The sequence below is a fragment of the Leptonotus elevatus genome, chromosome 2 (assembly GCF_054856555.1).
Source record: "Leptonotus elevatus isolate MCC_2025b chromosome 2, RoL_Lele_1.0, whole genome shotgun sequence".
Taxonomy (NCBI): Eukaryota; Metazoa; Chordata; class Actinopteri; order Syngnathiformes; family Syngnathidae; genus Leptonotus; species Leptonotus elevatus.
The window spans coordinates 17793285-17865373 of record NC_141240.1 but is presented as its reverse complement, the minus strand read 5'-3'; the positions used below and the strand labels follow the sequence as shown (position 1 = coordinate 17865373).

General features: G+C 39.1%; 1 protein-coding gene across 13 annotated transcripts; it reads right to left on the bottom strand.

Moving 5' to 3' along the window:
• Positions 1-16128: 16128 nt before the first annotated feature.
• Positions 16129-64207, bottom strand: chl1a (cell adhesion molecule L1-like a). Of its 13 annotated transcripts, none has more exons than XM_086067970.1 (32): positions 64066-64207; positions 60247-60422; positions 59468-59576; positions 59187-59380; positions 58960-59082; positions 54492-54662; positions 54144-54182; positions 53857-53962; positions 53578-53759; positions 53318-53452; positions 52403-52543; positions 51182-51293; positions 49981-50147; positions 49026-49191; positions 48821-48945; positions 48250-48354; positions 47370-47567; positions 47045-47115; positions 46753-46975; positions 45021-45056; positions 44418-44533; positions 42873-43077; positions 42419-42541; positions 40831-41013; positions 33462-33482; positions 32924-32989; positions 32388-32501; positions 30302-30463; positions 28961-29137; positions 26971-27043; positions 26136-26211; positions 16408-16555 (listed from the first exon to the last, which is right to left on the bottom strand). In XM_086067970.1, exons 2-31 carry the CDS (start codon positions 60326-60328, stop codon positions 26136-26138), a joined length of 3801 nt encoding a protein of 1266 aa, XP_085924096.1. In that variant the 5' UTR covers positions 60329-60422; positions 64066-64207; the 3' UTR covers positions 16408-16555. The 13 variants fall into 13 exon arrangements, with proteins under 13 accessions (XP_085924089.1, XP_085924093.1, XP_085924090.1 ...); XM_086067971.1 differs by having other exon boundaries at positions 29006-29137; XM_086067963.1 differs by lacking the exon at positions 26136-26211 and having other exon boundaries at positions 16129-16555.
• Positions 64208-72089: the final 7882 nt, after the last annotated feature.

Sequence of the window (72089 nt, the reverse complement as noted above, 5' to 3'; positions counted from 1 at the left end):
TTTCCAAAAACATGCATGGTAAGTTGATTGGATACGGTAAATTGTCCGCAGGTGCGACTTTGAGCGTGTCTGCATGTGCCCTGAGATTGACGACCAGTTCAACCAGCTCAAAGTCTGAATAAAGCAAGCAGCTAACACACAGTAGCAATTTGCATCTTTTCTTAGTGCTACTTCATGTTAAATTCAAATGCATGACACAAGTCGTCACACAAGATACAAAAATCATCCTTTGTTCCCAAGAAGGTGAGCGTTCCTTCAACACAACAGCAAGGGATCAAAAACAGGAATAGGAACTTAACCAAAAAAAAAAAAAAGCCGATAACAGCGCCAGTAATACAATATGAAATAATCATCTGGAATATTTTCATTTGCATATTTTCATTGGAGGATTCATTAGTTGCCATCTACAATACATGTACACACATTAATTTGTCCAAGCAGCTATCTATCACAAACTTGCATTCAGCCACTTCGGGAACAGTTGTGTACATAATGATATAGACACTCCACAGAGAGGCCAGCACATGTGTCAAAGTGCCGCTTTTCCCATTAAATCTCTGCTCATTAGCATGATATCTGCAGCCATCTGGGGACAAGCAGTAGACAATTTCAAGTACATGAAAGCCACCCAGAGAGTAAAAAATGCAACTGCAACCAATGTTCACCGAAACCCTTCAATGCTAACACTTCAAATCCACATTAGTGTTTCATAAATACCAAAAGCGGCAGTTAGGTCATTTTGCCCATTTTTATTTTAGCATGATTTAACACTTTTTTTTCCTTTTTTTTTTTTTTTATCATTTAAAATTACGGTGCTGTTTGAAGTGCAATTTCTTCAGTCTTTTTGCTTTCAGCAGCTCTCCCTAACCTTTTTTTTGTGTGTGTTGTGTGATCCAGAGGGCTTTTGCCGTTTGTAATGAAACATCTTGGTGAGTGTGTCTACTATAATCCAGTTCTTCGAAAATTCTGCTTGGAACACACAGAAAATGTTCCACACAAAATCAACCCAGCAACAAATTGTCATAGAGCTAAACTGACCCTCAGAGCGTAACTACATTAAGGACCGTCAATGTTCCTTTTAAAAATGACCAGATGTCGCTTTACTAAGTGTCCCACCGCACACATTTGTTGTGGAATGATTTTTGCCTGTCGTTGTTCATAGGAAAAAAATATAAAGTGCTTTAAACATCAACTTAATTAAAGAGGAAGTCAACCCCCCTGTATGTTCTATGCAGCCCCACTAGTCTAAATACGGTATTTTGGTTGATATTGAGTTAGTGGAATATGAGTTATGAAGCAAAATCCAGTCGTATTCATACATCTCATGGGGTGGCCATTTTGCCAATTGCAAACCAATCACAGCTCAGCTTCAGAAAACAGGTGCGCTGTAATTGGTCGTTACCTGACACCTGAGCAACTGTGATGTCATCTTCAGTCGACAAGTGGCAAAATGGCCGCCCCCTGAAATGGATAAAAACGGCTGGATTTTGCTTCATAACTCATATTCCACAAATGTAATATTAATCAGAATGTCACGTTTTGACTAGTGAGATCACATATAACATATTAATGGCAATTTTCTTCTAATTTCTAGTTTGAACGTAAAACAGCTACAAGATCGGCCGCCGTCGCAAGTACCAATTAGGCTAGGTATTGGCCCGATACCATACTTGATATCGCTGCATTTTTTTATGTAAAATCCATTCAGATGTCTTTATGAAAGAGTGAAAATATATTAAATTGTTTTTTAATGTATCATTTAATTCAACGGACTTCTGTTCTGTCGTGTGCTTTTATTGGTTAGTCTGGGATCTGTGGCTGTGGCTTAGCTCAACGCATCTCTTCTGCTGTTAGTTGCTAGCTGGATTAAAATGAATCAGTGACTCTTTGCTGTCTAGGCAGCTTCGTAAATACCATTTTCTGCATGCAGCTTATTCAATAAAATGTTCAAATACATTCAAATTGATAATACTTGTCATTAGGGGTGTGAATTGCCTAGTACCTGGCGATTCAATCCGTATCACGATTCATAGGTCACGATTCGATTCAATACCGATTAATCCTGATACAAATCTATAAGTTAATTATTGCGATTTTTTATAAACGCGAATTTAGAAAATACTAATCAGTAAACTTGTACATGTACAATGTAAGATTTGTACGGAAATGTATTATTTATCTGAAACTTTAGGCTTATAACTGTGAGCCACTGTATTTAACAAACAATTTGTTGCAATCTGTTTCATGTTTTAAAATAATTGAAATAAAATATTAAGGCTTAATATTCCATTAATATAACATTCTTCCCTGCTTAACGTGTGAACCCTAACCCTAAGTAAGACGTTTTGTTGAATATTTCCATAAAAAAATTATGTTTAAACATCGATTCGGCCGCATATTGAATCGATTCGAGAATTGCGCGCTGCAAATTTGCGATATATTGCTAAATAAAAAATTTTTTAACACCCCTACTTGTCATGCTTTATTTGCTCACTTTTTGCTCATCATTTATCAGAGACATGCTTTGTGAAGCAGAAAGTTTCTTCTTTATTTGCTAAGATTTTAGCTGTAATCAGTTTACTTCGAGACGTTTAAAAAGTCATCCATGTTCCCTGGCTGTTTGACGGTCCAGTGGCAGGGTAAATCATTTGACATTTACACGAGGATCAAAAGCCTTAATGCATTTTCTGTCGCCCCGTGTGTTATGCAAATGTCTGTGTTTTAATAAAGGCGTAATGAATAATTCAGGTGCTGTGTTCCTTCAAAGCACAATGCAGCAACAAACGAGCTGAAAATAGTTGTTTTGCAAAGATAAAAATTGACAATGCTGTATTTTTTGTGAACGTCTAATAACCTGGCCTGCTCGTTCCTTCCTTAGCTCCTCCTTGGCTTTAATAACCCTGTTTACAAGCATGACACGACAGACGACCGATTACTGGACGGCAGTGAAGAAAAATGGTTTTAATTTGCTGATGAGAAAACTTTGGAGCATCAAGCATCTTCGATCAGATACTGCTGACCAATCATTAGAGATTAATTGTGTGCTTAACAAATTTATTGGACCAGCATCCGATGCAAGGTTCATGCCATGTGGTTGTAAATTAACATCATATGTACTGTAGTTACCATTCTTTTTTTTAAATATTTTCCTGTCATGTATACACCAGTATTCACAAGCTCCAGCCATCCATCCATTTTCTTAACCGCTTAGTCCTCACAAGGGTCGCGGGTGGCGCTGGAGCCTATCCCATCTGTCTTCGGGCAGTAGGCGGGGTACACCCTGAACTGGTTGTATTCACAAGCTCCTTAACCAAAATATTAATAGTTAAAACTTAGCAAATGGGCTATACTTAGTAGAAAATGCAGAGAAGCCGCAACAACCAAGGAAGGCTGAAATGAGGCACATTGGGAAGAACTACCGTAATCCAAAATTGTGTAGTTTCACATAATAGAAATACAAACACAACACGGCAGAACGAGCAGAGTGACAACTAGAATGATAAATCACCAGTTCAACATACTAAACAATAACCTCAAATCATCTTACTACATAGTAGGGGTGTTAAAAAAAATAGATTCGGCAATATATCGCGATATTACAGCGCGCAATTCTCGAATCGATTCGATATGCGGCCAAATTGATTTTTTAACATCAATTTTTTATAGGAATATTCAACAAAACATCTTACTTATGGTTAGAAATGCATGGAAGAATTTTATGGAACATTAAGCCTTAATATTTTATTTCAGTGCTGTTCAAACATGAAACAGACTGCAACCTGTTTGTTAAATGCGGTGGCTTAGTTATAAACCTGAATTTTCAGATAAATAAATAAATTTTCATACAAATCTTACAGTGTACATGAACAAGTTTACTGATTAGTATTTTCTAAATTAGATTTTTGAAAAAAAATCGCAGTAATCAATTTATAGATTCGCATCGGGATTAATCGGTATCGAATTGTGACCTATGAATCGTGATACGAATCGAATCGCCAGTTACTAGGCAATTCACACCCCTACTACATAGTGAACTTGTGTTGACAACATCCAAGACTGCATGCTTGAATTCAATGATTCTCAGTGTGTTCTGCTGGTTTGATGAAGAATCTTTACCTAACAACAGTTCCATTGTGTTCAATATGTTTGCATTTAAATCTGCCCTATGGTGGAATTTGCCCCAAAATATCTTTACAATAGCCTTTTTATTTGACCATTTATGACTGAAACATCTTCAAATTAGTAGATTAACACCTTAGCTGTTCACAATGGGTACTCCTACAAGCCTCTCACCAATCGTTTCAGACTGGACTCTGGTTGGAATTTCCTGCCCACTGTCTGCGGATGTGATGACATGTGTCATTGCGTATGTGAAGAAGGTTGTGTGCAGTTTCATTTTTCGGCCTGACGTGGAAGTAGCGATTTTCTGCATTGGGCAGCTTTAATTATTAACGGTTTGTTGCTTCTCCATTTATTTTGGTGCAATTTGTATATGCAATACATTTGAATTGAATCATTATTTTAGCACAGATTTCCTGTATACCCAATTTCCTATCATCAAGCACACTTTCAACACTTTCAAATTGCGAATATTGGCAATATTTGCGTTTTAAAAGGCCATGTAAACATGGCTTGTGTTTTATTTAAATGAACATATAAACATGAAAAAAAAACACAAAACACATTACAGTATAAAATATAAGTTGAAGTAAAAAGAAAAACAAGAATAGGAAGAAAGAAAATAGTTTATATGTTCAAAAGGGGATGGAGGAAGTTAAAAACGTATCTAGTCCTACCCCGTAAACATGCTAAAAACAAAAAACAAATATGCACTTGTTTGGCTTTTTAAAAACCCAAATAGGACCCTGAAGGGAAAATAACCATGGTTTGATATGTCCTCATGTAACCTCTTATATAAGGATATGTTGTTGTCCTGAACTGTTGTACGAATCCAGGTGCCCAACAATTTGTAAATAAAAGGGGAATCAGCCTGGGAGTGAATACCTTGTTTATACTACAGTCTTCCCTGCTTCGCAAACATGTTTTCGAGAGTGTCTGGGAGAGGGCTTGGACAGCCCGGTTTCTCACGCTCACAACTTTTTGTTAACGAATAAAAGACGGAGCGGCACACGGCCCAGGCTGAGTCCGCTGTGGAACACGTACGATTGCCCAGCCGATGTTGCATCTCGCTTCACCCGGACCGTAGGCTCCCCGGTCTAGTGTTAAGGTAAGCGCTGATGATGATCATATTATGCTGCTTAACGTTGTAGTGTATTGATTGCTGTTTGCGGGGAATAAAAGGTACAATCATTCTAGCAAAGCAAGTTGTGATTATTGCTGTTTGCGGGGAATAAAAAGTACAATCCATCTAGCAAAGCACAGGTGTTGATGACTGTCTGCGGGGAATAAAACGTACGATTATTCTAGCACAGTATAAAAGTGTTTATTGCTGTTTGCGGGGAATAAAAGGCACAGTTATTCTAGCAAAGCATATCAGTCTCTGTGTATTCATTGTTGCCGCCGACCACTCACGATCCTGCATAAAAATATAAAGGTGAAGTAGTGTTTTCCACAAAACAGACCCCTAGGTTACTTCTTTTGTAACCCGAAACCTTGTTCATATAAACACATTTGGAATACCTTAATTGAAAGAAGCATTATTTTGTCTTCTGTGCATGCACTATTCACAAGGAATCTTGGTCTTTTGAGTACAGAAACTACTTGGATGCGCAGCCTGCTCGCTAAACGAGCCTAACTTGAATACACTTGACTAAATTGACTTGATTTCACGTTATTTTCTGTTTCCATGGCGAAAATTCCACAGTACACCTGTATACAAGTCATTACTTCTGGTGCACAACCCGCCGAAAATACTCAAGCAGAAGTAAGGAGGAGGAAACTGACTAATGTGGTGAGTGACATGAATATATATTTTATTGGTGTTGGGAAAATTGTACAATTAGTTATCACATAAATAATAATAAGAATTGCTTCTGCTTGCAATGAATAATGCTTGCTCTGCTTCCACATACATAGTCAGATTAGGACAGCCTATCTTAGATGACTCATGCAATGAATAATTGCTTCTACTTGCAATAAGGAATGCTTTGCTCTGGTCTTACATAGCATAGTAAGGTAGTCATATCTAACAGCTAATTAACAGGAGATAACTCATGATGACTACAAGAACCCAGCAGAATGAATTGAGCCAGTCCACTAAGATTCCCTGTTGTCTGTCAAGAAATGATTGCAAATTTTACCACACGTACTCAGCAATTACATGCACACACACGTAGACAAACAAGTACACTGTGTTCCAACTATGCTGTTCCTCCCACCCCCCTGTAGAGTTGGCACACCCATGTAACCAGGGACCGCCCTAAAGAAATAAAAAGAGAGGGCTCGGCAGAGTGTGCGGTAGGAGGTTGTAACTGAGGCACACCTCTGCCCGTTCTCCTCGCTAGCTTGTGAAAAGGTACAAGGTGTCTTCTCTCCTTCATTTTGTTGTGTTTTTTATGAATGTCAGCTTATTGAACTTGACAATTGGAAACAGAAAGTTAAAAGCAGAAATGACGTCTATTTGCACAGCAACATTGTCTGTGCGTCACAATTTCGATTAGGATATTCCAATTGATTGCAATGACCATGTATTCTCAACTCAACTTTATTTATAAATCACTTTAAAGCAACCATTTCTTCATGCTAAGTACTGTACTTAGAATAAAAATCAGTCATGCAGTAAAGGCAGGTAAAACAAAATAACACATAATAAATTAATAAATATCATAAACAGGTATTAAATTAATAAATAAGATTACGAATAAATTAACAACACAGAAAGTAGGTAAGTGAATAAGTAAATAAACTAAGTATCATTGTATTTTTTTTTTTAATATTGGTCATTAAGGCAGTAATGGGAGAACTTAGTAATCTTTTAGGGTGTATTGTGTGAAATATTTGAAAAGCATGGCTTGAAATCATGTATTGTGCCTCGGGAGGTGCTGATAGCTTGGTTAGCAGCAAAGTTCAAATGAGCTCAGCAGTGTGTGAACAATAGTATTTATGCCTCGAGGTAATTACAGTTACTGCCATTTTTATTTCCCTGAGGGAACAAGGAGGCACCCATTTTTGGAGTGTTTGTTCAAATAGATGACATATCTGCCAAATAATTGATAAGGCTTCTATTAGGGTGGGGGCTACCGCTACTTTTCGTCCATCTATCCATTTTTATTTATTTTTTAATATAACTTTTCTCCATTAGTGTTGCAGGAGAGCTGACTTTGTGTGAAAGGCTGGGCAGTTTGCCGGTCAATTGCACGGCACAAATGAACAAACAACCATTAACATTCACACCTGTGGACAATTTAGAGTCTTCAATTAACTTTACATGAATATGTTTTAGAATGTAGAAGGAAGCCGGGTACCAAGAGAAAAAGATTGCAAGCACAGGGAGAACAGGCCTAATGAACATCTCGGCTGCTGGGCAACACTCCTGCCTCCTGTCGTCTTCATAAAATTCTGCATGGCTCTTGCTTTGACTTTAAGAATTCTTGAAGTAGACTGAAGTAGATATATGCTGCCTTGCCTATAGAATAGAAATCTACTTACATGCTTTTGTTTATTCTTCTCATATAGTATGTGGTTGGGGTTTCAAATATTTCAATTTGTCTTATTTTTTCGGTTCCACAATGAGAGTGCAAAAAGAAGAATAAATCCAATGTTGTGTTGTGCTTTGACATTTGCTGAATGGTAGATTAGAAAAAATTTCACACGCTCAAATTATCATTTGATATAAGTGTCGCGTATGAGCACAAACAAATGGAAGCCATTTGTCATCAAGTTTAGGATGCAATTTTTCACACAGACTTTAAGAAGATGAACATTTTTAGTATGAATTTCACTGAGTGTCGTGCTGTTGCTCTGACAACTCTGGGCCAAAGGAAGAAGGGTGGGAATTATTCGCCACCCACACATCACTTATATGTGTTTTATCTAATCCCGCCTGCAGTAAATCTCATCAAATCAATCTTTGATCGAAAAGAGGCCGGACAGTATCCTTAAAACACGGTCTCACATCAAGTTCTGTGCTTTTTTCTTGCGTTAGGTGGCTTATCAGTGAAAGCACGGATTGGCATTTTGCAAGTGAACATCCCTACGTCCACTTTGTCGTGCACTGTGTCTTCACTAAAGCTGTTCTCTGACATTGGCAGCCTGACTTTGTAATTATATTACCAATGCATGTCTCATTAGGTTCTGACATGGCTGAGTGTTCCTGCCTTCTCCTGCTCTGACACACATGCACATGTACGCATGTGTAGGTGTGTGCGCGCACACACACACACACGCACGCACGCACACGCACGCACGCACACACACACGTGCTGGCATTTTAAATGTCTGGGCTTGCACGTAAAGCAGTTTAACGTGGAAATAATAGCCCTCTAAAAAGATTCGGTGTGTGCAGTCGTCTCATTACATTTGCATTTGAGTGAGACAAATTCAATTTGAGCAGAAGGTGAGCGGCGTGTTTTGTTTGGGTGACAGAGGAATGATACAAACAGGGGAGGTGGACCCATGGGATGTCTAGTCGGTCGGGGGTGTTCTTCCAATTATTTTGGCGCCAAGCCTAACATCTGAGCACTGAGAGTAATGCATAAGTCTTAGTTGAGTTTAGGAACGATTTGTTAAAAAAAAAATATTCCAAAGGGAATAAAGAAACGTGTTTATATATGCATGTGTATGTATATATATATATATATGGTACCTTGGAGTTTGAACATAATTGGTTCCTGCGAAGTGTTCAAAGTCCGAATTGTTCAACCTCCAAAGCATTTTTTCCCATAGGAAATTATGTAAATGCAATTAATCCGGTCCCAAGCTCCAAAACCAGAAAATTCCTATTTTAATTTATATTTGTTTTTTACATTTACAGTACAGTACAGTATTTAAAAAATAAAAAAATACCTTACTTTTTTTGTTGTGGTGTGATGGCATCAGTGGAAGATAAATGCTATTAATGCTAGCTTTAGTTCAGTGCTGAGTTTGTGTATTTTATATTGGGCATATTGTTAGACTACTAAGCAAACCTTGCGTGCATTGTTTAACGTCAGGCACGTTGTTGAACAGCTAAGGGGGGTCCTTGTGCCAGTATTTACAGAAGTAGTCATGGTAGTTACAACGGCGCGATAATCTCCTTCCTAATTCCACTGTGGTTCGTAGCACTGTATGTTTTTTTTTGCTGCCACTGGCACTGTTGTCTTTCTTTGGGCACATGGCGAAGAAAATTGTCGTGGAAAAATCAAAATGCACTCGCGAGTATGGAGCACCTCCTGGAGTATTCATGATCTGACTGGAAATGAGCAGTGCATCGTCTCAACTACCGCAAAGTGAGCAATCGGCATTGCTCGGCTCCGCTCAGCTTCACTCAGCTACCCGTTTTCAAGGTACGTTCGGTTTAGCTTGCTTTGCTTGGGTGTTCGAACTCCGAAAATGAGTTCAAACTCCGAGGCATTTTTTACTCAGATTTTTTGGTTGAAGTCCGATTTGTACGGGTTCCGAGACGGTCAAACTCAGAGGTTCCACTATATATAGTATTGTCTGGTTTATCTGTATCACGTCAACTTGGTCGATAATTGCCGATATTATTCCACAGGGAATAAAGAAACGTGTTTATATATATATGCATTTGTATGTATGTATATAAATATATATATATATATATATATATATATATATATATATATATATATATATATATATATATATATATATATATAAATATAGTATTGTCTGGTTTATCTGTATCACGTCAAATTGGTCGATAACTGCTGATAATTATCGGACACCAATATTATCGTGCATCGCGACCCTAATATATATTAATTAAGGGTGTCAAAATTAGTAGGGTAATTTTGAGTAAATTTAAAGCTCCTTCAATGCCACTAATATTTTTAACGCACGATTAATGACCACCCCTTACTTTGAAAGCCTGTACTGGTGGAATTCCAGTCGCAACGCAGCAGACACGTCCATGTCAAAATTTTGCAGTAATACATTTACTTCATATCAAATGTTAGATAGCTCTTAATATGAAAATAAAATGTAGTGAGAAAAATGCATTGGGCTGTCACCAACGTTCTACAAATGCAATTATGCAGAAAAATGACCTCTTGATATGACACTCGTTTTTCACAGTACAGTAAATATTTGTTATTTTAACTAAATGTTATGAATTATTGTGAAATTACTGTATCAATGATTAAAAGATGCAGCCATATTAGTTTTAATCTTTTTCCCACTTTTATGTTAACATGAGTATAAACATTTAGAAAAAAATATTTTATTGTACTTTTAGAAGAGATATAAAATTTGTGATTAGTCGTGAGTTTACTATTGAATTCATGTGATTAAAGTAGCACGAACTTTTCAACCTTAATAGAATATTTTCGACATCGACTTAAAACTACTTGAATGGTACCTTTGTATGGTCTTTATCATTTTTATTGGCACTAAGCAACTTTGAGGAGGATGGTAGGAACACTGCCACAAAAAAAAACTGCAAATGTGCTGACCGCTTTATGGCATACGTTACTTGCCCCTTTCCCCATCTGTTACAAAGAGAGAAGTCAATTTGAATGTCGACGCATGATTACTGCTTTAATGGCAGAAGCTGCAAAACTGAATTTTTTTGTCTGTTTAGACAAAAAAAGAAGAAGGAAAGCTACCCAGATAAAAGGACATTCAAGGCTTTCACTCGCTGGCATGAGCTCAAAAACGACGCAGTGCACTTGTCCTCATGCTAAATGTGGTCTTCCTTCAGGCATAACAGTACCTCTTTTATCCATATGGCGCCACCATAATCAACGTAAACTGAAAGTTCCTTAGTGTTGCTTTAATTATGATTACAAATTGTAATCGCCTAACTGTGATATCGGGTCAGATAAAAGTATGCATTTCCAAGTTGATACCGTTTATTTATTTTTTTACTCAACTCTTGAGTTGTCATCAATACCGATTACAAGTACCAATTCCACTTGTACTTTCTTTACGTAAAATTTCCCAAAAAAGCACCGAAGGAAGAACGAACATGTGGAGGTTAAAACACAACAATGGTGCCAGTCGTGATTGGGGCAGTGTGGCAGTAACCCCCAAGCTTGGTGGATGGCTTCAGCAGATAACAGGAACAACATCCGACGATTCGGACATGCATAAGAGCGCAATACTGGGAACCCCTGCACGGAACCCTCAAGTTCCTAGGCCTCTGGTAGAGGACCTGAGCTTGAAGGAGAGAGCTCAGGGGTGTGAGGATTTTTTAAAAATTGTTAATATGCTGTATGTACTATTTATTTGGCCTACTCAAGATGTGATGTCTGTCATCTAGTGGTGAATGGTATTTTTACACTATAAAACTCTACAGTGGAGTCCAGCTGTTTGCAATGATAGGGGTCGGGCATGCAAATAGGTGAATCCATGGACCAATTACATCAAGTAAAAGAAGCATAAATGTTCTGATGATTATTTTGTTTCTGTGGTGCTACCGGAGACAAAATTTTGGTAGGGAGTAGCGCACATAGTTCTCATTTACTCTGAGCTTTCTTGCGTGATTGGCATTGTATTTTTTCCTTTTAAATAAAATAAAGGCTCTGAAAGCGACAATACCGTGTTGAACAGCAACATTTTTATCTTTTTCTTTTCTTTTCTGAAAATCCCACATTGAAAAAGCTCCTGGGCAGTCAAGGCCATTGAGAGAATGTAAAATAAAACAGTGCCATTCCGATTTGCTGTCAAGGTCACATGCTTTCAGTCTGACCTCCTTTTCTTTATCTTCTTATGGAGTCGGCGCAGTAAAGAGCAGAACGTGAAATAACATTAAGTGCTCAACTTTTTTTTTTTTTCTGCTGCTACCCTTTAACCCTTTTACTGTTGAGAGTGTTGAAAGTGTGTCCTTGAGGCCGTTCTCTCACAATATTGTTGGTCCATTTCAATAGCTAGAGCGAGTGACATTGCTTTAACTCCTCATCATGTGGCTTTTGCGCATATGAGAGCACCTCGGCAAACACCTGTCACACACACTTACCCTTGCCTTGAACCCACCCGACAGTGTACATTATGGATGAGACGTTCATGTTTGTGACGCTCACTCGCCATCCTCTTCACCGGACAGTCCTATTGTGAACTGACGTTTGTGAATGCTGAATTTGTGTGCACGTGTGAGGTGGAATCAGATGAGTGCACCGTTTCCTGGCTCTGGGTGTTGGGATAAACATGTTATTGATTTCTTCCCAACAGGCAATTTCCAAGGCACTTAGCCTAAATATCGCCAATGGTCAAATTGACTGAAAAAGAGGGGGTGATCTGCTTTAAACCGCGATCTATGGGTTTGTGTGTGCAACCTGTGGCGTGCCGCGGGTTGCCAGCGCCCAGGGTGAGTCTATTACTATTTGGACCACCCCATAACCCAGCACATATCCAGTATTTAGTCACATCTCAATCAGCACATTGGATGTAAAAGAACAAATAAGATCATGGAGGTTAAGGTTTAATGGGCCATTATTGAGTTTTGTAAGATTTTTTCAGGGCTTGCAACCACATTTGCATGGGGGATGGGTTAACATTTTAAGACTGCTAGCACGATTTGAACGTTACCTCACTTATGAAATTGCAATAAATCGTCACAGTAAAAAATGTACAGCTTTATCAAAATAGCAGGATTAGCACAAATAAGCTAGCATTGGCGCCGGAAAATGCTGTTTTTGTTGTTGTTAAATGCACAAGCAATGGGGTACTGCACGGATGCTATTTCTAGACCGCAAGGCCACGTGACTTCAGCAGCTTGAACCGGAAGGAGGTCAAAAAGAAGCCGGCTCGTTGACAAGCCATGCTAGAAGTGGTTGTTTTGTTCGCGTTTATCTCTGGGGGAAAAACATGCAGAGTAAACACAGCTGTTATGGAACTTGCAGAAACGACTCCAGACACTACGACCGACCACATACGAAGGATGTATTCTTTATCCGTTTCCCGAAGCCAAAAATTCAGAGGGATAAATGTGCGGACCTCCAAAAGAGCAGTTTAACCCCAGCGAAGTGAAGACTTAAAACCTTCATATGTAGTAAACATTTTGTTGTGGGCCATGCATGTTCCTACAGATGACAATCCTGCCCTTGCTGGCTTGCCGGCTACCGCCATCCCGAAGAGGTAAGCGATTGTCTTTATTTTATTTTTATTTTAGAAAGAAATATGCTCAAATGGCGTTGCCACTGTTGTCTTGCTTACCGCCTGTTTTTTTTTTTGTTTTTTTGCCTTTTGTGCAGCTGTGAGATGTATGAAATTTTATCTGTAGGGCCTTTTTTGAATTAAGGAAACAGGTTTATAAGCGGAAATTATATTATAATTGAAAGAATTGAGGTATAGCGAGTGTTGTTGGTTGTGTCCAAGAATTTCCGAGTAGAATATCGATCGCTACACACACAAAAATAAGCAATAAAACGTTCACCCCCCCACAGCTATCAAAGATTGAACATTAGTATGTTCTCCGACGTTTATACCAGTGAATTTGGCACCAGGGATATCATTCTCGGACAGAATTAGTAGATTTAGCGCAGTAAACATCTCGCGAGTAGACTGTTTACATCCGTCTAGTATGACTGGTCCGCCGAGTTTGATCCCCTCGCTAGCCTCATGAATATTAATTAAGTGTGGTGACATATAACGTGCGGTACCCCATTGGAAATTAAAAAGAGGTGATAAACGTACCTTCGAGCAGCAATGTTGTTAATTTTGCTTCACTTCTGAATCCTCTCAGCTGATTGAGGTCCTTTCACTCTACTTCTGTTAGTCTTATGCCCAGTGGAGTCCAACAGTTGCAGCAAAGCTCCTGAAGCTCAAACTAAAAACCTGTAACCATCCCCCTGACTCCCCAAAGCTACAATATTGAATGCAACAATCAAACTGATGTTTACATTTTGATCCAAGCTCTTTCCCAAGCAGGGCTTGTGAAAAGGTCACCTGCGTGTCCCCACATAAAAAAAAAGCACTTTTGTTTGACCCTCATGGCAGCTTTGACCGGCATAATGGTTTGTTGTTGTTCTGGGGTTTTAGCATCTGGTGGAGAGAAAGCAATTTTGAAACGGATGAAGGCGTCATCCCTGACAATACCGGGATTATCGCTTTATATGACCTTTATCTTGCCATGAGCCAGCGAATGTTTTACAGGTCTGCTTTGAGTGTTTTGAATCAGCAGACTATAGACAGACTTTTACAGCTGTGAGAAGGGAAAACTGTCAACATAAACACGGAAGATGCTGCAGGCTGAATAAAATGACTTAAACTGGTAGTCAAATCACATCAAACAGGCCCCAATTGTGAGTAATTTGTAAAAATGTTAGCCTCTTTTCTGTTTTGGGAGAATACATATTCTATATTTAATACAGATCAACATTACCATTGTGTTCTGTTGTTTTTGTTGTAATGTCCTTAACGTGTGTCAGTTGGACTAACATCTTAAACCCCTACGTATTTATTTATTTTTTAACGATTGAAGACTATGAACTCTGCCTAGCGACAAGCACAAACATGTACAATATAAAAAGTGTTGCGCTCGACAGCTGTGGCATTTAAAAATATATTTTGGTTGGATGAAGTTTAGTTTCAGAACATTGATGAGTCAATCATCTTTGTTAGTTGGGTATTTTTCTGTTATTGTTATCCCCGCATCAAAGGGTAATGTATATTTCTAGAGTACAAAGGCACTGTGATAATTGGTGCCATGGGAGATGCATCAGTAAAGATTGACAATGTCAGAGCTACCTTTTTTTATAAGGCTACGTGTGATCCAGTCAGTTCAAAATCTGCATTTGCTGTGCACTACGTGAAAAGCCCAAAAAATAAAAAAATACACCACCATCAACAACAACTCAACCTCATTTTACACCAGTTTAGTTTGTTTCACTTATAAGTCCTGAACAGCTAAAGAAAAAGAGCTTCAAGCCAATTAAATATTTAACGCTTTATTTCATTGGAATCATGTAAAGTATATCCTTGATTAATATTTGAGCAATATGCATTATGTATGTGAATACTAAAGAGAGGTCAATGGTGATGAAAAAAGGATTTCTGGATTTGAATGTTTGACCTTTGGGGAGATTGTAGCTACTAGGTTTCTCCCTGTATGTCCCTTACATCATTTGGTACATAGAACTGGCTGATTATAATTATTTGCAAACTTATTTATATTGTACAAGTATAAGGTAAACAAATAATAACAAAAGCAACATTTTCAAGATCACCAATTCAAAGTTTCTTGGTTGAAGAAAATGATAATAATGTAATTGGTTTCTTAACATAATTAACATAAAGCTCATAAATAAATAACAGACATAAAATGACAATAACATCACATAATGTAATTTTAGCAGCTTTCTGAGAGGCTAATTGAATCTGAGATTCATTTGTTTGGTTCTATATATATATATATATATATATATATATATAAATGTTTTAGTTTAATATTAATTTATTATACTCATTACATTACAATCCCTCAAGGGGAAATTCAATTCACACTACTGTACACATATTTGATTTTTACACCACACGAGATATTCAGTCCCGTAGGCCTATATTAAAAAAAAAAAAAGTAGCAGTAGTTATTTGTAATATTTGTGCAACATTATTTGTACAAACTCTTTGTATTTGTAATTGGGCAGCTAATAAATGTACTCTGTGTAATCAGGGAAATGTCAAGACCGCGTTTTGTGCAAACCAATGTATAAATATCTATGTGGGGTTTCCAGACAAAAAGGTTACCTTATCTTGGAGGAGCCGGTGTGTTGAGAAGGAGCTTTCAGGTCACACTGACAAACCACTAATGAGTAAAACCTTAGCCTTTCACTGAAAAGATAACCAGGGAGAGTATAACCTATGTATATTTTCCTTAGTTACCAAATTCAACCCTAGACCCCCCCCCCCCCCAAGGATTCAAAATTCGAACTTGTGTTGCGATACTGTAGTGTTATACATTGACATACAGTCCTTATTGAGATAGATTATAGAAGTAATGTATTTGATCATACATGTCAATCTGTGTTGGTTCCGATCACCATGCAAAAACAACATATCAACAGAATGTAATTGAGTAGTAAAAAAGTTTTTTTTTTAATTATCATAATAAAAACCTCAATCCAATCATTCAGTTCATTGTCTCACAATATGTACAAAAAAAGTATCTTGGCAAAATTAGTTAAAAAATACATTTCTATTGCTTCATATTTCGGCTATGTGTGCTATATGTAGTGTGAAAGCCTAATATACAGCAATTCTTGTCGGATTGTGAAAGGAAGCTTGACATTATGCAGTGACTGGGCCGAATCCATTGGGCTCGGTGACAGATCCTCCTTGTTTGTGTCCTGAATATTCCCCAATAAAGGAGCCGTCCTCGCTGAATTCACCCCCGCCGTCTGCGTAGTCGACCAGGCTGTCTCTGCTGACGCCGTCTCCGACCGCATCATCGCCATTCAGGGAACACAAGCTGCCCCTCAGTGGCTTTTCATCACTGTCACTGCCGTCAACAACAGAGCAGGGTCAGTGGTGCAATGCATAAACAAAGACATCGTAGAGCACAACAGGGCAAGCTTCACGTATGACCCACGGAGACTTCTTTACTCTATAAGCAATCACACGTCACACACAGCAAAAATGCTGAAAACGCAAATCGTGTACAGACTATCAAATATTTGGCACTCACGCTCACAAGGCAAGTTCTTCTGGTTTCAATGTGTCACTACGGGTTGCGAGCAGGGTGCAGATGCAGTGGCTGCAAGGCGCAAAGGGAGGCGGGCAAGGGCTTGCTACAATCACTTCACTAATTGCTAATTGCCAAGGCTCCAGGACCAAAGGCAATTTCAAATCTCTTTAGAGCCTGTGATGGAAATTGCAAGAGTCTAGCCCATTCCAAATACTTAAAAAAAAAAAAAAAAGACGTGTGTGTGTGTGTGTGTGTGAGTGAGGAAGGTTGGTGATTGAGAAAGGGAGAGGAATAAGGAAGGAGGGTGGTAGAGAGAAGGTGGGGGCATATACAATCCCAGACAAACAGCCTGTCATTCCCGGTATTCCCAAAAGGCGCACACCAGGGCCGAGGAGATTAGATGCCAATTTAAGAGCAGGCAACTGGCCAACTTCGCTGGTGTCTCACGACGAGACAGGAGGTCACCTCAAAACAGGATATTTCTCCCCGCTGTCCTGCTTTCTAATTCCCGAAACCGCTCTCCCTACTTTGATTTAGTATTCACAACACAAAGCAGTTATGTGCAGAGGTGGATGCTATTTATCAGTGAGAGTTGTATCTTCCCTTGAGGACTTTTAAGGAGGTGCCGCATCTTGAGAAAAATGAAGAAAAAGAGATTTGAAGCAATGTAAACTGCTTTTGTGATCATGAAAAGTGCTACTTAAATCCTATTTATTATTAAAAGCCCAAATGCATGAGGTCAATACTATTAGACAGTAATGCAACAAGTAGCACTGTGCACGGTGCACAGTGATGATTTCACACAGAAACAGAATGAGCATTTAAAAAAACAAAAACAAAAATCACAAAATTGACTTTTAAATTGTTATTACTGTAATTATGTAGGTCTATTTGTAAGTAGCTCATCATCCAAATGTGGAAAGTTTGGTATTGGGTCTGGTGTGATAATCAGTAGTACTTTAAACAGAAACATTTAAGACAAAAACCTTTTTTTTCCTTTTTTTTTTTAACACATTTCTGATATTTTTCATTACTGACAACCATCCTTAGCAGCCACTAAGATTGACTATTCACATAAAGTACTTTCAGAAGCAATTGTGGCACACTATAGTGCAATGTCTTTGTCCAACACATTTTGAGCACAAAGACGCACATCAAGATTTCAAAGGAGGTCTCCTTCATGTGGACTTTTAATAAGCAACCTTATCTTGCCTTTTCTCTTCGATTCCATTAGGCAGTTTTACCATGCAGGCCACATGCGGTCCACATTTCAACTCTTATCAAACCTCCTTTGGCTGATGATTGTTGCCGGAGAAGATAAGTGGCTGTTATCAAAGAGCGGTGTAATGCCTTATCAAAGAGCGGTGTAATGCCACAGACGCCGCTGCCCGCCCACAGTGACTTTGAATGCACTAGTATGAAAAAAAAAAAGCTGGCAAGAAAAAAAAATAAAATAAAATTCAATGCTTTTGAGTCTCAGCTCCTTCGGGATATTCGGTCTAAGTTGGCCTCAGCTGCTGGTGCAACAAAGCTTTCCTGTGGCCCCCGCCACAAGAAACTGGGTGATGGAGTGGAGGCACATCACCGGGCCCACAGTAATTACTTTTGTCTAACCATTGACCTGTTGTGACTTGGTTCCAGGGTAGCACAGAAACATCAGGTTCAAGGAGGAAGATGTGGCTGTCTTAAGTTTCAGTGTTTTCACACATCACATTTTTTAAACTAGTTGTTTTAGGTAGTATCACACTAAGGGGAGAGATTTTATGGTTAATTAATTGTATGTATCAAAAGTACCTAGTGGTACTGGTCTTGGTGACTACTCAAGAGTTAAGTACTTATACTGGTAATCGGTCTGAAAACAATGGTATCGAACATCTCTAATATTTTTAAATTAATGATTACTTTTATCATCCATCCATCCATTGTCTATCCTGTTCAAATCACTGGGGAGCTAGAGCCCAGTTTCCAGTTATTTAAGTGACCATTGTCAGTTTTTCTCTTTTGAATGGAACAGTATCAATAATGTATGTGTTCTATTAATGTAACAAAATGGGAGACCTTCTGGCAGACATTCTGAGAAGGATTGTATTTGACAAAAGAGATTGAACGTCACTCAATGTGAAAACACGGGCAAACAACATGCCCATGAATGAAGTCATTTTTGGAAAACTCTCCTTAATGAAATCAGGAAACTAGCTGAAGGTAAAAGAAAAACCAAAAAATAGAATCCCCCTCATGGCTGCAAGCAGACCCTGAGCCATGACACCTGCTGTTCGTGCACGGGACAGCAGGGCAAAGCAGCAGAGGGCTGTCTCCTAAGAGAAATCCTCTGAAGCATAATTACCACTTGTCAGCTCTCCGGACACGTGGCAAAGCAGTAGGTGGCTTATTGCCTTCAGAGACTCAAAGGGCATAAGAGAGGCCACTGCTTTAAAGCCGGGGAAACAACATCATAGCCAGGCTAAGGGCACTCTGGGGGGATGGCAGTCAGAACCGCTTCATGAAACCAAGCATGAGAGGCATTCTAAACAGATAGCAGTAGCCTCACTTCTCCACTCAATTCCCAACACTCCCCTCCAGCAATATGCTGGATTGAATAAATATTTATATTCAAACCTTCAACATTATGCAAAGGGTAAGTCGTCATCATTTGGAATAAATACTGTTTTTATAATGAAGGCACTTTGTTGCGTGTTTGAAAACCAACATGTAACATCACCTCTTTTAAACACTTTTAGCTATTTGGCGAATAGTATTTCTTCTTCACCATGACTCCACCTAGACAGAATGATCCAATATCGAACAAGCACTGTCATAGATGCCACATCCTATCCTACATGTGTCTGGATTTTGCCATTTTGATTTATACACTGAAGGATTGAGGAAAACCGCTACAGCTAAACCGTAATCCAATAATGTCGAAATAAGAAGATATCAAGTCAGCTGACTATAGGAAGCTTTGTAGATGTGACAGAGATGGCTGAAGTGGACTCGGTCCAAATCCAATGTGTTGCCATCCTTCACAGGGAATATTATTACTACTCAATGGTGTTGGTGTCATACAATAACCTCCGTCTTGGTGAAACCTCGGAGATGAAAATAATATCTAAAGCAACCCAAAGTGTGTTTGAGCCATGTCAGCGTGTGCACAGCAGTGAGTGAGTCAGAGCTATTGGCCAGCATCGCCTTCATGCCCACAAATTGCTTCGGGGCTGCAGAGAAACCTTATCACATCTCGGAGCTACAGCGCATGAAGAGTTTGAAGACATCCAAGACAACACGTTTCTTCCTGTTGAATTATTGTCTTGGCAAGCGTCACGAGAATACAATTGGCAGCCAGCGTGCAATTGTGACTCACTAGGTTGAGAAGGCAGGAAGGGCTATTTTAGGGGATTTTTTTTGTGTGTGTACAAACAAACACGTCATTGTCATCTCAAGCAAAACGGGACTCAATCGATTCTCCTTTCTGTCAGCACAGAACCGGCAGCAAAAAACACCAACGAACAATGACACTTTAGAAACGTATTCATTCTTAAAAAGTTTCCTTTTGGCATAGTGTGAACTTAAACCACCAATAAACTTTTCCTCGCTGCCTATTTCCGAAAATATGTCTGTTCTGCTCCTAATGGAAAATATCTGCCATTTTCAAGCACATTGAAGCACTATTATTCCAAAGCAAAAAGGTAAACAGAGCTGCAGGGTTAGCATGAATCAGCATTAGCCAGCAGCATGATCAGTGTAGCAGGAACATACTGAAATGCTTGCCAAGTTGTCAACATAGGGGCGGCGGAAGCATTAGGGTATAATTGGTGAGGTGTCCGCTGCCTGCGCCGTATGCATGGATCGGCGACACAAATTGTGAAGTATAATTCAGTGGTTTGGTGATGAAACATTGCCCCCACGAGCGAGTGAAAATCGAATTGAATATTTATGTGAGCTGGCTTTTTTCTTCACACACTGGGCTCTACCCTAGTTCTGCACTTGGTCGTCATGGTAATGGAACATCTACACTACAGTACTCGGCAGTAACCAGCAGATAGCAACTCCCCGCATGGCTAAAATATAAATACAGTTAAAATGGTCACGTGTGTTTGATATTATGCTGAAATGCAAGTTGATGAGTTGTTAGATTAGGCGTCTTTGGTGCATATAATTAGATACAATAGATGACTTGAGGCTTGAGCTAGGCCGTTATGTTGACCTTTCTCTTGCGTTTACTTGGCTTCTTTTCTATATGACGCTTTTTGCCCACATTAGTTGAATTCAGTTAAGATTGTGAAGTCACACATTGTCACATAGTCTCGGCAGTCGCTCGAGTCGCCTCCCTGTTTGGGGGATGGCCAAGAGAGTATAAAACCAGGAATCATGGGCGTGAGGTTAGATTTTCTTCAGCTTTTGGCCCAAAAAGGCTGCACAGCTGTGTATTTGATCTGTCTGGCATAATATACAGTCTAATGGCATTTAATGTTAGGGTAATATTGTGAGCATTAAAGCTGCCTTAAGGACTTTGAAACTTTTTTTTTTATTTTATTTTTTATTTTATTTTTTACACACGGCCTGCCACCTCTGGACTAAAGTGTAAATGCAGCCTCCATGATGCTCGTGCATGAGCTGCACAGGCCTGTACGAAAACGAGCGAACAGAAACAACTCTGGCAAGAGGCCACTATTTACAGACTAGCAAAGATGATTTCAACTGATAGAATGATAGAAAGATAATAATAGACAATGATAGAGCAGTTCTGAATAAATAATGAATAAATGATCTAGTAATATTTTAAGCCATGATACTGTAGATCAAACTCAAATTCATTTGTTCCTCATGATACTTCAAATCAAGCAACTAAAAATGAAGTCTTTATTTCAAACATATTCTTCAACACATTGGAAACATGTGTCTGTTCTGTTTATATAAACAGTTTATTGGAAAGACGCTAAAGTTGCGAACAATACTGTGACGTCTCACAAAACTGCTACCAGCAGCAGATGTGGTTGGTAATCTCACCTTTTTATTTGTCTTCACATAAACGGCTAAGAGTTACTGTTGGCCGCGGCCGACGCTGGAAACAAGAAACTAGCACATGAGCTAACAACAACAACACGTAGCTATGAGTCCCTTCTCCCCCGGGAGACGTGCGATGTGTACACTAAACACTCGGACACCAGAATGCAGACAACAGATCACATTTACAAGGCTAATAAGCAATATTAGCTTTTGATTTCCACCTTCATTTGTCATCATTATTGTTTACATCTTACTTTGACGTATAGTTGTTATCATATCTTACCTTCTCAGTAGAAAGGAATCAAATTGTCATGCTTTACACTGACTGCGGAACGGCCGCGGTGCGTTTTCCGTACGGCCGCCGCACGGACTGCAATTCACACCGCGTGCATTGCGTGAGCTGTACGTGTCCGGAAATCAGCACCCGCCAGACCACAAGATCACGGGGGTTTACGCTGGAGAGTTGAGTGAATGCGATAACAACCGTGTATATAGAGTCCTATTTGTAAACATTAGCCGCACTTGCCTGTTGTCACGTCGATATGCTTTTGGACATTATTTCTGTGACTTCTACTTCTGTGACTGCTCTTCTACAATGGGTAAGTACGTTTTGTGTTTAAATAGTGTTATTTTGTCATGTTTAATTTATTCTGAGCTCGTTTTTTAGTCTTAAATGGCCGACTCATGTTATAGTATGTAGTTAGCTAGTTTCCTTCCCCCCAAAAATGACTTCGCAAATATAGAATATACTGGATCTACCTTGATGCCGACGCTCGACTTCCTGTCCGGCTCGTGTGTACCAGCGTTCTATTTTTTCCGGACGCCACATGCGGGACGCCACATGCGGAACGCTTGCGGAAATTTTCCGCAGCGCCGCATCCCTTCCGCACCGCATTGTGTGAATTGACACGCAGACTCGAATGCTTTCTATTCCTTGCGGCGGCCGTACGGAAAACGCACCGCGTCCGTTCCGCAGTCAGTGTGAATTGGGCATCACTGTCACTGCTCCGATGTTTACACGAGTCCTCTGTCTGCTCCTTTGAGACTATATTTTGGCTTGTTTTGTCGCACTGGATAAAACTTCTCCTTTCTTCTTATTTTGGTGGTCCGTGCCGGTGTTCCAGCTGTGCTCGAACGCGTCCTTTTCTTACTCCCGGCAGATTCCATATTCATCAATGTAAAAGCTTGGACTTGCAGTTGTTTATCCCAAGTGTCTCCGGGTGAGCACTTCTTCTTCTACGCGTTATGGCGCAGAAGTGGAAACTTTAATTTTAATTGTATTTGATTAGATTTTTTGAGCATTCCAGCAATTCATTCCAAGTGTCTCAGGGTGAGCACTTCTTCTTCTACGCGTTATGGCACAGAAGTGGAAACTTTTATTTTTATTTCATTTTATTTAATTTTTTGAGCATTTCAAATCAAGAAAAGAAAATTAAAACGGAAGTGAAAAAAATAAAAGAATTGTAAACTACCCGGAGACGGGAGCGCGCATGACGTCACATTCTTAGCGTTTTCGCCCTGATTGCCTCTATTTAGAAGAGCTTTATAGGCTTATCGACGCAGTTGTTGTAAACACATTAGGACTTGTTCTACACATTAGGGCATCACTTCTGCATACAGATGTGTAAAAATCTGCAATTTTAACATTTAAACTTGCTTAATGCAGCTTTAAAGATAAAAGGACCGGTGAAACTTTGCTCAAACTTTTCAAATGGTGCAGTGACCCGGATATGTACATTTTAGCTCACACTGGCGTGAACAGTGCCAGTACAAATTGTGATTGCTTCCAACCAATTAGTAAAGAAAAGATTCATCTGAAAACATTGCTTACATATGTCGTATTATACAGCTGAGGTCATCAACATGGTGCCTGCGGGCAACAGGTAGGCCCTCCAAGGATCATATGAGTGGCCTGCTCTAAAAATAGCTCGCCAGTGTTGGAACATTGTGATTTCTAAGGAATGTTGTACACGTGATTTTATTTTATTTTTTACTTAAAAATAAATAATAATATAATAAAAATAAATTGTTGCATATTGATTTAGGTTTTGTGAGAAACTATTAACACAGTCAGTGCCTTCACAAGTTAATAATATCATACTGTGTATAACATTATTAAGGATAATTTGAGTAAATGTGTTATTTCAGAAGTGTCTCAAACTGGTAGCACTTCACATAAATGAGTAACCAAGAAGTAACTCAGTTTCAAAAAGGTTGTTGATCCCTGTTATTCAGACATCCAAATATTGTAACAAGTTGAAATTTCAATCCACAGTAAGTGCCCGTTAAAGAGTGTATTTTTCCATTAGGTGGACTGCTTACAGCATTTTCTTTCCCAACTGGAATTCAACTTTGCTCCCACACAAAGCTGAATACCACCAAATCATCCAATGCATCTGCCATGTTAACCCTCTGCCCACCCATCTCTAGCCCCGTGTGGCAGAGAGAGTGCTGCTGCGGAAGGCTTTTGCACTTGGATATGTGATTTAGGTCTGCGTGACTCATTGATCCTTTTATGCCTGTGGACTGCACAGGTTAAGATCTCTGACCCCAGCCCATGACTTTGAAAAATAAAGTGGCCTCACTGGGCTGTGTATTGACAATCAAATGGCGCTGTCTCTGGTGCTGAAAGAGGAGATGCTGAAAGATCGAGGAATTTACTCATTTCCCCCCCTCTCTATCAGACTTGCTCCTTGCACACAGATGACCATGCCACCACATAGAATGGCAGAATTGATGGCGCTGCAGTTATGGAAAATGACCTTCGTACAAAAGAGTGGATATGCACTTACTGCTCAAAATATTAGGTTTACTGAAGCAACACAGTGTCCCGAAAGCCAATACAAGAGCTGTAACAAAAGCTCTGGCTTCACACAGATTTGAATGACAATGTCAGTGAAGTAGGATTTCACTCTTGTGAGTGTACAGCAGCACCAAGTCTTACAAGTGACCAAATTTATGAGGTTTTCGAAGTACGTGTCGTCACTCAGCCAATGTGTAGTGAATGCGATGACAAGTAGCAGCTGGCAAGCAATTCTTCATAAATGAGGTCAAAGGCATTCTTGGTTATTGCCATTCTCAGGTTGAAACATAATTTGAAGAGAATTGTACTGAACCAAAGCACATAACTTACAAAAGTGCTTACTGCTAACACAAAATGTAAAACACCAGAGCTAGCAAAACTAACATTGATGTTGTGGTAGTTAGAACTCCGTCTGAACAATTCAGAAAAAAATCATCTAATTGCATTTTTTTCCCTCAGTATTGCAATTGTGATTTGATATGCAATTATTTTTCAAGGTCCGCTTCCTATTTATTTTCTAACAAAATCTAGCAATAAAATGTATTTACATTTAAAAAATGATTTAAAAGATTTATCATTGATTGATTGATTGATTGATTATACATCAATGTTTTGGTTTTATAGGTTAGGATTACACTAAAATAAATAACAAATAAACGCACCGATTAATATAAAAGTTGATTGATCAACTATTAAAGTTGTTAACTTACAAAACATTTAGTTAAAGTTGTTAACTTACAAAACATTTTGTCTTGCAGTCTTTTAAGCATTTACTACGACAAAGTCACAAAATTCCACCAAGTATGGGGTCAAATCAAAAATAGATGACAACAAAAATGCAAACAAATCTGTGGCTTTATCGTTGAAACTTTTCATTCTTCCTGCAGCAAAGATACTATATGGATGTATACATGTGGACTGCACTTCTTAAACCGAACTTACTTAGGCACGATATAAATACAAAAAAAGCCTACCGACTGACGGAAATGAGGAGTGGTTATTTTTTTTATTTTTTTATTTTTTTTTTTTCAAAATTCCCCATCCAACCTGATGGAGCTTGAGAGCTACTGCAAAGAAGAATGAGCGAAACCGCCCAAAAATAGTTGTGGCGTCATATTCAATAAGACTTGAGGTGAAATTACTGCCAAAGGTGCACCAACAAAGGCTAGAGCAAAGGTTGTGAATACTTATGTGATCTCATAGTTTACTATTTTAACTGCGCAAAACAAAAAACTTTTAAGCTTGAACACCCACCCCCCATTTTTTACGTTGTCATTATGGGGCGTTGCATGGGGTGTTAGGTTTAGGTGTTGTGTTTGGATTGAGGCCATAACACAAAAGGTGGAAAAAGTGAAAGGCTGTGAATACATTCTGAAAGCACTGTTTATATTTAGTGTGAATGATACCACATGAAGTAAGAGGCACACAAACACATACATGCACATTCTAAAGCACTGCAATAAACTACTGATGCCACAAGCAATACACAAACTACAACCAATTTATATGATCTGTATCTGACTAAAGGGAGCACAAAACGTCTATTGGGTCCTAGTCCAACTAGTCTGATCTACACCGTGTGATTACCTAGCCAATTTCATGACGGAAAGTTGAAAAGTGTCTTCTAGGCTCGTCCTCGTAAAGCTCATGAACGGACGGTTTGCTTTTTAGGTTGGGAAGAAAGAAATGACAGTGAAAGAAAATGAAAGTGTGTCCAATAAGTAGCTTTTTCATTACACACAATCAGAGCCGGCCATACCCATTGTGGCCCAAAAAGGTGTGATATTATATGGTGCTCGTATCCATCAGAGAGTTACATTCGCATTTATTTTATTAACTCAATCACTGCCAGCCTACCAGTTTTATACCACAGTATTGATATAGCTGCTAAAATAAATATAAAAGAAAAGAGAAAAAAGTAGTTGCCTGCCTATCATCCATTGTGAAATTTGAGTAACTTGAGTAAACAATGAAAGACCGCCAACTTAACAGCACACTTTCCTAAATGACTTGCACAGTACAACTGATGCTTAATTTTTATTACGGTATCTTTAAATCTTTCTTTCTTCATTTTTTTCCCTCCTCTGCTTTTCTTTTTTTCTGCCCTGTGCCCCAAAATAGTTTTTGCCGTTTTGACATGTTCACAAAGTTCTTCGGTGCCACATCAATAAACGAGCCCCTCCCCGTACTGAAGAGATTCCAATCTATGTTAGCTTATCCAATTTAGAGGTTAACACTACAGACATAACTTGTTCGTTTTAATAAAATTATATTGAAATACGGTAGATGTTTTTGTTGATTTTGTGGTGCTCCCTAAAGACCATGGTAAACTTAGATATTGCCTTTATTGCCAAATGGGCATTGCCGGCTCTCCACACAATAACCAACAGCCATTTCCTTAAAATCAAATGTTGCAGCTCACCTGTATTCACAGAAGGTGTCATCATTCATTGCTTGTGACTCCTCGTCAGGGTGGAGGTCTTCCTTCGCTTTCACTGTCAAAAGAATGGGCCGACACAGTTTGTGAAGCAGTTACAATTAGCACAACTGCAATAAAATGTTACACAATCCTTCGGGTTCTTATGTGTGCCCACTGCAGGATAGCTTGAAACAGCAATAAATTATTGTGTTAGTTTTCTGCCGGCAATACTTGCAAAAAGAGTAAAGCACCACTTAACATACAAGCTAAAATAATAAAAAATCCACACAAAAGCATTTGAGTGCATGCCAGAGTTAGGTTTCAAAAGACAGGAGTGAAAAGCTTTTGGGGATAACCACATATGGCGTGTGTAAACATTCTATCAAGTGTTAGCACAAAGCGCTTCTATTCTCTCTTACTTTTTTTTATCTATTCTTGCCTTGAAATTGAACTGAACAGAAGAAAGGTTTTTATATAAAGAACTGGATGGGCAAAGATGGGAGGTCCAAAAGTGCTTGTGAAATTGTTCAACGCTTGTCAAAAGCTACCCACGCTGAGGTGGGTTGCAAGGAAGAAGACAGCTTGTGAGGAAATAAAGCACATGTGAGGAGAATGAGTATCGCTCTGCTACAAGGAAGCACTGAGGCCCAGCGGGTGCAGAAGCACAGGTGAGAAGTCGAAACCGGCTCATCTGCCTTGACAAGACTTTTATTCAGAAGTAGTGCGTTACACAGGCATGCAAACCATTTCCACATGCAGTAACTAGCTTGTCAAAGCCGGTTCTACTGAGAATTTAGTAGGAACTAAGCAATGCAATGTATTTTGTAGAGAATTGACACACATACAGTATAGGGCTTCCTCATTCATGAAAATCATCCTAACCCCATAATTCAGGTTTCCTGCAGGCTCAGTAAAGACACATTGAACACTTTGGGTTCTATTTCCATAGACAATGCACATGCACTAGGCGTAAAAGCTGGCAAATCTTGATTTTCGGGGTAGTATAAGCCTCGTTCAAATGATCATAATTGGGAATTTGGCAGCCTGAGCCATGCTTTGCGTTCGGATTTCTGATATTAAACACAATTTTACACTTTTAGGCTACTGCTTAAAGCAGGTCTAAGTTGTGGTGCAGGTGGTGTAATGTGATTTTGCTGAATTTGATTGAGGTGCTGGCAGACAGATTCTGTGCCATCATATTTCATTCATAGATAGGACAATAGTGTGCATTGAACGTTCTGAATAATTGTAGAAAGCAATTTATTGAGCACATTATTATTATTGTAAATAAAATAAATAATATAGAGCAAACCTGTCATTAGTCGGGATTCCTTTTAACAAAGACAACAAACAAAATTTACAAAACAATGAAATATTGATTGAAATGTATGTTTTTCTTATCATTAAACACAATTGCATTTTGATAGGTGATTTAGGAATATGACCATAATTAATCTAATTAATTTTGTTCCCATGTTTTATATAAGAAGTAACGGAAAATGTAATTAACGTGCAAAAAAAAGTAAATGGTTGTTAAATAATAAACATGGGGCACATGTCCCTCTATTATAATAAAAACATTTACTCAAATAAATTATGGATTAGGATGTCAGGGTGTGATAACAACAAGTGAACAATAAACGAAAATGTATAACATAATGCTGCACATTCTACTAAATTCTCAGGACAGAGAATTGAGTTTATGTCTGTTGTGATCATTTTATTCACTGGTGTCAAACCTGATATGATATTAAGCAAGCATGCAACATGCGTGCATGATGCAAAGAGTTTGGGGTTTCAGGGTTGAGGCCCACTCTTTCAGGAGGTCAACCAAAACAAAGATGACAAGGTGATCAGATACAGTAATTTCCATCCAAACGAAGGTGGATGATGATGATGTATGTCAATCAATCAAGGCAGAGCAACATTTTGGTTGACTTCCAAAAAAGACACAGGAGACCCTAGAGCAAACCCCGGTGAAAGACTAACTGACCTTTGTCCATGGCGAGCATGTCTTGTCTCCCAGGCGGCGGCGTACCTGCATACTTGCCACCTTGGTTTCTCCGCATAAAGCACACGGTGAGGACAATGAGCGTGAGGAGCACGACAGCACACATGGTCCCAATCAACCAGCCCTTGGTAGATATGTTTCTCTCCTGGCCTACCACACCTGCAAACAACAACAAAGGTTGTCAAAGTCCAAGTCAATGTCCTTTGCCAGCATCATCAATATATATACTTTCCGACCTTTTTTAGGTCAGACTTGGGGTGTTAAAAAAAAGTAGATTGGCCAATATATCACGATATTACAGTGCGCAATTCTCGAATTGATTCAATATGCGGCCGAATCAATTTCACTTTTTGATGGAAATATTCAACAAAATGTCTTACTTAGGGTTAGGGTTCACACTTTAAGCATGGAAGAATGTTATATTAATGGAACATTAAGCCTTAATATTTAATTTTAATGCCATTCAAACATGAAACAGACTGCAACCTGTTTGTCAAATACAGTGGCTTATAAGACTGTTTCAGGTAAATAAATACAATTTCATACAAATCTTACAGTGTACATGCACAGTTTACTGATTAGTATTTTATAAATTTGAGTAAAAAAAAAAAATCACAAAAGTCGATTTATAGATTTGTATCGGGATTAATCGCATCAAATTGAATCGTGATACGGATCGAATCGCCAAGCACTACGCAATTCACACCCCTAGGTCAGACCAATCAGGCAGGACGAAACCAATAAGTGGCGATGGTGGGGGAAAACAAACAAACCTAACAGACGAATGGATGCTGCAATTAATTCTGTTCTCGCAGAATTACTCACCATTTCTTTGTTGAATTTGAACAGAGAGAGGTGTTTCGTGCATTTTTATCTTTTAAAGATGTTTGTGTTGCCCCATTCCCTAACACGAGACGGAAAATGAGATTCTCATCCGTTGCCTTGATTGGTCAAAACAAAACAAAACAAAGATGCTGCATTGTCCTATCAGCTTGAAGTATTTTACAGCAAGTCCCGCCTTTCCCTAACAGGTCTGCCTAGTGAAGTACTAGATTGATAATGTGGAAAAACTCCCTCGAGTGAATCACCAATATCAATCTGGTTCGCGAGGTTAGCTTTTTACAGTAACATGAAGAATGGAGTAAAATTAAAATTATTATTAACAGCAGAACAAAAGTACTTGAAGCAAAGTGACAAAAAGGTCAAATACAAAGGAGGCTTATGGCTTTATTTGCTTTTGCCTTGGGCCGGCTCAAAATGGAAGACAACAACATCAGGCACTAACCGCTACTGACGTCACAAAACAAGTTTGTCGCCTCTTACCTGTGACTTGCGTCTGGATAACGCCTTCGAAAATGCTAGCGTTATCGAGCAAAGTCTTGGCCATGAGGCGCACCGTGTACACCATCCCCGGTTTGAGCCCGTCAATTATGTGGAAGCTTTGAGACGTGTTTACCGCTTCCGATATTCGCCAGTTACCGTCCCCTACACACAAGCCAAGCACAAGTGTACAAGCAGTAAGTCTTAAAGGAGAAGTCAACCCAATTTTTATTTTTTTTACAATAATAAGTTCTATGGAGTCCTACGAGTATTTTGGTTAATATTACGTTAGTGGAATATGAGTTAAGCAGCAAAATCCAGCAGTTTTTATCTATATCAGAAGGCAGCCATTTTGCCTCTTGCTGTCGAGTGAAAATGACATGCTCAGGTAACAACCAATCACAGCTCAGCTTCAACAGGTGAGCTGTGATTGGTCACTGCCTGAGCCCTGAGCAATTGTGATGTCGTCTTCAGTCGACAGCAAGTGGCAAAATGGCCGATACTGAGAGGGATAAAAACAGCTGGATTTTGCTGCTGAACTCGTATTCCACAAATGTAATATTAATCAGAATGTCATGTTTAGACTAGTGAGGATATTATTGTCAAGAAATGTTTAAGGTTAACTACTTCCCCTTTAAACAGTCAGGAAATAAAGACATGCTGCTAGAGTGGAACCCCGAAAGTTGAACCCCGCTGTGATAACTCAGTTCAGTCAACTATTGCATGCGTTTGCGACCTTTGTGACGATTATAATGATCATTTTACACTTGTGTCACTGTTAATGTTCAAAAAGTACTTAAAGTTTTATGATAGTGACTGTTTGACACTGCAACTGATCATTTATATTTCCTTTTGGGCTTTATAAAATTTTGAACTAAGAAAAATAAATGAACCTGTGCCAGAGCAAAAGTTCATTTATTATAGCTCAGCGTGTAAGGCACAATGGGTGGGCTTCTTTTGCTATTTTGCTTGACTAGCGCAGAGAGAAGAGTGCATTTGCTTCGTTGTTGGATGGAACCTAGCCATCTCCGGGCCAATCAAAGCGGCTCCCCTTATTCCGTTTAAAATCAGGGCGGTCGACGACGCGCACACAGTGCTTGACATAGCAGCAGCAGAAATTGACTCGCTGGGGCCCGAGAGATGAGATTGGCTCATAGCTGTCATGTGATCAGGGGATGATCATAACAATAATCCCTTCAATGAATTGATTTCTACAATGATTCTGGTGGATTGTCCTTCACTACTATTGTCGTATTTATGAATAAAATACATGGACTTCCACCACCCACGTCCGCGGAGAGCTGAATCTGCCTTTGACTCATTCAAATCCACCAAAATAGAGTAACACCACCTGCGCCAACACGAGTCTACTTTTTGTTACCAAAGTGACAGATGCGGCATGGGTGCGGCAGGGGTGCGGCAGCTCCCTCCAATGTGATGCCCAGTGAAACGTAGCACGGGCTACCAAATTCACTAACACATTAAACTTGACTTGCCCTGGCACGAAAATGAAAATGTGCCAGTTTTTATGCCGAACGCATGTGCGCTGGTCGAAAATAGGGCCCTTATGTTGTACGTTAGACCAAGTTTGAAAGCAGTCAGCTTGCTTGGCATGGCCATCGAATGCATGTACAGTATAGTACTTTGACAGGATGTACTGTAGTTTGACCATATGCATACGTTTAATACAGCTTTTCTTATTTTGATTAATGTTTTATTTTTATGGCATTGAATAGTGGCTTTATTTAATAAATACAATTTAAAAGTACATATAAAGTTTGGCATGAAAAGACTACACTGTATGGGGCAGGGGAAGGCAGATGGAGGGGGGGGGGGGGGGTCACAAAAAGTTCTTTGGGGTAGCTCACTAATTCCCCTCCAACAATGTAATCACTGAAATTAACAAAGCAGCATTCTGAAAATGATTGTGTTCAATCTTCAGAGGTTCCACTGTATCCTATAATCTAACTTAAAAATGTACCATTTTGATTCAATGGCAATGGGGAAAAGTTGAAGTCCTATTTTAGATACATTTGTATCAATGTCACCTAAAACGTCTGTCAGTGCGGAGCTGTCGAAAGAAGCTTACGGTTGTTCATATAAGCCACGTAAAGCTGCGAGTCCTGCTGCTCCTCCCTGGCAGTCCAGCTGATTTTGGCATAGGTGTCGCTCACGTAAGAGCTTATGTTCAACAGGCCTAGAACTGATAAAGGGGGAAGAAACGAGGAGGGGAGGAAAATACAGCAGGGAGGGAGAGGGAAAACACCACCAGGCACAGAAAAGGGAGAAAGAAGGCAGGAAAAGAGGATTAGCGGAAGCAAATAGGATACCCCTTGCAGTTTGAGAACAGTGCTGCTTGCAGCGGGAAACCCTTCGAGATGACAATTAAAAAAGGAAACCACGGTCTCCCAGACTTAATTAAGAAGAGCTGGGTTTGGGCTCATGAAGGGTCGATGTTGCGCTGGTGGGCGTGTGTGACATCTACTCCTCTTTTAAAGCAGAGCTGGCACCCGACTCAAACTGAGAGGAGCGACTCGCTGCATGCACTCTCATTGTTCATCGAAAGTTCAGGTACTTGAAGATTGCATCACAGGGAGCATGAGCTTAAGTACATATTGTATATACCTAAAGAAGGAGGATGCGTAGCACCGCCTGGCATCAAGCGAGGAAAGGAAAGAGAGCAGTTGTGGTCTGAAATGACAGAACAAGTCTCAAACATGAACGTCAGAGAAAAAGCAAACTTAGCTAGCAAGATTTGAAGCAAGAAGGCCTTTTAAAGAAACGACTACAGTAGAACCTCTGTGATGGAAACATCCCAGAGGTTGCACAACTCTCCAATTGACCGCATTTTCTCGAGAAAATGTGCCTCTGCAATCCCACAGGCTCTTAGTCCTTGAACTGCCACCATGCATGATGACGCGCAAGAACAGACCGTGTTACACCTTAAAGGTTCTACTGTATAATAAACCACTAATGTACTGGGAAAACTAATAGAAGAAGCACACTCTATGAACTTACATACCAACCTGAATGTCAACTCTGAAGAGAAATCTCGAGTCCTACACAAACATTCACATACTCAGGTCTACAATACATCTCACACTACGTCTACAACAGTGAGCAGAGGACGACAGGTGGTCGCCACCTCGTCGGTCTTACGTACTCTTATCAAGAGAGGCCACTGCTGCAGTCGACACATACAAAAAGATGAATGTTACTCGTGTTTTCATGTTTGTACATGTGCAAAATATCAATCTCTCTTTTGGTTATGGTGCACCCCAGAGAGCATAAATGGATGATTTAAATTAGCACAATTCTGACTTAATGCAATGGTGAAGGTATGCTTTCTTGGTGACGACATTAAAAGACACCTGTTTAAATAAACGTTTTTTGTTTTGCTTTGTTTTTTGCTCCAGGGCTCTCCCCCCCCCAAGTCATATACGGTACTGTATATATTTTTTCCTGAAATACGCATTTTTATCTTAATTATATTTGGGGAATCGTATGCCTTTACTTTGAATTGGTGTTTGGGTAATTACATTGTTTTAATAATAAAGAATGTGGAGAGACAAGACACGTGTGACAACAGTACACAATGCATTCATCCATCCATCCATCATGATCAATAAAAAGATGAATGTGCTGCTGCATGCTTTGAATGGTAAAAACTTGTGCCATCTGGAGATCATACATTCCTTGGAATGTGTTTTTGTTGACATTTCATTGACAAACTGTCATGCCTATCATATGGACACTAAAGAGCAATAACAGATTCTCATGCACACATTGCTATAATACAATTCACAACTCAACATTATTTCTTAAGCACTTTGACAACAACCACGACTGTGACAAAGAGCTGTACATAAAACAGAAATGGCAATTAATAAATGAGAATAATACAATAATAACTAAATCCAATACTGTATTATTTTCTACTAAAAATGATCAAGAGCTCCCTTTGCATTTACATATATCATAAAGTAGGTGCAACGTCTCAGTCCCTCTTGTTGCACATTTTCTTTGAAACTGCAGGGCAAGTACTGTTACCAGGTATCGGTATTGGGTCGATACCAGCCTTATGTCAAGGTATCGGGTACTCATGATGGCAGCCGATACCAATATTGAAGTTGTACAACCGCATATTTGGATTGGGCCTTTTCTTGGCTACTGGATTATTTGATTAATTTTAATTAATTTCTTTCTTTCTTTATTTAAAAAAATATTGGACATTTTATACAAAATACAGTATGTACTTTAAGAATAAATGGAAAAAAAAGATCATAAAAAATTGACATTAATTTCATGCAATTTTAAGAAAAATGCTTACTGGTATATATAGGTCTTTAAAATTGCATGTAATTGGTTTAATGTAAATTTTATGTATCAAAAGCAGTAGTTACTAGTGGTATAGGTACTTAGTATCAGTATTGGTGGCAGCTCAAGACTTGAGTACTCAGTACTGGTGTCTGTCTGGAAAAAAGTGGTATCGAACATCCCTATTTGAAACTGTTAGTAGATGAGAGCGGAGCGATATTGGAGTATACTGATTATACAATAGATGTTTATGGATGGCATACAATCACAGCATGCATGATGTCCCGCACGTCTGCTACAAGCTGAGCTGAAACGTAAACAAACAACTGCACTTTTCTAACGCATGCTGTTGTCATGTTTATTAGTTCAATTCTCCTATGGAGGCCTCTCTCTTGCTGCACTTTTCTTCATTATAGCGCCAGATCTAAAGCCTCTTCATGTCTCCTGAGGGATACATTCTTCGACAAATGGAAGTCGGCCGGCTCCATGCTGGAGTGAAGCTCCTCGTCGTTGTAGCATTGTAAACAAGCAGTGCAAGTCCAATAGTGCTATTATTTTCTGTTCAATAAAACACCAAAAACATCAGGCTGCAGTTGTGCAAAGGCCCGGCATGACGGGGGAGAATGTAACGTAGCTGTTGTAAGAGGTTGCGTTGATAAGCTCCACCAAATAATATGATGGCTAAAAAATGGCTGATAACAGTTCAAAACCTGGTTAGCATGATGCACAATAAATATTAAATGACAAAAAAAAAACGATGGAATAGCACAAATCATGAAAAAATTTGCTTACTTGTTGTAACAGGGTTCCAAATTACATGTGTCTCTTTAATCTTTGTTCATTTCTTCACTTCATGTATCAATACAATACTGTAACTGCATACAGAGAAATATTATTGCTATGTGATTCGGAGACTGGCTCCTTGTACTAGAATAGATTCTGATTCTGCTGATGGCTGTTTTTTGACTGCAGTCAAGCTGAAGAGCTCTTGATTGCTATGATTGTTATTTTTTCCACACAAACCCTTTTATATCAGCATTAGCTTCTTTCAGAGCTACCAACCGACAAATTGACGATAACAAGCCAGGTACTCAAATGTGGTGCGAGAGAGCAAATATTTGAATCCCTGTGGGATACTTGTGGTTATTTTTCCTGCGACTTGAGATTTGAGTTGCAATATGTGCTTGTGATGCTGTTTGTCTAATTTGAAACCCACGTTATCTCTGCTGCCCTTTTATCACGGGAGACCCCATGAAGGGAATGGACATTTGTTTCCTCAATCAGATTTATTCTTCTTCCTTTTCGTAGGGAACATTTTCAACTACTTTGTATTTAAATCTCATCTTGGCCACACACAAATCAAGTCCATATCAGTTTTGTGATGCCATTGTTTCGAAACTAGTTTGTTATATGAGCTCTGTGGCAGTGGTGTGCATATCTTAATATTAAAACATTGTATATATTGGAAATATGTATGTTTTTGTCAATTTTCTTTTTTTAATCTCACGCTCACAAACTGTAACTTTAACTCAATGATTCTAACAATCATTGGGCTACGATATGATACTCTCTGGAATCTATTTCATAGAAATTATTAGAAATTGTGTGAATTTACTGTACACAATTTTAAATGAAAACATGCGGGGGAAGAAAAAACATATTATTGTGTCCACTTAATGGCAACAGCATTTGAGAGCCTGTTTTACAGATCAACACAAAATTCAGGAGGCATGTCTATCGTCAAAAGTCAAAGTCAAAATTGAATAAGAAGTTGCCTTTTTGGTTTGGAGCAGCCAATTGTGGTGAAATTAATGACTTGGACAGCAGATCTCCTAAGGACTAAATTGCGGGCCTTTTTCTAAGTATGGTGCCAAAGGAAATGAAACAACTTGAAAAGTGTAGATTTACTTACTACATTGAGTTGCATTAATTACATACATCCAATTTAAAACTAATATGCTGACAAAACGGATTCAACTGATGGACAACGACAAGCATATATTGTGTATGTGCTTGCCATTTCATTACAAAGTGACATCGCCAGCTACTGGCCTGGTATAATAGAATTGGTTGTAGAAGTAAATTTTGCTGGTCCATACGAAAGACAATTGCTTGGACAAAGTTGTCTGTCGCAAAACTTTTAAGCCACCCGGGGTGGGGGGGATCCTCCTTTTTACCAGATCGTTGACATATAAGTGTCCCCTAAAGGCAAAATCTTCAGTGTGTGGAATCATTTGCCCCCCTGCGTTCCCATTTCAGCCCCCACACTGTCTCTCAATCACTGCACGTTAACGTCTCCAAATTCATGGTGCTCCTGCTTGGTGCTACTGGCAGCCATAAATTACATAGTGAGTAACATGCCTGGAGGATCACACTCCCCAAACAGAACCAGTTTGATCTCTCCACCAAGCTGCATTTACAAACAATTAATCTTACGGTAGGGAGAAAACGGCAAAGCCCTCAAAGGTATGAGTAACCTTTATTAAATAGAGGACAAATATCTCCCTTTACGGCCACATTTTCCACCTGGTGCATCGAGGATTTGTTTTCTAAAACTCCAAATGGCCTCTGTGTTGCCGATGAACTATTTGCGCTGAAATTACAGAGCAGCTTGAACGAAATTGATTTTGATAACATGTTGAGGTTGAAGCAGGCTGGGTTAGATTACATGGTACAACAAAAAAATCAAGTGTTGTATGAGTTCTGTTTAAATTGTCATTTAATATGAGTATTCAGAGACGGCATTCAACTCTGGAAGTGGGTGAGTATGTTCAGCAACAACAGGATTGGAGTTCACTGGATGAATAAGAGCTTCAGCTTGATGGAAAAGCGGAACAGCAGACCCTCTGCAATTGAACCATGTTACGGTAAAAGCCATTTGCTAGCGTGTACAGTAGGGGTGTGCCCAAAAAATCATTCTCATAAGAATCGTAATTCTCATTTAGTACGATTCAGAATCGATTTTAAATGTCCCTAAATCGATTTTATTTAAATTACTTTATACTGTCTTCCCTTTGTTTGTGTGTGCCTTTATTGGGAGCGCTGTTCATGTTGTACCTGATTTGGCCACTTAGGGGCAGTGTAATTCCACGCGGTCTGATACACTGTTAAGTTGTAGCCACATTAGAGAGTAGAGGGAAAAGTCCCGATCAAGTTATTCCAATAAAAATTGTTTTTTTGCAGCGTGGAGACGTTCTTTTGAGTGATAAAAGTGCCGTAGTAGCGCACTAGTTAGCATTAGCGAGTCACACTGGAGTAGATCATTACGATTCCTTGAACATCTATAAATTGAGGCAAAAATCATTGTCAATCAAATCATTTTGAATCAAAAATCCTTCTTAATCGAAAATCGATTCGCACGCCCAAAAATCGGAATTGAATCGAATCGTGAGACATTCAAAATTCCCACCTCTAGTGTATAGTATTTGTATGTGTCTCTATTTGGGTTGTCAATAAATGCCACAAATTAATTGTCTTCAAGCTAAACCATAATTACACATATTTAATGGTTATAAAATAAACCAAAAAAAATGTATTACTATAAATAAGCTCACTTTTTTATTGATTTAATAATTAGTTTATTAGGTTGTTTTTGCTAACTGTGTTTTATGTTATGTCTATGCAAGTACATTTTTGTTAAATTTAAACATATTAGTTAGTATGCAAGTATGTATAATTACGCAGGAATTGGTAATAAAAATAAAAACTTGCCAGGAAAGTTTTAAGTAGAAACAAAAGACCAAAAAAAAGCAACGGTGCTATTTTACTGTTCAACCATGCATAATAATAAATTGTAAAACCATATCACTACCATATCAAAAGCAAGTTTTTAACCATTTTAGAGTATTTGTTTATTTTAATTATACCTACCCCACTTAAAGCTGATTTTCAGAAAAGAGTAAACAAATCATTGGAGTTTAAATGATTCTCTAATTACACACAATTTGAACAACAAATTGCCAACACCAAGCAGCAGCTATTATTATTCAATTAGCACAAGGGCTGAGAAAAGATTTTTGTTTGTTTGTTTGCTTGCTTTTTTCTACCTTGACCAAGCTGAACCACAGACATTTTAAAAATACAACATTACATGATTAAGCTCCCACAGAAAGCAAATAAATGGCAAACATTCATATTAATCCTCGTTTTTCAAAAACATTAGATAAGAGATGCTAGAGGTGCTGTTCTTGCCCTCATTAGCACTCCTCGTCTCAATGTCTGACAATATTTGCAACCCTTTATATGCAACATCCTGATGAACATTCCAGTTGCAATAATACATTCATTACATGTTTTCCAGGAAGACTTCCAGCCATCCATTTACAATAGCGTTTGTCCTCATTAGGGTTGCGGGTGAGCCCGAGCGTATCCCAGCCGTCTTTGGGCGGGGGGGGCGGAGTACGTCCTGGACTGGTTGCCAACTAATTGCAGCATTGGTGAAGTTTGCCATTGGAAAAGAATCTTCATTATTCTCAACTACATCAGCTAAGAATGCACATCACATATGCTTGACTGCAACTGCCTTCTATGAAAATCTACAGCAATAGAATTTTGTGTTATCAGTTTATTAAGGTTATTTCAAAGTGAGTCTTCCGATGGAATTTAAATTGGAGTTTGCATATTCTCCCCTTGCTTTGATGAATTGAAGACTTTAAATATTCCATGTGATTGACTGGTTAAACTTTGCCTGTTTGGTTTGAAAGTTCAACCACTGTCAGGAAAATGATTGTGGTCAAAGTTACGTAGTGTATTATCTTAGAAAGTAAATATTTTTTCTAGCTTTTTCCTCTAGTTGGGGGCCTGTTTTGATACAGGTTCTATGAAGGAGATGCCCTTAATGACTCCACTACTCCCTATTTATCTCATTTATGAGTAAGGTGGGCTAGCTAGCCCTTCCAGAGGCTAGTTAAGTTTAAATTTCGGACAAAAAGGCACCATTTTATAATCCTTAAATTTTCTAAAATGTGTGAGCTTTATAATATGGTGTACCTTATGTGAGGATGTTTTCTTTTCAAGTTGTCGTCTTTAATTCAAATACCTTCTTATTTACTGTCACATTCGCGTTCTCATTCTCATTTCGTTTTTGTCATCCTGAATTCCGTTTCCAAGGACCATGGGAAATGTAGTTCTAAGGTCACCATAAGTGAGTGTTTCTGGCGGCGTGGTTCCAATGTTACAACGTGTCCTACATTGTATATACAAGACACAATATCATTTGGGTCTGTGGGACCGAGACAACCACCTTGATAATGGGGAGCGAGTTAGTTGGCGTATCTGATGGGTGTATTGCTTGTTTACAGCTGTTGAACCGTCAACCAAAATAGCAGTTTGCGGCAAAAGTGATAACATATCCACCGAATACTAGTGATGGGAAAATGAAGCTTCATGAAGCACTTGTAATATTTTTTGACTCCTCTAGATGCCACTCTTGGTTGAAAGATGCAGTGGAAATGTAATCAATTTCCTTTGCACTAGCCTTTATATTTAAACCAAGAGCACCATCTAGGGGAGTCAAAAAATATCACAAGTATTCGGTAGTGATGGGAAAACGAAGCTTCATGAAGCACTTGTGATATGTTTTGACTCCCCTAGATGGTGCTCTTGGTTTAAATATAAAGGCTAGTGCAAAGGAAATTGATTACATTTACTACCGAATACTAGTGATGGTAAAACGAAGCTTCATGAAGCACTTGTGATATTTTTTGACTCCCCTAAATGGTGCTCTTGGTTTAAATATAAAGGCTAGTGCAAAGGAAATTGATTACATTTCCACTGCATCTTTCAACCAAGAGTGGCATCTAGAGGAGTCAAAAAATATTACAAGTGCTTCATGAAGCTTCATTTTCCCCATCACTACCGAATACCAGATTGAAGTTCAAACTTGCTCGAAGCAACCCCGTGTAGTTGTACGGCGAACAAAAACACACAATACCTGGTCTGAAACTAGCATAATAGCACAAAATCTAGCAAATAAAAATATACAATTAGAATAAATAATTTGACGTAAAATGCTTCATGAAGATAATGCACTTAATAATCCAGTGGGCAATATGGTCCGGAAAATACGGTACGAAACAGGCCTTACCCTACTTACTTAACTTTCGTAACTTCCAAGATCAAAAAAGATCAAGTACTTTCAGAGCGAACTTTTGCTTTGGATCCTACAAGAGCATATAGGCCATTACCCAATCTGCCATATTTGTTCATGTACTCACGTGCTGGAGTGACAGTGCTGCTCTCCTGCGCCCGTGGAGGTCCACACCCTGTCCGAGTGCAGGCACTGAGGAGGAAGAGGTAGAGGCTGCCCTCTTCTAAGCCCTCCAGTTGCCAGTGGGTGGTGTCAGGCCCTGCGATGTTCATTTCCCGGGAATCGAGCACCTCCTTTGTGGTCTCATTAACTGCAAGAAAGGCCTTACGTCAGTTCAAGAGAGACATGGCGGACGTCGGAGATGTCAGCAGCACATGTTGTATGTTAATGGAACAACGCTGAAATAAGGGTCAGCGGCCGGGGAATGGGGGAGGATGAATAGGTGCCACGTTCGCTCATGCGGAGAGCAAATGTCGCAGATACATGTCTTGACAGGTAAGCTGAGCAGGAATACATTAAGATGTCAAGAGGGAGATGAGGCGGAATATATACAGCTGAAAAGAAATGATGGAAGCGTTTTAACAAAGTGGAAGTTGATGAAGAGGGGAGGGAGCCAAACAGGGATGATAAAAGTGGGTAAACAAAGCAGCAAAGTTGAGGAAAACTAGGAAATGCAGAAGAAAGGAAGAAAACATTTGCATAAAGTGTAGGCGGTGCAAGGAAGTGGGAATATAGGGGCAATCAGGAGCAGTCAAACACATCACCGACATGCATTATAGATCAAAGTGCAGCGCGTGTGTGCCGGGTGTAAAGCAACATCGATGCCAATGTTGAAATGCAGGTGAGGGTTGATGCTGAGCCAAAGCAGCTCACAGCCAATTTAGGAGCTTTCATCAAGTTAGTCATCAACTAATTTAGACGCACAGAGTGGATTACTCTGCAGCACTTTATTGGCACATTCAACACACAGCTATATTTCGAAATGTGGCAGCGATACAAGAGGATCTAGTGTTATTAAATCACAAAGTGATTCAGCCAATGAGAGTGTACAAAAGCAAAGCCCCTCACTCACTAACGGTTCTCATGCACTTGGGAAAAGCTTGTGAATGGGGGAGGGCGTCAGGGCAAAAACAGCCTCGACATGAATGATTGTTTTGGGGAAAGAATCTGCAGTCCCACAGGATGGGAGACGTTAGAAGACTTAAGAAGTCATCACTCTTTTGGGTGTTGGAAGGGCTTAGTTCAGAACTAAACATTGCCATCTAGCGTTGAATACTGATGCATGCAAATGAGAGGAGAGCCTTTCTTTGATTCTAATTATTTCATATTCAACCCAGAACATTGATTCAGTAGCGAAATCAAAATGCCTCACAACCTTTATTATGAGATAAATCTCTATGGTTTGCCAGTCTGCTTTTCTTAAAAGCTCTTTCTAGTTGGCCATTTAAAGTAAACTAGTGAAGTGGCAATGCAAAAAAAGTGGCAAAAATTCACAATAGACATCGGCCGGCAAATTAAATGTACGTTAGACCTTATAGCTTATATGCTTAACCTCTTACCTAACATTTCTGCACATCTCACATTGTATATAATGCCTCCCACAGCACGTAAAATCAAATGTTAATGCATAAAATCCCAGAGGGCTCCACTATAGGCCAGCCATTGGTTATTATGCGTGTGCTTGCATGTGTGAGAGAGTGCCTGTGTACACATACTGAGGTGATACTGCAGGAGGTAGCCAGTCAAGAAGCCGTTTGCCACCAGTGGTGGACCCCATACAAGCCGGATCGACTCTTTCTGCTCATTGGAGGTGGTCAGAATGGGCACTTGCTCTGGAACTGTAAAATAAGTGGAATTATCGTCTTTCTTAAGATACATGCCATTGTTGTGCATGTGAATGCAATGAAATCATTTTTGTTGCACATTTATTATTCTTATTCTCAAATGATCATTATTTCAATGTCATTTCAGTTTGCTACATTACCCCAAGATGAAATTCAACTCACACTCCGCCCTGTAATTTAAGCTGCATTAGAGTCTCTCCCAAAATTAGGTGCCATTTTACATTTGATTTGATAAATGTATTTGTATGTGTGAAAGCTGTGAGTGCATAAGGAGCACCTATGTGTTAGGAGCTGTATCTATAAATAGTAAGAGTCAACATTTCACCTCCTTCTGGGGTGTTGAAGGTGACGGGGTCACTGCTAGGCCCATTTCCCTTCTTGTTGAAGACGTTGACAGTGAGCCTATACTCTGAGAAAGCGTCAAGGCTGGGCACAATGGCGTGAGTCCTCTTCCCAGGAAATGACAGCGTGTGGCGCTCATCCAAGATCCTGTCAGGATTCAGGAAACTTCGCTTCCTCAGACAGTGAACCTGTAAGAAGGCGGCAATGGTGAAATGCTTCGCAACGCACTTAATGTGGTGAATCTGATATTTATTTTTATTAATGGGACTTAAATGTTTGTAACTTTATTAGTAAAGTATAACAAGCCGTGGGCAGACATGATGTTTGGACCTTCAACTAACAAGTCAGCATCAATCACTCAACCTTATTGTTGTTATATTATATGAATGTATCATGGGGTGACAATTGCTCATCATTGTAGCCTGTTGACAGAATAAAAGTAACAGCTTGCATCATGACAACTCTTTGGGTGCCCTTGAGCAAGGCACCAAAACCCATCAGAAACTTGGCTCAGGGGTGCATGCACGTCCTACCACTTTGATGCATGTGGTGGTTCTGCAACAAAAATTTACGTGTCTAATGTTTCTTCTTTGCCCCTGACAGGAGTTTAATTACACTGCAGCATTTGGTGAGGTGTGACAAGAAAAACGACCAATGAAGCATCTCCGTGTTGTGTTTTCTTTCCCAGACAGGCTGCCATCTGGTGAGGTGTCAAAAGCCGCCTTCACACTGACTTCCCTCAAAATTGGCGCATCAGAGGCGTAACAGCATAAAAGACATTTATCTGCCGATTCTTTCACACAGAACTCAACGGGGCGGGAGATTGCCATGTCTGTGTGTGAATTCAAACAGCCGATGTGGCTTCCCGCTAACAGATGGTTTGATGAGTGGTGGGCTTTGCACCAGTGTCTTGTGTGACGTATTTGATACTTGTTTAACAATCTCATATAGTCGTTCATCATTGTACATTTGATTGTATTTTAACTCTGATTTGTTTTACATGGTGACCTTGAGTGTCTTTAAAGGCGTATTATGATGAAGATGATGATGAAGGACAGCTACTCAGGAAAAAGGTATAAAGGAATTTAAAAAAGTTTTGATATTTGGCCCAAAAGAAGTCTCAGATAGGCTACAATCCTTACTTGACCCTCTTGTTTCGAATATTAGACCTTCTTCTCGCTAATCTTGGTGCGATATTTGATTCGGAACTGAAGTTTGATATCCATGTAAAGAAGCTCGTGCAGTTATGCTACTTGAACCACTATATATAGATTTTTATTGCATTAGTATATTTGTATGTTTGTTATTTTATTTATATTTTTAATCTTCTTATGTCTAACTGTTTTAACTGGCTGTTGGCTTTTATGTGTTTGTATTTTATTTGTTTGTAAAGCACCTTGTGCTGTGTTGCTTGAAAGGTGCTATATAAATAAAATTATTATATAAATAAAATTATTAATACAGGTCTGAATTTGAAATCATTATCTGCACACAAATAATTTTGGGGTGGTGCATGATGAAAACTTACGTGGTACCCCTTTAGGTGTCCTCTCAGTGTGACGGGCGGAACCGGGGTCCAGCTTACTCTCAGAACAGTCGAGTTAATCACCTCCACTGCAACATCCCTTGGTGCGGCGGTGGGAACTAAACGACACATGGAGGGAGGTCACGCAACTCTTACAGTAACTCACAAAGTCCCTTAACACTCCAGTCAAGCTTGTAGACGCAGGAGCAAAGAAATGTTGGTGCAAGTGTTTTGGGTTGAACTGCTAATGGTGGTACTAAATGAGCAGGCACATATATTTGAAAGCATAATGCCTCAAATCATCTTTTACGAAGAGGCGGGGGTAGACCAAAAAATACTTCTACATAATTTAATTTCTGCACTACATAGTAGCTGGAGAGGATGGAAGCAAAGCAGACACTAGAAGCAGCAGCATCGCGCCTCAGTCGGCCTACGCTGCGGAGCGCGTCGTGATCTAATAAAGGTCGCACAGATTCTGAGACAGAAGCGGTACATTTCAGATCTCACAGCTCTACAAAAGGTTATTTGCCACCTGCTGCATTCGAGGGAGGGAGAAGTCACTACAGCAAAGCGGCAGTCAAACAGGAAAAAAGGAAAGAACTTAACCTGACACATTTTCCCGCAGACAATGTCGAAAGACGACTGAAGATGGGGTGGGGTACCACAAAAACAAATAATTAAGAAAGCCATAAACAATGTGAGCTAATTGAGCCTCAAGTTAAGAGTATTTACAGTAATAGACAGTGGTACCTCGGTGTGTGAATACAATTCGTTCCTGTGAAGTGATCAAAGTCCGAATTGTTCAACCTCTGAGATATTTTTCCAATAGGAAATCATGTAAATGAAATTAATAAGTTCCCAAGCTCTAAAAACTGAAAACTCCCATTTTAATTTATATTTATGTAAAAAAAAAAAAAAAAAAAAAAAACATGAACACCCTGTACAGTATTTAAACAATAAAAAATTATTTACCTTTTTTGTTGTGGTGTAATGGCAGCAGTGGATGAAAAATGCTGTGTTAATGCATGCTTTAGTTCAGTGCTGAGTTTTGGGCATATTGTTAGACTACTAAGGTTTAGCGTTTAGCGTCAGGCATGTTGTTGAACAGCTATAAGGGGGGTCCTTGTGCCAGTAATTACGGAAGTAGTCACGGTAGTTACAATGGCGCAATAATCCCCTTCCTAAATCCACTGTGGTTCGTAGCACTGTACGTTTTTCTTTGTTTCCACTGGCACTGCTGTCTTTCTTTGGTCCCATGTAGAAGAAAATTGTGCTGAAAAAAATGAGTATTCACCCACTCTGACTGGAAATGAGCAGCGCTTCCTCTCTACCACGACGTGAGCATTCGGCATTGCTCAGCTTCACTCGGCTACCCGTTCAAGGTGCGTTTGGCTTTGCTAGGTTTTTGCTTGGGTGTTCGAACTCTGAGAATGAGGTCAAACTCCGAGCCTTTTTTTACTCCGATTTTTTGGTCGTTGTCCGATTTGTACAAGTCCCGAGATGTTCGAACCCCGATGTTCCACTGTAACTAGAAATAGAAGTTTCCCTGACAAATGTGTGTGAATGCTGAAACGTCATAGAAAAATGGGGGACGATAGTACTAGTTAATTCTGGGTAAGACCGTTTGAGAACATTTTGTGGTGACGGCACAGTGCACGAGTGGGTAGCAAATCAGCAACAACAAATTGAGTTGCTTTGTGGTTAATTAATTTGACCCAACTTTTGGATTAAGCAAGCAACACAAAAAGTTGGGTCAATCCCTTTTTGACCCCATTTGGGTTGTTTTTGACCCAAGTGTTATGAGATTGCAATTCACTGCAATAAAAATTACAAGATAAGACTTTTCAACTGTAATGTATTAGCCACGCTTCTTCTGTTTCTTATTTGTATTTTCTTGCAGTCTGGATAACCTTTGGCACCATGCTGCCTCTCACAGGTCAGTGTTGGTGACACGACAGACTTGTGGTGTAGGGGAGGGAACTCGATTGTCGGTGGAGATATGATATTTACATTATGTGTATTATAAATTTTTACTTTGTCGTGTGTGGTCTATCACATAAGAAAAAACATTTAGAATGCTAAAAAATGTTTGTGTGTACACTTCTTAAAATTACTTCCTGTTTTTTTCAGCAGACCATAAGCTATTAAATCAACAGCTCCTCTGCTGGTTACGGCAATGAAATGCACTCCATTTAAAAAAGACATTAAAAATCATGCTGATTTCATCTCCTAAATGTTCGATACACTAGAGCATCAGCGTAAAAGCTTGTCTCCCAGCATTTCAACAATAAATAAATGTCATGCCATATTTGTAGTTTCTGACGCAATTTTCACTCACCATCTTCTCCAGAATAACCCGTAGCAATTTTAGGCTCCGGTCCCCAGCCGTGGCTGTTCCTGCTCTGAATTTTGATCTCGTACGGGATGAAGGTTGACGTGTTCCTCACAATGAAGGAGTGTCTTTTGTCCAGGTGTTCTGTCCATGTATCTTCCACAGCGAGTTTCCTGTAGCTAACCTTGTACTCCAGGCCTGGCCCATTGTGTTCAACAGGCAACAGTGGCTACAACGGGAATATTTCATTGGATCGGATCCCAATACATGGAAATGATGTAGTTCAGTAAAATCTTACCTCCCAGCTGATGTCCATTTGATGAGGCAGGTGGCCTTGGATTTTAATGTTTTCTGGGTTCCTATCAGGAGCTTTGAAGGGTATTTGTAAAAATGATGATTCTTACACATTGAATTGTGCACACAGTACTGTCAACTGCTGCAACAAAATGCTGTGGAGCAAACTTCTTCTTTGAGAGGTTCAAAGGGATAACTAAGCTTACTGCTTCAGAATTACAGTGTGTAAATTTGGCTGGCCCCACACAATTGAAAAAAAAAAACTGTGAAAAACTTAATCAGAGCAGAAAGCACGGATTCAAGTGAGAGAGTGAGTGAGTGCTTCTCACCAGCTGGGGGGGTTTTGTAGCGCTCAGTAGGCTCACTAGGGGGGCCAGGTCCAACAGCATTCACTGCGTAGACTCTGAACTGGTAGTTAAGATGTCCGTGGAGTGCCAGCTCGGCTGTTGCCTGGTTACCAGGGACTTTGTGGAGCTCTTTCCACTTGCCTGGCTCCCATTGGCTTTCCTCATACTCCACAATGAATTCTGTATTCATGCAGGGGATCAGGGACGAGCGCGTTTAATCATCATCAAACACATACTCATTTGAACTTCTGAAATCATATTGTAAATGGACATTCTGTTTCTTAAGTATTATCTTAATGAAGGGTCAATATGCGGTTCACCATGAAGACTGCTGAATTAATTTAATTAATGTTAACTAATCCAATGTGATGATTAGATGAAGAGAATCGTAAACTAAATTACCTAATAAAAGAAAATGTATTTAATATTTTTAAATATTGCCCTATTATTATCAAAATAATAATAGTATTTTGCACATTTAGATGCACAGGTTAAACACCTATAGTAGCACAAAATACAGGTTAAACAGGCACATCACAAAATTTAAAACATTTCAATATTTCAGTTTCTTTCTGCCTTATTCTATAAGTAGTTGGGGACTGTAACAGTATGAGTTCATTCAAAGGGAATAATGAGAGCCGCTTCCATTGGATGACAAGCAAGTCGGCTGTGTTCCCTCCCACAAACGCAAACATCCCGTTCTACCCGCGCCCGTCAAACAAAATACCAAAAGAAAGAAAATGTACTCATGTGCACAATGCACTTTGCACTCGGCCTGTGTTGGGCATGAGAAAAGGGCCCAAAGTGTCTGTGAACATGAATTTAAAAACTAAACCCATATTTTACATCCATTTTGTCTCACCTGTTACGGAACTGTTGTGGTCACTGCCAGGTACCCACGTTAAACTGATATGTCTCTTATTCTTGAGTTCACTTATCTCTACGTTTTGCGGGGCATCAGGAACATCTGCAACATCCAGGTCATAGTAGATTTTTCAACATAAACAATGGCTGTTTAATCAAATGTGTCACAAAACAACAACACCAACAATTTAAGGAAGCTACTTGCGTGATCTCTCATGTGGTAATCAGTATTACATATTATTATCCACTCAACATTATATAACAGAGCACTTAATTAAACACTTTAGTCCCTTCTAGGCCACAGTTTGCCGGACGAAGTTAATTTGACTGTTTTTGCCGTACACGTGATATGATGATCACAAAAACAGCATTATAAGGATGACGGGTGTATTTACATACATTTGTACAGCAAACAGCACATCACAAACTGCTGCACATTATTGCTCATAATGCAAAGACACATGGCATTGGAAAATGTTTTGAATTCAAAGTCTATTGCATCCTTTCCACCCATGGCCAATGATTATGTACTGTGTAGGTATACAGTATGATGAACAGGAGCACCTTACCAAGAACTGTGAGAAGTGCAGTACTATTGTCCTTATCCAGACGTGTTCTGGCCATGCATGAGTATACTCCCTCATCATTCAGGTTCACGTTCATGATCTGCAGCATGCCATCACCCACAAAGTACCTGAACATAAAAAATCTTTGATTAAGTCATGGTATGCACATTACCTGAATCAGCGGAGAATTGTTATTGCATCTGCAAACCTGGAATGCTCTTCTGTGGACAGTGTCATTTTCTCCCCGTCCTTTATCCAAACCACCTCAAAGGAGTCCTGCAGACTTTTGTCATACTCGGCTTGACACGTCAACTGGGCTGTGGTACCGCTGATGACCTGCATGTCCTGAAGTCCATTTACAATGTGTGTGGGGTCTAGCAATAGAAAGTCAAAGAGGAAAATGTATAAGACCACACAAAAGTACATTTCATTAAAAAATAAAAATAAAAATAAAAATAAAAAATAAAAATAAAAAAACTTAACCCCACCCATCCATTTTGGGGTGAAATCCTACCCTGGATATATGACCGAGTTATTGTTGTTATTCAATAAATAAATCAAAATACTATTTTATAAATAAAATACATAATATGCAATATACAGTACTTGTCAAAAGTATTAGAACACACCAATTACTCCAGTTTTTGGTATTGAAAGTCAAGCAGTGCAAGTCCAATGAATAGCTAGAAATGGTACAAACGTCAGTTAAGTGGTGAAATGCCAAAGGTCCAAAAAGCAAAACATACATTTTAACATACATTTCAGAACTATACACAAATGCACAGTCTACAGACCTTAACCCTATCAAGATGTTTTAGGATGGCATTCAACAGCATGAATAAATTTCAATTAAAGAAAAAAAAGGAAATATAGTGGTTCTGAAACTTTTGACCAATGACGACAATATGTTATTGTTTTGCACACCTTTTCTTTTTTTTTTCTCCTAGATTTTAATATTAGCTCTTCCAGACTAGCACCAAGTCCTCATCCACTGCCATCCAAAACCCCTGTCATCCTTAAAGCTAATTTGCTAATTTACCTCAACCATTTACAACTCTTAATAATTGGTTCATTTGTCATCATTTGTGTTCATTTGTGCTTGGCCCTTTAAGAACTATCTTGTCTAGTAATGCTTAAGCAATTTTCTTATTTTGTTGCGATACCTTTCACTGCCAGCACAGCCGTGATAGACGACTTGCCCTCGCTGTTATCGGCAACACAGACGTATTCGCTGCTGTCTTTCTTCTCCACACTGGATATTTGTAACAACCCGTTCTGAAGGGCAACAAATCTTTCTCCCTCAATGGTTTCTGGAGTCTCATCTTTGGCCCTGAGAGAGAGCAAGAATGCTTTCACATACAGTAGGTGCTGCATATCTGACAGCAAAGTCCATTATGCAAAACTAAATTAGAAAGTCATATTTTACAGTGTCGCATATTTCCTTCTGGATGAATGGACAAAAATTCCTACGGACACACTTCTTGAAGAAAGTTTTCTCAGAACAGTGTGGTAAATGCAATAGGGTAAATGAATCCATCCATCCGTCCAGCCATCCATCAGGAATGAATGTGAGTAAAATGGTTGCTTGTCTATATAAAAGTCTGTTGGGATAGGCACCCAAATGACAAGAGGCATAAAAGAGGGATGGAAAGAATGTTTGCACCCAAAGTTTGTGTTACATAGTCACAATTACTTTTTTTGTGACATAAATTGTCATCTGTGTGACCTTGGCATGGATTTCTATCCCAGTCAAATTGCCCGCACAACTCCGGCAAGTATATCTAGTTGGTAAAAACCACAGCCGTATGTCATACAGTGGTGGTTCCCATGGCAATGAAATGGGTTTTGAATGGTGACTTTGAGGCATATCTACTGTGTCTCTATACTGGAACAGTCAGAATACTTTTTTCTTTTTTTTTGGTGCTGCACATTTCAATTCAACAAAGCCCATTTCTCAGGCTTATAATCTCAATCCATGTCAGTAAAGTTTTTAAGTGGATCATCCCCAGACACAAACTAGTAAAACCAAAAAGTGTATCGGGAGGGACTAAGATCTCTTTTAAAGGAAATGAAGCAGAGCTTTAATGCTCATTAATAGAATCTAATTAGCCCCAATTTCGAGGATGGCAAGAGGATAATCTCATTAAACAGACAGAAGCCTGTGTGGCGTGAACACCTCAAGCAGCGTGGATTGAATAGTTGACTCACATGCTGCAGTTCGGCACTTTTTTTCCTAAGTCACACTCGCTGATGTGTTTATTTGTGACTGAGACCCCCCCCCCCCCCCCCCCCAAAAAAAATCACACCACATGATGTGTCAGGTTCTTCTGTGTAATTTCTCACCAGCAGTCCCATGCTTCTTACCAAGAGATAGTGGGAGGTGGCGAGCCGAAAGCACTGCAGTTCATGGTCACGTCTTCACCACGTATCACTGCGTACTCACGGTAGTCCTCGGTCAGGATCAGAGGAGCCATATCTACAAGTGAATGGGAAAATTACAAATCGAGTCTTCATGCTAAAAAAAATGCATTCATCAGTCATCTTGAGGCAACTTTCATTTGTCTTTGTTTTCCCAGACTGAGGATATTGTTTAAAAACTGAAGCAATTATGTTTTACTGGCACTTTAATACCTCCATGCACAGCAATTGACTATCCGTCCCAAGAAAGCGTGACTCACATTCATGAGAAATATACAGTGTGAATCTTTTCATGTAAAAACGGGATTGTTGTTTCAAAGCTGCAATGATAAACAATTATGTAAAGAGTAAAAGAACATCATTACAAAGTATGCAGAAAGTGGAAACAAAACAGTTGAGCTGTCAAAAATGTATGTTAATAGATTTTAACACAGAACTGAATCTTAAAAAAAACAATGAAAAAAAAACTTGAAGGCAAAGTACAAAAGCTACTAAAGCAAAGTGAAGGGCACATAAAAAATTTTTAAAAAAAGAATACAATGTTTCTAGAGCCAATTTCAAATTGGATGCAAATTAGTGAGTCCTTGGTACAAAAGTGTAGCAAAAGTAAAAAGCTACTAAAGCAAAGTGAAGGGCACATAAAATAAAATAAAAAATACAATGTTTCTAGAGCCAATTTCAAATTGGATGCAAATTAGTGAGTCCTTGGTACAAAAGTGTAGCAAAAGTAAATCTGCCTTTATAACATAAGCTAAGGTATCCCTATCTTATAATGTTCTTTATTAAGATATTCATTTTTAAAATATATTTTAGTCACAAAGTCTCAAATTAAAGCATATATGCACAGCAAAAATAAACTTGCTACATTACCTGTGTCAAAACATGTCTTGTCATGTCTAATTACAGTAGGTTTTTATCGTGTATTGTATTGATCTCATGTACACATTTGCAAAGTTTTGATCATATCTGCATTATTGCAATTTATTTAATATATAAATTGTTAAATCTATATATTTGTCTACTCTCCAGGTATTTATACATATAGTGGATTTTTGCCAACATATTAAGAGACACCAACGACAGGAGCCAATTAAAAATTTTTTTAACATACTTGGTGAAGAAATATGATTATTATTGTGATCTTTTTTTTTTACGCAGCCTACTCACTCATGACCATGATGTTAATGTTGCCAAGAACCACGCCATGTCTGTTGATTGCTTCGCACTGGTATACGCCGCTGTCATCTGGCATGGCATTGTGGAGCACCAGTGTGTCATCAAGCACTCGTTTATTGTTCAAGGGGTCATCTGAAAAAAGAAAAGACTAAATTATGTACAAAAAATCATTCTGATCAAATCTCAACCATTATGACTATGGATTAAAATATTTGATCGCATGGCCATTGCACTTCTAAAATACGGAATTGCTGCCCCCTTTTCAGTTTTAACAGCTACCGGCACATTTGGGAAAACTTTCTACAGCAATGTTTGTCCCTTCATCCTGACAAACATTTGTGTCTAGTTGAGCTGAGTTGTGTTTTATAGCAGTGGTCCTCAACCCTGGTCCTCGGGGACCGGTATCCAACCTGTTTTCCATGTCTCCCGCAGCCAACACAGGTGATTCATATCATCAGCTAATTAGCAAGCTCTGGAGAAGCCTGATAACGATTCCCACCTGTGTTGGCTGTAGGAGACATGGAAAACAGGCTGGATACCGGTCCCCGAGGACCAGGGTTGAGGACCACTGTTTTATAGGGTTCAGGTCAGGACGCCCAAGTTCTTGCACACCTAACTCAACCAAGCATTGCACTGGGGTGCAGATGCTGGAACATAAAAGAGGAACTTCCCTAAATTTGTTCTACTCAGTTGGAAGTAGCTGCCTTGAACATTTACAGTTCAGAGTTAACTTTTTATGGTACTACTAGTGTCTATACGTGTCATCCTTTTTCAAGAGTCAAACTTGTCTCTTGTGCTGTAAGGAAAACACAGTAGAGATGCTTGCTTGTCATCTTGAACTCTCTGTTTGACAAGAATGACTGATGTGCAAACAGATGCATGAAAACATGACTTTCCATCACCCACCTTCAAAAATGTGTCCATTCTTCCTCCACATTATGTCAGGTTGCGGTTTCCCGCTGACCGAGCACTTGATGTGCACATCAGAGCCGATCACGGTCAGCTGGCTGCCAGGCGGCTCCGTCAACCACTTTGGAGGCTCTGGGAGATGGCGAGAAAAGAAATGTTGTGTTTGCTTGGTGTTAAATCAGCTGTTATCACGATGAGTCAAAACAAAAGTGCCCACTGTGTGCTTCATGCATAATGAGCACCTGATGTTGACTAACCTTCTACTATTACATCAAAGTAGTGGACAGCCTGCCCAGCTGAGTTCTTGGCTAAGCACATGTATTTGCCTTCATCACTTTCCTCTATTGCAGCGATGGTCAATAGTTTTCCAAAGTTGTCAAATTTTGCTCGAGTGGTAAGCTTGTCTCCCATCTTCATCCATTCTATCTTCGGAGTGGGGCTGCAACATGTTACATTTAGATGTTATGAGCAGTCGAGAATATGAAGCTAAATATCATCAGGAATTAATAAAACGCAGCTGCAGAACTGATGCTTACTTTCCTCCTGGTACACACTCAAGCTGTAGTTCTGCTCCTTTCAACAGCACTTTCTCTGTCTGGACACCAGAGGGCAGCAGAAGGCTGGGTGTTCTCACAGAGGGGCCTGCCACCACAATAGAATCCCCCTCACTTTTATGCATTATTGCTATCAATGGTGATATCAGTAAAAGCTATTTACAATTCCCAGTTGCACTGTTTCATATTTTCAAAAGTAGCGCTGATATGAAACATCTATATTTTGCTGGGTCGGACAAAAGAAGAAAGGAGGCAGGGGGATCACTCACTGGCATCATTGATGTTAGCAGATTCATACTCTGGAGTCCCTGCAATGGAAATAAAACATTGTGAGCAGAATATACAGAAGTTTAAGCAGCTATCACAAGTTAATACCCTGACAATATCCCACACCCTAAAGTCTACTGCACAAACTAGACTGGACAAGCCCTGCATTTTGGTATGCATGCAGTAAAAAAATAAAAATAAAAAGTTAACTATAGGCAATTAAAATACCTGCAAAAAACATCCAAGTGTCCTATGTTCAAACATTTTGTCAGAATGAGTTTTTTCCTAGTACCATTTCAGAGATGTCTCCTAGAGTAGTGTACTTTTTGATTGAACGCCAATACACCTACATGGCTTGACCTCAACTGCCATCGCGGGCTTCTGGACGATTGTGCGAATGCGGAGAAAGTCGGCAAAGCAGCAGTAGTCCTGACGACTGTCTTTCTGTAAGGCATGAGAGAAGTACAGGCTGCCATCAGTGCCCATGGAAACCCTCTCATCCTGCTCAATGTGCTGCAGACCTGAAAAACAGTGCAAGTTTCTCTTAATGACATGATACGGATGCCAAAACAAAACTACTCAATTCAACTTTATTTATAGATATGCTGCACAAACATTGTGGAATGATCAACATAACCATTTTGACAATTTCACAGGCTCATTCACCTTCGAAAAGCATGGATTCAAAATATTAAAGAACAAAAAAAAAAAACATTTATAACATACCATTTTCAAGCGTCTTTTCTAGGTACTACTCAGATTTGTTTGACAACAATCAAGAGAAAGAGGGAAATGCTTCTTTTTTTTTCTTGTATCAATAAACACATGACACGCATGCAAGCTGAATCCAATTTTTATTTATTAAATTTTTAAACACATTTTGTCTGCATAAGTATGTTGACTTAAAATTACTTGTATGCAAGTGATGTGTCACTTGAAAGCTTTTAACCTTTAACCCTGTTAGAGGGGCTTCGCTTAAAATCGACATTTTGGGAGATATTTTGGTAGATTTGCATTCGCAAAGTAAACACGGGTGTAACTTCATCATAGTGCAGGCACACGAAGCTGCCGTGCCTCTAACGAACCTGACAATTTGTTTACAGAATGTAGACTGCACTTGCCGCAAAAACAGGCGCTTCTTAATTTTCGAGACAGGGCTATAGTTTAACGTGTTTGTATTTGGTTGATCGCGCTGCGCGTCACCAGGTGTTGCATGAACGATGACGTTTTCTATTACTTGACTAAACAAGTGCTACTTCGGACCCTCACGAAAATTTGACTACCTACTAAACACTTTTATACTTTACTTCAGAAACAACTGTCACTAAATCTACTTTAGCTTGCAAAAGTTAAAACTACATCAACCATGCAAAGGGAAACAAAAAAAAAAAAGCAATGCCACAATCACTGAACAAAAATTAATATTATTTTCTGTTCTGCCGAGTCCAAATTGTGGATTCTGGGCAAGTTCTGAAATACACACCGAGTGTGTACAGGTTGACCCCGACCACTTGGAAATTCTAAGTGCACCAAAAACGGAGTGCCAGTGCTCGCACTAGGTGCGCCAGTGTATTGGGCAGTAGAAGATGTAAACGGTATATTCAACTGCAAGGCTTGTGGCCTGACTGGGGATATAAACATTGTGACTCACCATTCGTGTGCCGTGGGCAATTCTCAACTTGGTAAGTTGCAAACTTTTTTCCGGAAGTTTGCGGTTTAGTGGCGCTTGGAGCTTTTCTTAAGGTGGTGGCTGTTAGGTTGGCTAACGTTGATGTTAGCTCGCATTGTGGGCTAGCCAGTTGATTAATTACTACTAAGCCGAGTTGTAAACAAAACACAAGTAGCCTAGTGGTGCGAAAATTAATGGGAGCAGAGCGCACTTTGACTCTCCGAATTTACGCACTCTCAATGTAGTGCATGGTCTTCAGAACATATTTCCGAACACGTCCTCTGAATTCAGATGAATAGTTTTGCAAACCCAATGGTCTGAATTTGATGAATCTGCAAACAAATCTGTACATTTACTGACACTACCAGAAAACCGATACACAATGATAGTTTAATAGGTAAACAACATAGTAATTGTTGGTTGCAGTGGGTGTAGAACTGCAGTATAATTTGCTAATGAGAAGGAAAATATGAATAACGCCTCCAATTGTCATTCAAAAATAATTCAGTATGACCAATTATTTCGACGCAGCGCTTGCATTAGGTGTACCTAATGGAGTGTTGGGTGACTTTAATGCCTCTGTATTGTATTAGTGTTACAAATATTGCCCCACTTTTTTGGCGGGTTGAAATTTGGGGTTTGTATAATGTAGTCTCATACTTGTCTTCAATGGAAAGTGTACTTGAATGGAACCAGTGAACTGCTGGTTTGCACAGACCTATTATTAATGTCTCGGGTCACTGAAGCTTCATTTACAGTCTCATTTAAAGCATAGCCTTCAGTCATTGCTTAAGTCAATACACAAAGCAAACTCATAAAACACTTTGAGTACAGAGTTATGTTCCATGGCACTTGGGAGAACTGAGCGTCTATTCTTATGCATTTGGGTCGTATATAAAAGAAAAGCACAGCGAGCACTTCTTTTGAGTTCTGACTTCCTGTCATCTGTTTGAGGGTGCTTTGAGACACTTAGCTTAGTCCTCTTAGGGAAAAACGGAGGTCACCTTTTGCTCAACAAATCACTCTGTTTTGGCAGAGGTTGGAAAACACAATGGGAGGTAAACTCAAGTGAGGATCTTTGTTTGCTTCACAAAGAGTTTGAAGGCTGCTGTGATATCCAGTCAAAAAGTCTTGAGCGGCACCTATTTTGGACAATTGTATGCAATAATTCCAATTTTGCGTTAACAGTTTGAGATAGGCCCTATTCTTTTCCTGCTGCACACAGCGACTTCTAGAAAGGCATGCTTGGATGACTTTGGGGTGGACGACCCCTCTAAACCACAACAGAGTCGGTGGGCACAAGAGGCCTCCGTTCTCTAGTCTTACATCCCACAGACAAAAACTCAAGCATCTAGTAAAAAGTCTTCCCAGTAGACTAGATGCTGTTATAGCTGCAAATGAGGCATCAACTCCACATTTTCTTCCATTTTCACTTTCTAAATGGCTATTGGTCAGGTGTTCCACTGCTTTTGTCAATACAAACAAACACAACAATTCAAACATCAGGTAGAGCATTCTCTGCATCAACTACCTTCTATTGTCTTGGTTTCAAACATTAGGACAAAGGCCACAATCCAACCTACTGAAAAGGTTTCCCAGCAGCTACTATATATGAGAATTATGACAAAACCCCTTTTTGCCTTGTTTTTGCTTGTGCAAATTAGCCGGAATATGACAAATACTCGCATTCATTCACTCTGCATGATCATATCCTATACAAGAGCTTTAGAACATATTTTACTTGTACATAGGCAATGATATTCCATTTTGACTGAAACTGTCAAAGACATATTAATTAAACAATAAGCTTGTTTTTGCTGTGGTAGTTTGCAGTGTACCACTGTACTGTTTTATGTTGAGAGCATTTCCCAATATTTTTGACTCTCTAGTCTCTCATAAAACCACTTGACTCATTCATAGCGCCTTACCATGCAAAAACACCACAATCTGTCACTGCATTTGAGGTAACTAAAATCTTGTTATTGTTATTGTTGTTATTGGCTATGATCGCACTGCAGGTCTTAATGCGTGAACGGCCCTTTGAACTTGGAAATCAGTGGAAAAAAGGACCCCAACATCACCAACCAGCTTCAATCTGACATCACTTGACAATAGAGACACAGATGGTGAATGGCAAAACATAATTGACACAATTAGAAACATATTTATCTCTTTATTTAATATAAAATTAATTTAGTTTATCGAAGTAAGTAACACGACATTACTCAACGTGATTTGGACTGACTGCATTAACCAGAACAACAAACAATTTAATGTAATCAGCCATCTGGTCGGAAGTGGGTCAATCCGAGTGGGATCAATCCGACTTCCTCGACTGCAGCATTAACTTGGTGAAAGATGCATTGGAAAGCATTGTACTTTGGATCCTTTGATTTCAAAATGTTATTGAATGTCATTTGACTGCTATCACTAATCCGCATGGTTTTTATACTAGTTGCAAGCATACAGTGTTTGTTTTCACCATGCAAGGTGCGGAAATATCAGAAATGTGCGGATGTTCGGAATTTTCCACAGGGAGTAAATAGCCGCCATCTCATAGCTACAGAGGAGCGATGTGGTGAGGTGAGGCTTTTCGATGTCCTCATTTCATGATGTCTACTAAAGATGAAGTTACAGGATCATTGTATTCAAAATATCAACACTGTTACTCAACCCAACTTTGCAGATTTTCAGACAATCGTCAATAGTCGCACAAGGTTTTTGATAACATATAGGGGGCGACCTGTCCGTTTCAGACTGAGGCTGCATTGCAAAAAACAACAACAAAACAACAACAGCAAAAATAAAAAACAATATGTATACGACCTAGAACCACGTATGAAAGTGACCCTGGTCAGATTTGAAAGAAAAAAATCTGAAATGAGCCGTTCTGACTATCATAGAAAAATCAAATGTTGGTCACATATGGGCAACATAAAAAATCTGATTTAGGTTAAATTTGCCTGCAGTGTAAATGTAGACAGCTAAGTATGATAAGGTATAACTTATGAAGCATCACTAACACAATAATGAACAATTGTGAATTACTTGTCAACAAAAACTGAGCATTATTACCTTTGTAAAGGTAGATAGTTCATTGAGTTGTGCACAAGCTCATAATAGAGTAAATGACATAACTGTTAGCATACCAATGGACATCCAGTGGATCTTTCTTGGGGGAACGCCTTCCGGAGGGTTACACTCCAGGACGAAAGGTTCTCCCTGCTCAACAACAATTGGTTCGCTTGTCTCCTTTGGAAATTTTGGCATACCTAACCAAAGAGAGAGAAAGCAAATAATAAAAAAACGAACAATTTATCATAACAAACATTTGTCTGCAGTTGGTAATAGCAGTTCAGCTTTTACAGTTACTTACTAGGTACTATCAGCTCAATTGTCTCCGTCATGGCGGTTCCCAGCTTGTTGGAAGCGTAGCATCGATATTTACCCTGAAATCGAGCAAGGCTTTTGTTTTGAAGCACAAAAGTACCATCTGTAGCAAGTCGGTCACTTCTGATTGTTGCAGGCTGCGGAGGGATAAAGTCGAGGTCATCTTTCGTCCATCTGTATCTGCAAAACAAAAGGCAGGGTGGTGAATTGAAAATTATAGAGCTGTTCACAGTTTTTTAATATTAGCATACAAATATTGTTACTTACTCTGGGGGAGGGTTTCCCCTCGCTTCACACCTGATAGTCACAGTGTTGTCGTAAGGAAGGGCGATTATGGGCCCCGTAGTGTGAAATGTAATAGTAGGAAGCTGCTCCACTGTCGTTAGAAGACAGAAACATGCAATGTAAAGACTCATAATATGAACCAAAAACAAAATTAGTATACATGTACAATCTAATGACCATAATAACATGACACTAATATTTTTTTCCAAATGGTCTAAAATACATTATACTCCAGAGATACTGATTATAAATGTAATCAAATTGTGCAGGTCAAAGGTGTTTCTCAAGTTGAACAAGTTTTGGCCTGACCGCCAGGGAACAGAAAAATGCTCACGTTATTGTTGGCCATCTACTAGTTGGACCTGTGAGGCAAATTTTAAATCGTTTCCGTTAACAAAACAGTCCCATTCCTATTATATGGTTTATTACATTACAACACTGAGCACCACTGATTTTGCAGGTCCCGGCCAGACTAGATTGACGTGACAGCACATATAAGCTGAAATCTGATTGGACAACAAAAGACATCCACATGCTAAAAATAATGAAGCCAAAAGAAATGTTACAAGATGAAGAGTGAGACTAAATAAATACAATTTCATAGAACACATTTTAGAATTGAGTAAATGTATAAATCGGTCAATGCTTCTGATTCTGTTCAGAGCAGCAGAGAAGGCCTTGCTAGCCAACGTGGCCCACCAAGGATTCATCTAATGTCTTTCCAATACTGATGGCGAGCAGATCTCTAATGACTCGCCTACCTTCAGGAGGAATATTGAGACTTGTGGCCTCGGTGCTCAGAGCCAGCAGCAGGACAAGCCGGAGGCTCTCTGCCAGCCTCATCACCCTCCGCTGGTCAGTGGACACAGAGGAGCTAAGGAATATGTGTCGAGGAAGATCAATTGGCAATCCTTGGACTTTCTAAGGCACAGCAGACCTGCAGAGCGGCATTTAAAAACATGGTCATGGTAAGTCTAGTTCATTTAGAAGAGAAAGTAAGATAATGGCATTGTGAAAGCCTCTGATCTAATCAAATGCAGAACTGAGTGAACCTCCCAGATGAAAAGTTGTTTCTCCACAAATGAACAAGGTGGCAGTGTTTAAAATCAACGCTATAAATAGCAATTAATGCAAAATGGCTGGCTGCCAGGGAAAACAAAAGAAAAACATCGATAAGACTTAAATGCCATAAAAAAACTAATCAAGTCACACATACTTCTCAGGGCTTTTTTTACTGAGAAATCCTATTAAAGATCTATTCAGTTTTCTTGAGACAGTTGATTTTTTTTTCAAAATAAGCTTCCCCTCAGGGAAATAAGGATGTGCTTTATTAATTTGTGTTTTGAGAAAAAAAATGGGATTAGCTCAAGGAGTCTATTGAAGTAATACTGATATGTGATATATGATATAAGCGAACACAATGAACATAAGTACAAATCAGCAATAGACAAATATGTGATTCCAATATACAACTTGAAAATGAATTACTGTAATTTTCCGTGAATAACGCCCCCCCCCCCCCCAAAATCAGCCTTAAAAAAGCCCCAAAAAAATGTTCTATCCTTATGTATAGTATAATACGGTCCCCTGTTTTGCAGATATCCTTTATTACCAGAGTGAATGAAGAAACATGAATATATGTAGGATTAAAATGAGTATCTACAATGTCACAAATTTCTGTAAAATACTTCACTTGTCACTTGTTAGCACTGGTTAAAGCTGGAGGAGACGTCAGACTAATGAGCAGACAACACAAAATTGTGTGTGCTCTTCATGTCCGCTTTCATACATTATAGCTCATTTGGTGGTCAATAAACAGAGTCTCTCATGATCCATAGGTGGATGATGCTACAATATGTTCATATGTGTCAATATGGCGGTGCCCACGATGGTCTTAGATTCAAGGTGATGAGTGAAAATTATCATACAAGTAGTATATGGTATAGGTTCATAACATTAGACAATAAATAACGTGTTGGAATGAAAGTACCTACATACAAATGGTATATATACATATGTTTTTTTCTGACTTGAAGGTAAAAAATATGTATATAATTTGTCGCCTCCAACATCACTGAAAAGAAAAACGTCAGTCCAGTCAAAAATAAATTTGAAGACTCAAGGATATATCAAAGCAACAGGTGATGAATATGTGGTAGATTATTGTTATATGTTCAGTAATAAATAAGCAGTAATTGATAATTAAGTGATTCAGTAAACAGACTTATTAGGAACTTATGGAGAGTGTTAAAAACGTCTTTGTAAAGAGTTTAAAATGTTTAACATAATTAAGATTATTTGAGAACATTTCTATATATCTGATATCTCCCTCACCCAGGCTGTAACAAATACGGCCATTTTACCCGGACAAAAAATGTAATTGTAAAGAGCACATTCTTCAGCTAAGGCCACCCTGGTCTACCTCGTTTGAATGAAAATAATCAGAACATTCTGGGCAATAAGGTGGCAGTAATGCACAATACAAAGTGCGTGTCTGCTGCCACACACCGCAAATATTTTCCAACGCAGCTACATCTACTGGACGTTGTGGTTCAAAGCCAGTGACACTATTTTCTCAGTGTGCACCAAAATTGAATGGGGTCTTCATTGGTCTTCAAAATGACACCCTTACCATACCATAGAAACGATGTTAGTAGTTCTTGTTTCAATAACACCATTCAAAATGAAACAAATAATAATGGTGACATTAAGAAAAAAAAATTATGTCACCACCGCGTTACTCCTGAATGTCACACTTGATTTTAAAGTTAACTGTCCATCCATCCATCCACTTTCCTAACAGCTTATCCTCACGAGGGTCACTGACATGCTGGAGCCTATCCAAGTTGTCAATGGGCGGGGTACACCCTGAAACGGTCGCCAATCGCGGAGCACACATAGACAAACAAGCACTTGCACTTACGGCCAATTTGGAATGGTCAATCGGCCTACCATGCATGTTTTTGGAATGTGAGAGGAAACTGGAGTACCCGGAGTAAACCCACACAGGCACGGGGAGAACATGTAAACTCCAGAGCCAGAATCAAACCCTGCACCTCAAAACTGGGAGGCGGATGTGCTAATCAGTGATCCACCGTGCCACCCTAAAGTTTACTGAACAAAATAAATTATTATATATATGGAGAAATGTTTAGAAAAATGGGGATCTCATTCCTGTTTAAATTTCGGTTATATTATTTAAATATATTACATTTCGTTAATATTATAGGATTAATTATGAGCTTTTGCGTCCACCGATGTATTCAAATGCCCTGATCTTGTAGGCATGGCCTTAATGAATTCAAAACAAATCCAGTCATCACGAATCAGTTAGCATCATATGTACCTTATTGTTGTGATTCTGCTGAACAACGCAGCAGAACACTTGTCTGCAGATGACCCTATTTTTTTCCCCCCTGCCAGCCTGTCTGGTGGCATTGCATGCTTACGGTAAGACCAACTGGCACAAAGGCTGAGCTGCAGTCTGCTTCGATGGCTAGATCCAAGTATCAGACCATAAATTGGCTTAAGCCCACCGGCGTTTCACGGATTAGTTCTCACAGCGTTGAGTCTGTGGCGGCATCCTTGGCAGTGCCAAATGGCTTCGCCCTGCAACTAATCCCGCTATCAGAAGAATGAAGGCTGGATGTCCAACAATGACTAAGTACGACTTGTAAAGATGTGAGTGGGCACGTGTTACCCCTTCTTAGCAATGCAGGGTAATGTGGTAATTGGTGTTGACGCGATTCAAGAGTAAGCTGCTTGAATCTAGAATCAATTAAACAAATTGAGAAAGCATTATATACTATACGGACTTTTTGCGATTATCTTCCACTGGATTAAATGGTCAACAAAGCTAGCTAGATGTTTGTTCAAATGTAGTAAACACATTTTCTCACATGGTAAGCTGCTTTCATTCTTAGTCTTGTACTATTGTAAAGCGCGAGCTCACATGCATCCCCACACGCAGCTTTTGGATGAGATATGCATTGTCAGTACAATAGTAAAAGGGGTTGGTGCCAGGAGAGCCAACAGGGTGGCGCTTACAGAACGGCCCTCAGTAATTGGCAGTAGCATTGGAGTTTAGGCCTTCCCTTTAAATGTGTCCCAATCCCCAAAACACAGCATCAATCAGAACCCCGGCACGTGACATTCACGTGCTACATCCACAAATTTAATTGCACCCCTGAAATACTTAATCATGTGGGGGATCTGTAACAGCCTGCAACTTAAATGATAATCACTACACAAATCATCTTCAACGTCAATGTAAACAGAAAGCTAACATTTCTTTCAGTGTCATGCAGCACCTGAACACATGGCAGATCATGGCCTTAAAGTCTTAGGGATTGTGCTACCTAAGACAGAGCATGAAAAGTAGCTGTGGCTGCTCTGCTACACAACTAATCCTTGTTAACGCACAATTTGACCCCCAAAAAAACTACAACCTATATATGAGCTTCTTACATCCACCTCCTGGCACTCAAAGTTTCATTTAGATAAACAGCTACTTGAAATGAATACAAGACATAATCTCCACTAAAATGTTGTGTGCAAAAAGACTTTTAAGAAGTACTTACTAGTTTTTGAGTCATTCTACATCCTCAAGTGCATGGGGAACAGCTACAATTCCAGAGACAGCACCATGAGGGAAGCGTTCCAACTCCTCCTGTGAACTAACACATTTGACACGTCCTTCCTGCTCCACCTCAGGCCTGCCCCCCTTGAACACGCCCCCCCCCCACCCCCCCTCCCGCACCTCCACTCAAGGGCCCTAAAGGGGTGACAGGAGAGTCGCTCAAGTGACATATGTCGCCAAAGCCTCTCGCTTGGCAAAAGACGCTCTTTAAGCCTGTGACAATGACTGGGACAAAGCATGCACTGCGGGGGCTTGTCGGGAGCATGAAAGAGGAAATATAAGCATGTCTCTCCTGCTTAAATTTTTTATTTTTTTGCTTGGCTCCCTCCATCACGCCTTCCACAAACTATGCACGCCCATTTACACTGTGCTCATGATTTCAATGCAATGTGTCAGCGCTCCATTGAAAGGAGCAGGGAGTCATCTTCTTTTTGAAGATCGGATCTTTTGTACAGGGAAATGTCTTTGCCTTGACTTGCTTCAGGCTATTTGTACAGTAACTGGAGGAATGGGAGCACATGCTTGAAAAAGAAATGATGTTGTTTTCTTTTCTTGCTTCCTGTATGTTGTCTTTCCAATCTTCTTTTTTTTTGTCTTAAAGCACCAAAACTTTTCTCCCAAAGTTAGAATCACAACTTCAATTTTAGAATAGCTAACACTCGGAATAATCATGGCATACTATTCCACTGTAGTTACAGGATTACACATTACATGTGCCATCAGCGAGATCTGGTAGGTCACTGCCACATGGGACCTAATGCAAGCGGACTGTACCAGCAAACATCAAAGTGAACACAACATCCTGGAGCCAGAATTATGATGGGTGCTTCCATAAGAATCTGTTTTTGTTTAATCATGCTAAAACTTTTGGCACTGTCTTGTGGCATCACACGTTACAAGTAGTTGCATATATAAACGCAAATAGGTTCCACAGAGTAAAACATGAACATTAATAACAAATGGCCAATAAGTGTATTGCATAAAGCCAACAAAAATATGACTGTGTCCATTTAGCACAGCAAACAATGACTCTAATACTTGTCAATGATTTGAGAGGGTGTTTCGAAGCAGTTGTCAAAGGACCTGTTGCCGACTGAAGTGCGTATAGCTGCTGTAAACACAAAGAAAACAACTGCGAGTGGAGCCCAACGGACCTGCATGACTACTCACAGCCTGACATGCCCCATTCACGTCTACGCACGCGCTCAAAAGATCAGTCTGCATCTGTGACGTAGCAGCTGCTACCTTCCCAAACATAGACAACAAACACGATCTCGTAGCTAACAAGGAAAGTTACGTGGATAGAAAAGTGAGGGGAAAAATTCAATCGCAATCATTTAAATGTAAACTAATATAAACCTTAGAATCATGATAAGGCAGTGTTTCCCACGCCATGTTAATACTTAGGCGGGCCACCCAAGTAAATTGGCCACCACCCAAGTAGATTTCAAGAAAATTTTATGAAAATATATATTTTTTAAACGTGTCGCCACCAGATGTACCGTATATAACATTAGTTCGCCGTCACTCACTTGTGGATCATGAGGTTAGAGAAGACTCAAGTAGCAGGATTGAGAACACCACCGGAGTCGAGTCCGAGCCACCACCCACCCAAGTAGATTTCAAATCTATGGGAAACACTGTAAGGAAATTCGATTTTTAGGTAGTTTTGATTTTGGCATAATTTATTTTCATACATATTGTCTTTTTTGTTTTTTGTTTGGCAGATGAGTCTCTGTGTAGGCAGTCAATATGCAGTAACTCCATATGAGTGATAGCATGATGGCTGTATATAGGATGTTGACCCAGTCTATGTTGGTTGAGACCCAATATTTGCATTCGACATTGACATTTTACACTGACAAACCTGCAGTGCATCCTAATGCTTTTCTAATAATACAGTGGATAAATGAGAGACAGAATGTCAATTAAAATTAATAGGTGTTTTTTTTTTTTTTCGAGGACCGGACTTTGACACCACTGCTTATTGGATGTTATTAAACTGTGACAAGACTCTATGTGACTCACTTTTACATTAATATATATTTTTTGTTTTAATTTGTTTTAAAATGCATTATATATGTTGGAAGATATAAGGAAGGAAGCTGCTGAAAACATGTGCAAAGACAGAGAACTACAGTATGTTCCATCCAAATTGCGGAGATAACTGTTTTTCACCTTTTCTTTATTCCTGATTTTTGGCCGTGGCTGGAATGCAGCCCAGTGACGCTCTTGTTTTGAAAGTGAACATTCTAAGTTGACTTGACAATGTGAAAGCTACCAACATTTCCACATAGTGGTATTTGATTGACAGTTAACAGTTGAGCGGAGCGTGGTTTCAGCACACCCACAGCGTTTGATAAGCAAAGGCTTAATTTTTCATCATTTTAAAGCCTCATTTTATATGCTTGACAATTTTTGTAATTGTTCAAATTTGTCGAGGTCACACTTTGTCATTTCAGAGGTCAATGACATAAAGTATGTTTGCTTTAAAGGGTCTTAACCCTATTTTTTACAATTACCTGATAGTTATGAATGTTAAATCATTTTTGTGAGTTATGACTTAATACCAGACTAAAGTCTCATGTGATGACTAACTGACAAGGTTGTTGTACTTCTTGTTCAGCGGTCTTTTGCTAATTACAAGTCTGATACTTGTGTCTTGAAGCATGTGTTTTAAATACCTTCCAGCACACCTATGCAGAGCTTGATGTCAGTGCAAAACGTTAACTCAAGCATTATTGTGCATGGGAAAACAGTCAGTGCTGTGTGAGTGTTATTGCAAAGTCATTGTTGCCAAGTGAGCGTGCACAGATAACAGGCGCCCAGGAAAGGAAGGTGTAATGATGGGTTAATACAGCCAGACATCAAGAGAAGCTTTCAGACACACACTAACTTTTTTTGTTGTTTGAACTGCAAGAGAGATGAAGTTGAAAGGGTCTCAGATATATCGATGTTTGCAAACAACAATCTTCTCTTCGGCTATAAGGGAAAGAGAATTTCTAACTTCCATTACTTGGGCAAAGGAACATCCAGCCAGCCGTGTTCTAACCTAAGGCACTTGCTTTTCATAGGATCATGGATGAAGTAGAGCTTATCCCAGCAGAATTATTTATCTTCCATTGCTATGTATTTGTCCTGTTAAAGTAAAATGTATGTCATGACTGTAAAACCCTGAACCTATCCATATTCTACATCACTTGTCTTTCTTAGGTCCATGATCTTATCTTAGCTGATTTTGGACAAAAGGAGCATCCAACCTGAACTGGTTACCAATCAATCACAAAGCACACATTGACAAAATTACTATTCACAGTCATTTTCACACCTACGGACAATCTAGAAGAGTCTTTCACACACTTTTCACATGTCTTCCATCTGGCAGATTCTACATGAGTGTCACAGCCAGAATAAGACAAAAAATCAGCATGTACCCACACACACCATCAAAGTCCGGAACAAATTCTGACATCACAGTCAAGAGCTGAGAACCACACTGTGCAATCTTTTCTTTCCATAATCCTGCTCACACGTAAATGTTTGCACTGTGCAATATCTCTACAATCTGCCAAACTTGAACAGGGAAATGCCTGCAACTTTCACACAAAACTACTATTGCTACTGAAACTGTCCTTTTTCAAAATTGTCCTTTTAAAACTTTGTTCTTATGTAGATTGCCTAACCAAATACCAACATCACCCCCCCCCCCCCACACAGTATTTTTCTTTCAATGTAACTGCTCTTTTTCCCGTCTTATTAGTAACTACAAGCATCTTCAATCATGAATGAATCTACAAGCAGAAACTTTAGTCAATATTTGAACCGGGAAAATGTGACAGTAACACTTGTAAAATAAAACACATAAATAATTGATCATGTTCTACAGTGACATGATTTAGGAAATGGCTCTAGATTCATAGCGATAAACTATTAATCTTGTAGAAACGTTGATCACTATTTAATAATTTGGCGTCACTGCGACTGAATTGGTAAAAACAGTAGACCTTGAAATCTGACATCTGTTGATGATCGTCAAAACAAAATTGGTGTTGAGATCCATAATATTTAAAACAATATAACCAAACTGTCACCAAATACCATTTTTATTGACTGTAGCGAGTCATGCTAGAGTTAGTGGATGTTAACAAGTCAGTTAAAAAGAATAAAATATGTCGTCGCTGTCACACAAGCTTAAAATGAAATTAACCACATATGTAATTTAAAACATAACACGTAAAATACACTACATTTTAATCAAGTGTCTCGTGTATGGCAGGCACCAGCTATCAAGCTACTTGTTCGCACAAGCTAGCATTGCAGTCTACATTTTCCCCTCGAAACTCATTCTTGTCAAACATCACAAAACAGACTTTCAACATGACTACTAGCGAAGATCTTTGACGATCGTCACTGAAACACCCACTGGCGCTGGAAAAAAAAGTATATTTGTCATTCCTTATTGTCTTTTTTTTTTTTTTTGAACAAATGTTGTAAAGGGCAAATAAATAAATAAATAAATGACAAAGTGAACCCTTTGATGCTCAGGAACAATTTGGATGGAACCTCAAGTTCAAATGACTTACCGATTGAATAATATAAAGTAGGCTTAGTTCTATCTAATATCGAGGCGCCTTTATCTGATCTATTAGTTGCTACTTGTCAGTACAGTCTTGTGTGTCCCGTATCTGTTTACACCTCAACAAGCCTGTATTCACGCTGGAATTCACGCAAACAACTCACGCTGACACATCAAAGCCCGCCCTTCCAGTATCATTTAAAGCACATTTATTTTCAAGAAGTAGTACACATTGGTTTGCACAACATGTTTAGTGGGTAACACCAGAATGAAAAACATTCTTTATCTTCAAATGCATACGTAGTTTTGCTCGTGTTCTTAATGCATACATTTGGAGGAGATTACCATGTAGTTAATTGTAGTTTCTTCCTTTTCCACACAGGCTGGGCTGGCACACAATTACACCCTTTCATTCCGGATTCCAAAGAACACTTGAAGCTGTATCTCTCCTTTACAAAGTTTCTCCATTCATGTGAATTTTATGCAAAAGCTATCAACTGTTTAAAAAAAAGTAACACATCCTCCACAGAAAGCGGTCGTTGACTGAGAGCGACACATCACAGGGTGGCTTTCAGGTGTGCCTTCACTCTTCACAGAGGAGAGAGACAGTGTGGAGACAAGCAGTCACACTTAGCTTCCTCCATTCAAATACCAGCGACGTCACACCTTCTTGTCAGCGCCTCATATTGTTCCATCACTGAACTGGAGAGTCCAACTTGAAAGTAGTGCTTTGCTCCGGTATTAACTAAGCTGCTAATTACGTAGTTCATGGGATCATCTCGAAGGCCTTAAGCGGTATTTAGTTGGCTTGTTGGAGCAGTTGAATGTGAAAAAGAGAAGACACTCGCGGGATATAGCATTAATGCTACGTTGTTTACGTTTTTAGCATGAACAATAATGATTTCCTTACTGTATGTTTAGCTGACAGAAGATTTATCATGCTGGTGCTGCCACTGGATGTCTTTCTATTTAGAGTGTGTACTGTTGGACGTTAGATAACAGAGGTGTCAATCTGTTTTAACACTTGTCGACATTCTTCTGTACATGAAGAACTTGGAAAACGTTTGTTGCATGTGTCGTGATTGCACAGATTCTTGTCCAAGCCCAGGCCCTCCCTCTACTGATTTCGAGTTATCAAGTGGAATCCTGAGTAACTTGCAGAGTATAGATTGCAATATTTTTGTAACAACAACACACACCTACTATCAACAGCTGATGCAGTTGTGTTGATACTAATATGAAAATGCAATACATCCATATTTTGTATATGGTGTAATATAATATGCTTGTTAAGCAAAGGCAAGTGGTCAAAATAACCTAAAAAGATTTTATGCCACAGCTGCTCAGTAATTACCAAAATAATTGTTTCTGTTTCTGTAAGGATTAATACAACCTGTAACTGTATTTTAATGTGCACATATCATGAACGCCATTCATGCATTTGCAATTACATTTTCAGATAAATTCTAAAAATATTGAAGCATGTTATTATTTTTTGATTAAGATATCAAATTATTGTCATTTCTTGTCGCATTCCTTTCCTGAACAGAAAAAAAAAGTGTTTTGGGGGCTGAATGTACTGCATTAATACACCAGTGAGTTAACTCAAATTGAGTATAAAAAAGGTTAATTCCTCATTCCTCTTAAATATTGTAAAATGCTGAGAGCTCCACCTTAAAGCACTTCATGATGGTGGACGTACGGAGAATTTTTTTTTTTTACAGTGAACATCTGCATACTATTGTTGCATATTCACTGACACTATTTCTTTTTTTCATTTTCATTTTTCAAATATTTTGTCATGTCTTTTCTCTCTCCATGGATTTCCTCCCCGTTTCTCATGGAAAATGCACTAAGCATTTGTTTGCATTTTTTGAAGATTTTTTTTCATCCTTATGCATTTCTATCAACGTCAATTATATGTGAATTTGCGCTATTCATGGGCTGGCCCAACCCTTTGTATTTCACATGCAGTTTTATTCTCCAACACAATTTCCTTTTATCCACCAATGGAAAAAAATATTCCATCATTTAATGAGTATTTTATAATAATGATACAGAAATCAATTAACTCATTCATTGCCATTGACGGCTTTAAACGTCAAAAATTCATTTGAACTATTTCTATTTTTTTCCACTTTTGTTAACAATTGTATGAAACCTAGATTGTACATTTAGAACAGATATGAAATGTGTGATTAATCGCGAGTTAACTAGTGAAGTCATGTGATTAATTACGATTAAAAACTTTAATCGCCTGACTCCCCGAATTTTTAATAATATGTTCTTCTTCTTTTTTTTTATTATTCACTTTCATTGACGGCTATAAACATAATTTTTTTTTCAACAATTTCTATTAGTTTAACATTTTTTCCCACTTTTGTTAAGAGTATGAACACCTAAACATTTTTATTGTACATTTAGAACAGATGTAAAATTTGTGATTAATCGTGAGTTAACTAGTGAAGTCATGCTATTAATTACAATTAAAAATGTTATTCGCCTCTTGCCTTTAATTTTTAATCTTAAAAAAAAATGAATTTATGGCAGTAAATGAGTTAATTAGTATTACTGTGAGTGATTGAGATATGTTGCATAAAAATGTCTAATTAATTAATCGAATGTTGAGAATTGTGTTAAATATGTTGAATTAGTTTGTTTAATTGTGTCTTGAGGAAATAGAAGTAAAATGGAGTGCACTTCTGCGCTGCAACCAAAAGAGGTGCTGCTGTCTCAAACAGTTTGTGGCCTGAACTGCAACAACAATAACATTAGTTAAGGTCGAAGGCCATATAGTAATATATTCAATTTATTTTTTTGGTAAGTTTTGTGCGTGGATTACTTGAAAAGGAAAACCTTTTTTTTTCTCCATTATTGTTCTGACAATCTGCTTTATCAACTACAAGCAACTATGAGCTGCTGCTTCCGCAAACACAATGCTAGTTGTCGAATTTACAATTGTCTACATCAGTTTGTTTGTTTTTTTGTTTGTTTGTTTGTTTTGGTGTAATTTCCAAATAATTACTCATGAGATGTTGGTGCCAATATTACACTTTAAATGTTCCATCTATCCATTTTCGTGACCGCTTATTCCTCACAAGGGTCACCGGGGTGCTGGAGCCTATCCCAGCTGCCTTCGGGTAGTTTTGTATGGAACAAAGACAAGTTTGTACTGCAATGGCAAAACCAGTTAACAATCCCTCATTAAAATAAAGGAAGAACCTGACTACAGGTTCTATTACAACTGCTTGTATGCACAAAGTGACGACTTGTGATAAATGCGACTTTGTGTGTTGTTTAGAAAGAGCAGCTGCTCGTCGATCCTGTGGATTAACATTCATCTCTAAAGGGCTCGGATTACAGAAAGTAACGAAGGTTCCCGTCACCTG

Excerpts from the sequence above, each read along its gene's own strand:
- chl1a (XM_086067963.1), bottom strand. The coding sequence starts at position 60,328 with ATGAGGCTGGCAGAGAGCCTCCGGCTTGTCCTGCTGCTGGCTCTGAGC. Across the intron at positions 54,183-54,491 it reads GGCAGTTGAGGTCAAGCCAT|GGACTCCAGAGTATGAATCT; the intron begins GTAGGTGTATTG and ends TTTCCATTGCAG. Across the intron at positions 33,483-40,830 it reads CAGCACTGTCACTCCAGCAC|CAGTGGCCTCTCTTGATAAG; the intron begins GTGAGTACATGA and ends TGTCGACTGCAG.